The sequence below is a fragment of the Petaurus breviceps genome, unplaced genomic scaffold, assembly GCF_028583685.1.
Source record: "Petaurus breviceps papuanus isolate PSGF00001 unplaced genomic scaffold, PetGlider_PUasm1.0 90743, whole genome shotgun sequence".
Lineage (NCBI taxonomy): Eukaryota > Metazoa > Chordata > Mammalia > Diprotodontia > Petauridae > Petaurus > Petaurus breviceps.
In genome coordinates this window covers 6,058,978-6,131,066 of record NW_027187332.1, presented here as the reverse complement: position 1 = coordinate 6,131,066, position 72,089 = coordinate 6,058,978, and positions in this window count along the sequence as shown.

Below are 72,089 nucleotides of genomic sequence, written 5' to 3'. Positions count from 1 at the left end.
GGGAACAGAAGCAAAACAAGCACAGCAATCCAAATTTAGACTCCTTTTTTGGGGACAAAAAGGATCAAAGCATGGAACAGGAGGAAGACAATGAAGACATACCTCCTGCACCAAAAGCTTCAATGAAAAATATGAACTGGTTACAGGACATAGAGGAAGTTAAGAAGGATTTTGAAAGCCAAATAAGATAAGTGGAAGAAAAATTGGGAAGAGAAATGAGAACGATGCAAGAAAATTATGAAATGAGAGTCAACAACCTGACTGAAGAAAGTAACATCTTAAAAATAGAATAACTCAAATGGCAAAAGAGGCACAAAAAGGCAATGAGGAGAATAATGCCTTAAAAAGTCAAATTTGCAAGATGGAAAAATAATCTCAAAAGCTCACTGAAGAGAATCACTCCTTCAGAATTAGATTGGAGCAAATGGAAGTTAGTGACTTTATGAGAAATCAAGATACTATTAAACAGACACAAACAAATGAAAAAACAGAAGGGAATGTGAAATATCTCACTGGGAAAACCACCAACCTGGAAAATAGATCCAGGAGAGAAAATTAAAAAATTATTGGACTACCTGAAAGCCATGATCAAAAAAGTAACCTAGAAATCATACTTTAAGAAATTCTCAATGTAAATTACCCCAATGTTTTAGAACCAGAGGGCAAAATAGAGGTTGAAAGTATCCACCAAACACCTCCTAAGAAAAGATCCCAAAAAGAAAACTCCTAGGAATATTATAGCCAGGTTCCAGAATTCCCAGATCAAGCAGACATGAAGAAACAATTTCAATATTGTGGAAACACAATTAGGATAACATGGGATCTGGCAGCTTCTACACTGAGGGATCAAAGGGCTTGGAATATGATATTCTGGAGGTCCAAAGAGCTGGGATTAAAACCAAGAATCACCTACCCAGCAAAACTGAGAATCATGTTTCAGGGGAAAATTTGCTCATTCAATGGAGTAGAGGACTTTCAAGCATTCTTGCTGAAAAAACCAGAGTTGAATACAACATTTGACATTCAGATACAAGAAGCAAGTGAAGCATGAGAAGGTAAACAGGGAAAGGAAATCATAAGAAACTTATCAAAGTTGAACAATTTATATTCCTACATGGAAAAATGATAATTGTAACTCATGAAACTTTTTTCAATATGAGAATAGTTGAAGGGGATAGAAATTTAAGTAATATATATATATATATATATATATATATATATATATATATATATATATGTGTGTGTGTGTGTGTGTGTGTATGTATGTATGGGCATGTAAATACATATGTGAGTGTGTGTATACATGCACAGGTATACATAAATAGAGGGCACAGGAACAATTTAATAGGAAGGGATGATACTTGAAAGGTGAAATTCAGAGGTGAGAGAGGTATATAATCAGAGGAGATGGGGAGATACAGAATGGGGTAAACTATCTCATATAGAAGAGGTAAGGGAAATGGTTACAATGCAGGGGAATAACAGGAAGGCAAAAGGGAATGGGTCCATCTTATTCTCATTGAATTTGGGTTGAGGAGGGAATGACATATACACTAAATAGGGTATCTCACCCTACAGGAGAGTAGGGGGGAAGGGGATGAGAGGAGGGGTGAGGTAAGGGAGGGCAGCCTGGGGGGGGAGGAGTTGGAAGCACACACTTTCAAAAAGGACAGGATCAAAGTAGAGAATAGAAAAAGTGGGAGGTGAGCTAGGAGCGAGGGAAATATAGTCATTTTTTCACAATATATCCACTATGGAAAGGTTTTGCATAGCTACACATGTACAAGCTAGATTGAATAGCTTACTTCCCAATAAGGGTGAGTGACAAGGGAGGAAGGGAATGTATCTAAAATTCAAAAATTTAAAATCAAATGTTTGAAAAAAATATATGCATATATACATACACACACCACACACACACTCACACACACACACACGCACACATATATACTATTATTATTTTCTTGTTACTAGCAAATAAGTTATACAGGCACTGGGGCATAGAGATCCACCGTGCCCTACTAGAAAGTCAGAGGGTGTATGTGGAAAGATAAGGGAGAGAGCAGACTGGAGCAGGGTATATCCAGTGAGATCACTATTTTGGCGTGGTGGGTAGGGAAAAGATGGGGAGAAAATTTGTAACTCAAAGTCTTGCAGAAATGAATGATGTAGGGGCGGCCAGGTAGCACAGCGAGTAAGAGCACTGGCTCCAGTTTTGAGAAGACCTGGAGATCGAATCCTGGGCTCAGACACTTAGCACCCACCCAGAAATAATAACTGGCTGTGTAACCTTGAGCAAGTTACTTAACCCCGATTGCTTAAAAAAAAAAAAAAGAAATGAATGATGTAAACTAGAACTTAATAAAGCATTTGATAAAGTGAAAAAAAAACAGGAAGAGATTATCCAGCACTGTGAATCACTGGAATTAAGTATATAGATTTCATTTACATTTTATTTGTATAAGGCCTTAATACTTAGCATTAAGAGTTTAAAAACAAATGTTAAAAAAATGTTTTTTACATGCACCTGGGAAATAAGATATGCAGGTAATGGTGTATAGAAATCCATCCTGCCCTACAAGAAAATAATGTGGGGGGATTTGGAGGATATAAGAGAGGGCAGATTGGTAGAAGGGGTATTCAATATGCTTGCCATCTTGCGGTAGGAAATAGGGGAGAGATGGGAAGAAAATCTGTAACTCAAAATCTGTGGGAAATGAATCTTGAAAACTAAAAATTAAAAAAAAAATCAATTTCACAAAAATTAAAATAAAATACTCCAGTCTAAAAAAAAGAGCTTGTTAGAATTTACCTTCCTCATTTCTCTGGTCTATAGCCTGGACAGATTCTGTCTTAACCTGGAAGGTGCATTAGGGAGGATAAGTTGACCATTTTGTGAGTTGTTCTACTTGGTCATAAGCCTCCTGGTGTACAGTGACATGGGATTTCTTGGATATGTGTCTTTCCAGATGATGTTGATTCACTCTATGTTTTTCCCTTACCATGGACTTTGGAAATTCCCTGATACAATTCAGCTTTTGAAAACCCTCTTTTGTAAGCAGATCAGCATGATTAAGTTAAATGTAATCCCACTCTGTACCTTTACTCCATTTCTATTATAAACAAATTATAATCTTGAATCTTAGGTAAACAATGTTATAAATGACTGCTCTGTTGGTTGTGATGCATCCTAGACTACTGGGAAATCTTGGATCTCTTTTATTGGCAACTTCTAGCATTGGTAATAAATTGATTATGTTTGAAACTTTGTGTCTCAGTTTTTATCAGTTGCAGATTTCAGTCATGACAACTTGATGACAAAAGCTAAAAGAGGAGGAAGGCAAGGATGTTGTAGAGAAACAAAGAGGTATAATCCTTAACAAATCTAGGGACCATCTTGCCCTCTAAAATTAGTGGAAAGTAAGATAGTATAGCTGAAGGTATATAGGAAATTTTGAGATACAGAGTGTGAAAGACGAAGCAGTCCAAGACAGATGGTGCTGCTTTTCTCTTAAAGTAGTAGGCAAATACATTCCTTCAGAGAGAAAGTGACAATGGGAAGTGCTATAAGTGCTATGTTGAGATGTGTATGTGTGTGTGTGTGTACACAAACCTTCATATTTGGAAACTTCAGTAATATGTATGTGTGATATAGGTACATATACACATACATAATATGCATATATGCATGTATGTACAGAATTTCACAAATATGAAGGAAGGTTTTGGGGGGAAGAGAATTGTGATTCAGGTATCAAACTCATTAAGGATGGAAGGGGAGTGACCTGGAGGTTTGTAGAGCATAGCTACGGAGATTTTGACTGGGTGCTAGATGTGAACTGGAGTAAAAGCAACTGAGTAATGAAGTTTGGGGGGAGGACCTGGAAGTACCATTGAGGAACAAGGGGTACTCCAACTTTCTTGCCTTAATTCATCATCTGAGGGGAATGAATGAAGGTATAGCCAATACTGGAAAGGTAGGGCAGGGATGCTGTGTCATCAAGGGTGAGCAAGGTTTCAATAACAGCTAGAAAATAAAAGGAGTGAAAATGGAAAAGACTCAGGATAAAAGGATGTTTTTTGCCTATGGAACAAGAATTTCAGAGGGTACCATTGAAGGGGTACGTGGCTTGGGGATGGGAGGGTTGAGAAGGAAGAGAATAAGATAAGGGTAGTGGGCCATGGTGAATGGGGTTTGGTTGATGACCTACAATGGTTCTGAATCAATGGATTGTTAATCAATGGCCATGTGTGAAAAAGAACTGTACAAACAATCAATAATATCTGGTTTAGCTTTAGGAAAGTATGACTTTTAAAATTAGGATAGGAGTTTTAGAATTCAACTCCTTTAATGCCTTTATTTTATGGCCAAGGTAATTAATTCCCAGAGAATAGAAAAAGACTTGCCCAGTGTTACATCGATAGTCACTGAAAGAGTTTAGGATTTAACTCAGTTCTTCTGACCCCAAGTCAATTTAAATAACAACACACTTTATATTTGAAGAAACTCTTACAGTGATCATTTGTGACTAATAGATTCATTGTCAAAAAATGCTGGAACAAAGTCCCAATATTTTATACCAAGTCTTCTTAATTTTTTTTTTATTTCTAGGAGTCACAAACACTGTAGCCTCTGAAGAATTGACAAGTCTAACTAATGAACAAAGGAGAGTACAGTTTCATATTTGAATAGCCCCACTGACAGGCATTCCTTTCCATATTGAGTATATATCTAGTCAGTGTGCTGATTAGCTACTCTGGTCACTACTTGTAGAGCCTGTCATCTATGTGACTGCATCCTTTCCTCACACACTGCATGATGCTTTTACTCACAGTGAGTCATTCCTTCTCTGACTGCCAAATGCCAGCACAGTCTGCCAGCTGGTCTCACTTCTCAGCAATCAACAGTTAAGTTGTATTGCTTCATACTGTGCTACAGTGTGTCCTTTATGCTTTTCTTCGAGCTCCTTTGCTTAGATCACCGTGCTTTAATCATGCAGTGGTGGTTGTTTCTGTGCCCTGCTGTCATCCATCCAGTCTCCTCCCATGGCCAGTCTAGCTCAGCAGTGATGCAAAACAGGACTTTGATGACAGTGGACCAAATGTACTCCAATAGCAACTTATTGGTGACCTTTTTTCTTATTCTCTCTTAAGGAAAGAGATGTCATCAATACCAATATGATGCCCAGAGTTATGCAGTTCTCACCCCTGAGTTTTTCACTCAGCCTCTGTTTTTGATGTATATAGGGAGTGAAAAGTATGGGGAAAAGACAAATTAGTCCAGTCACTCTTATTTTTTATAAGCACTATTCTTGTGCCTTCCTGTTTCCTCTCAACAGTGACCCTGACTCCAGAGAGATGACTGAGCTTCTTTGGAGATACAAGTGAAACTGAAAGGAAGCAAAGAGAGAATAAGTACTTAAATTCCAGATCTCCAGGCATGTGAATTAAGTACTCAAATTCTCCTAGTTGGTATTACAGTCATTCTCTGACCTAGGCTGAATTCAGAGCAACTAAGGATTGTGTGCTTTGTCCTTTGACACATCCCAGGATTTTTGTGTGTGTTTGTTTTGTTCTATTTTTCAAGGCCCACGTATGATGAGGCTAGAGGAAATTCCTCCAGATTTTCTAGTTTTTGATCCTACTGAATTAACGTTAATTTGCATTTACTTTGTATAATTAGGGAAGTGATAGGTTCTAAACCTTTGATTTCTTAAGATAAGGAGATCCTGAATCAAGAAACACATTTTACCAATGCATTTTAGAGTCACAGAATGGCCTAGGGTTTTAGAAAGTTTAACAACTTGCCCATATTACTAAGTAAATATCTGAAGCAGGATTTCACAGAATTACAGAATTTCAAAGTTAGAGGGAATCCTAAGAATAAATCCCTATTAATATATACCCAACAAGTTGTTTTTTAACCTTTGCTTAGAGATTTCCAATGATAAGTAGCTCACTACCTCTTTTATTGGTCCACTCTATTATTTGTTTGAAAAAAAATTCAAACACAATGTGGAAATTTGACTTGTTATGCAGTCTTTCTTACTCTATGCTCAGCACTCTTTCCTTTACACCATGCTGCCTTTGGGTGATATATACATGGTGTCGCAAAAATGTTCATGCAATTTTAAGGTCGTGTTCATTTATTTTTACTTCATTCTTTCATCTACAAAAAAGAGAGATAGAATAAAGGAAGGAATGATTGACTTTCCTTGATGGCTTGTTTATTTAAATTCCATCTGCAACTCAGAAATCAATCAACACCTACTGTTTGGAAGATTTCATGCCTTTGATAAATCCTTAGTAACTTAAGAATAAAATTCAGTCTCTCCACTTGGCTTTTTATTGGTCTTCACCTTCCTGGAAGGGTTTGTCAACTCCTTTGGATTTAAATGAAATTCTATGCATATTGAAGTTCTAAGTGAAATGTCTTTTCAGTGAAGCCTTTCTTGACTGCTATAGCACATATTAATTTCTCTAACTCTCACCTTTCTTACTGTCTGATCTTTAACATAAAGAACTGGACCTTCTATTGTTTTGCATCATTACATATTTGTTATGTGTTTGTAACCAGAAAAGACACTGAATCTGCCTTTGTCACAATTTTATATTCTATAAAATGATAGGGTTGGAGTGAATTAGATAAAGCCTCTGGTCACTTTCATGTTTACACCTGACATCCTGTAATCTTCCATCTTCAATTGACATTCAATTGCTTTAAAGCAGCAGGAGGTGCTTTGTGATATTATGCTTGTTACTGAGAAGTTTTCATTGCATTGATTGTATCAAGTCCCTTAACATGATTACAGTCACATAAATGTGACCATAATCATTTAAAATTTTGTCCTTATAAAGTAAAAATTAAGTAGATGATTGTTGTTCTGAAAACCATATTCCTCTTCATAATGTAATGTTACCACATGTATGTAGGCATACATACACATACACATGCACTTCTTGAAGAAAAATTGTAAATGGAAAGCTGGTAGTCATAGAATTTTAGTTAAAAGGAGGCCTAGAACTGAATGGGAAGAAAATAGATGCCTAAATTCCTTCAGGCAATGGCTAAATAAAAGGGGTGGGAAAGAGCAGGAGCTTATGTATTCAAGATTAAGACCAATGCAGGATCTTATCAATTTAGAAAGAATGTTAGAAATAGAACTGAGAAATATGTGAAAACTTTGACTGTAGACATGAGACTGTTATTATAGAAGTAAAAGTGACATCTATCATAAAATAAGTAACAATTAATAAGTTAGCATTTTGAATGAAGCCAATTAGTTGGTTTATTGTTGTTGTTTGTTTTAAATAGATAAATGAACTTTGGGTAGCCAAATGTCACAAAACTGAAATATCATTTGGCAAACTTTAGGAGGAGTTCAAATGATATTCAAATCTCAAGAAATATAGAGATCATTGTGTAAAAATACCAAATTATTTTAAATGCTTAAAAAAAGGAAAACAATATTTTATCTATTTACAATATTTATAAACATCAATGGAAAGAATAAGTTAATGCTCTTTTTCTCTTCTGCATTCTAACATTGTGGCTTGTTATTTACCTGGGTTTCTCTCTCATATAGCAAAATTAGATTAATTTGTAATGATTTGAGGTTTTATAATTAAAAACATTTATAAATCAATTATTTTTCTACTATGAAAAATTCCTTTAAATCTGTACAAAAATATATTAAATTCTAAATAATTTCACAAGTTTATTCAAAGGTGGTATCAAAAGTGGTAAAAACAAACAAACACAACCAACTTTTTAACCAATGAAGAATTTAACTTAAGCAATAGAGAAAATACAGTTGAATGTAAGATGAAAGCACTAGACAAATGTATCTTTTATCATGTTTTAAGAGGCATTCTGTATGTCCCAGAGATGGTGAAAACAATACAGGCAGAAATCAGATTGACAACTATTTATATGCTATATTCAGGTAAATAAGCATAAGACAGTGTTTGTCTAAAGAAATTGAGTTTGTATCTAACTTTCTATGCTTGTGAGTTTGTGTGTGTGTGTGTGTGTGTGCGTGCATGCGTATGCTTATGTGTGTGTGTGACGGAGAGATAAATACAGAAAAAAAGATGACACCAGAGGTTAGAGCCAAGATGGCGGCACAGAAGCAGGAAAACTCCCTGTGCTCTCCCCATAAACACCTCAAATACATATAAGAATGACTCTAAACAAAATTCATAGCTACAGAAACCACAAAGTGACAGAGAAAAACAAATTTCCCACTGAAGACAGCCAGCAGGCAGACAGGAAGAGTTCATTGCAGCCCACTGGGATAGAGCCCAGCCCCCCATGAGCCTGAGGTTTTAGACCCAAGGCAGCCCAACCAGCCATGCCTAGATGAAATTCAGCAGCATAGATCAACAACAGCTGTGGCTGTTTCCAAAATTATCAACCCATAAATGCCAGAGACAAAGTGAGAGGTCAGTGTAGACTTTGGGAATAGTTAGTCTGAGACTGCAGTCTGGCCTCTGCCCCTAGAGGAAGAGGCAGCTGAGGTGTGGTGGCCGCCACCACGTGGCTACTTCAGAGCTCCTGGCCTGCAGATTGTAGGGGAACCAAGCAGCCATTCTGAAGAGCAATCAATCTTGCTTTACCCTGCTTGGATCTCGATTGTTGTCTAGGGTGGAGGTCCTCGGGTGTGTGACCAGTGAGCCACAGAGTGTGGAGGCTTCAGAGAGGGTAGATAACTAATAGCTCTGGTAGCTGCAAAAAGCCTAGCAATTTGGGAAAAAGTTCGCTGGTCTGGAAGCAGAGTTCTACTATGGCAAAAAGCTCAAAAGTCAAGTAATTGAGTGGCAACATGAGTTATCAAAGGAAGCAAAGCAAGTACAGAAATCCAACTTTGGATTCATTTTTGGGGGACAAAAAGGATCAAAGCATGGAACAGCAGGAAGACAATGAAGTAAGAACTCCTGCACCAAAAGCTTCCAAGGAAAATATGAACTAGTTCAGGCCACGGAGGACCTTAAGAAGGATTTTGAAAACTGAATAAGAGAAGCAGAAGAAAAATTGGGAAGAGTAATTAGAATGATGCAAGAAAATCATGAAAAGAGAATCAACAACCTGTCTGAAGAAAGTAAGACCTTAAAAAATAGAATAACTCAAATGGCAAAAGAGGCACAAAAAGCCAATGAGGAGAAGAATGCCTTAAAAAGCCGATTTTGCCAGATGGAAAAAGAATCTCAAAAGCTCACTGAAGAGAATCATTCATTCAGAATTGAATTGGAGCAAATGAAACTAGTGAGAAATTTATGAGGAATCAAGATACTATTAAACATATCCAAACAAATGGAAAAAAAAAGGAGTCAATATGAAACATCACATTGGGAAAACCATTGACCTGGAAAATAGATCCTGGAGAGAAAAATTTAAAAATTATTGGACTACCTGAAAGCCATGATCAAAAACAAAACCTAGAAATTATCCTTCAAGAAATTCTCAAGGAAAAATGCCCTGATGTTTTAGAACCAGAGGGCAAAATAGAGGTTGAAAGTATCCACCAATCACCTCCTGAAAAAGATCCCCAAAAGAAAACTCCTAGGGATATTATAGCCAGGCTCCAGAGTACCCAGATCAAGGAGAAAATATTACATGTAGCCAAGAAGGAAAAAATTTGAATATTGTGGAAACACTATCAGGATAACACAGGATCTGGCATCTTCTACATTGAGGGATTGAAGGGCTTGAAATATGATATTCTGGGGGTCAGGAGCTGGTTTTAAAACCAAGAATCTCCTACCCAGCAAAACTGAGCATCATGTAACAGAAGAAAATATGGTCATTCAATGAAATAGAGTACTTTGAAACATTCGTGATGAAAAAAACCAGAGTTGAATAGAAAATTTATCATTCAGATTCAAGAAGCAAGATTAGCAGAAGAGCATATACAGGGAAAAGAAATTATAAGGAACTTATCAAAGTCGAACTATTTATATTCCTACATGGAAAAATAATAATTGTAAATTATAAAACATTTCTCAGTATGAAAATAGTTGAAGGGAATATAAATGTCCATATATGTGTTGTGTACATATATATGAATACATACGTGTGTACAAGTATACATACACAAAGGGCACAGGATCAATTGAATAGGAAGGGATGATACTCAAAAGGTAAAATTTAGAGGTGAGAGAGGAATATAATGAGAGAAGATGGGGAGATACAGATTCGGGTAAATTATCTCATATAGAAGAGGTAAGGGAAAACTTATAATGGAGGGGAAGAGCAGGAAGGCAAAAGGGAATGTGTCAATCTTACTCTCATTGAATTGGGTTAGGAATGTGTATCAGCAATGCCATATTCACAATGCCTATGGAGATTACAGATATGCTGATATAATTATCCATCACAAAATACATCATGCTTGCCATATGGGTATATAAACTAGAAAATTTATTAAGATACCAAAAGACTGAGTCCCAAAACCAGAAAGTGAAAGCCATCAGAGTAGTTATGACATTGGCACAGGTAGATAAAGTAGAAAGCACCCACATTTCCAAGCCTTTAAAACAGAACAGGCTACCTCAGGCAAAGTTCCTCCTCTCCCCACTCAGAGCAACCATCCATGGTCCGGGAAGTGCGCTCCCAGCAGCTCCGGCCCCTGGCAGTCCTCAGCAGGGGTCCTTAGCAGAAATTCTGCCTGACTCAAAAAGGGCTTCGCGCTGCTGCTGCCTCTGCTGCTGCTGCCGCAGTCGCCACCACCGCCAGCCACCGCAGGAACTCTACTTTGGCTTCCACTTCCTCTTGCTCTGCCCCTTCCTGCTACATAAGCAAGTTCAATGGGGCATGTAAGATCTTTAAATCCCATAACCCTTACATTCGGCCCCAAGATCTTTCATGTCCCTTACTTGGCAAAAATACAGTAGGAATAACTGGTGTCAACAAAATTTCACAACAATATAACAAGAATAGCACACAATAAATACAGAAAACCATATTTTAGGGTGGGGCTTGAGCACAAGCTCCCCATCATTTCCCCCACCCCCAAACAAATGGGGCCCCAAAATCTTGTGGTAAGGGGTGAAGATCTCTTCTTCTATGGCTACTTGCTGCTGAAATCGGATGTAGAGCTGTCCCTGTCCTAAGGGGTCCCATTTGAGAGGTCAGTTCTTAATATGCTTGATGCCAGGTCCAAGGGTGACACATCACAGTTGCAGACATGGAGTGACATCCAGCTTAAGCTATCAGGCATCTACAGTTGGAGGATACCAAGCCTGTGGAAACAAATCTAACAAACAAGGTGAACAAACAAAAAAATCAAGAAGAAGCAAAGAGACAATAACCAGACTATTGTAGCCTCACTCACGGTAGAATAAATTACTTAATGGTACAATTTTGTAATCATCTTCTCCAGAATAAACAATAGTTACAGTGTTATCCCTCCCATATGCTATAATCTCTGCAGGCTTTGGAACATCATCTGGCTTCCATTTTACCCATACTTTAGCTCCTGATTTTATTCTATCAGTAGAACCAAATCCTTCAGTTCCTGTGACAGTTATTTTGGAAGGAGGGTCAGTTTTTACAAGTGTTATTATTTTACAAGGAACAATAATCACTTGAACTATCCTATCATTCTTGTGAATCTGCATGGGCCCTTCACCTAAATTATGGAATGTTACAACAATTTCTTCTTCATATTTAGAATCTATTACTCCAGCCAATACATGTATTCCTTGAGCTGCTAATCCTGATTTGGGTAAAATCTGTCCAAAGTGATTTTTCGGGATTCTTATGCATATCCCAGTGGAGATTTTTCTTATTTCTTTTCTGTCCAACCAAAAGTCCTCTAAACAATGTAAATCATACCCCATGAACCAGGTGGTCCTGGGTACGGTGCTGGGACATCTGGCCTCACGGTCCAAAACTCAATATTTGGGATCTTGTGTGTTTGTTGTTTTCTAATTTGCAGATTGGGGGTCATCATTCTGGCTAGAGGTGTACTTCCTCCCAATAGTCTATTATTTAAATTACGCAAAGCCATGAACAAATTATCCTTCCAATGTTGATATGAATTATTGGAACTTAACTTCCTCAACTGTTCTTTCAGTAATCCATTCATTCTTTCAATTAACCCAGAAGCAGGAGGGAATGACATACATACTTAATGTGGTATCTCAACCTATAGGAGAGTAGGGGAGAATGAGATGGGGGGGGGGGATGATGTAGAGGACATTTTTGGAGGGGAAGGAAGTTAGAAGCACACAGTTTTAAAAGGGACAGGATCAAAATAGAGAATAGAACAAGTGGGGGGAAGGATAGGATGAAGGGAAGTATATTCAGTCTTTCACAATATATCCACCATGGAAATGTTTTGTGTAGCTACACATGGACAACCTATATTGAATTGTCTATCTTCCCAGTAAGGGTGGGTGATGAGGGAGGAAGGGAAAGAATCTGCAATTCAAAGTTTTAAAAATCAAATGTTTAAATACACACACACACACATACACACACACGCATATATAATTTATATTATTTTCCATGTAACTGGGAAATAAGATATACAGGCATTGAGGTATAGAGATTCATATTGCCCTACCGGAAACTTGGAGGGAGGATGGGGGAGAATATACCAGAAAGCAGATTGGGGGAGGGGGTACAGTGGGATCATTGTTTTGGGGTGGTGGGTAGGGTAAATATGAGGAGAAAATTTGCATCTCAAAATTGTGTTGAAATGAATGATGTAAACTGAAAATAAATATACAATTTAATTTAAAAAAATAACACCAGAAAAAAAAAGAAGTCAGAGGAAAGGTAGATTAAGAGAAAGAATCAGACCTAAGCAAAACAAATCCTAATGATTTGCAAAAAAAAAAAATTATCCCTATATTAAATAAGTTACGGTATTAAAATGTGATGGCATACCATCATACTGTATAAAAAATTGCTGAGCTTATTTTCAAAGAAGTATAGGAAGAATCTGAACTAATGCAGAGTGAATGAAAAGAAAAAACAAGTAATTTATGCAAATAAATAATTTTGAAAAAATAGGAACTTTAAACAGTGCAATGATCAACCATAATTATAGAGGACAAATGATGAAACATGATACTCATCTCTTTATGAACAATGCCATATTCACAATGTCTATGGTAACTATAAATATGCTGATATGGTACAAAATATATCCAAGCTCTCTACATGGGGGACAAAGCTAGAACATTTATTCAAATACCAGAAAACTTAGTCCCAAAGCCAGAAAGTCAAAGACATCACAGCAGTTATGAAGTTGGCACATGTAGTTAATATAGTAAACACCCAAATTCTCAAGCCTTCAAAAAGAACAGGCTACCTCAGGCAAAGATCCTACTCTCTTCACTCACAGCAACTGCTCAGAGTCTACGTCCACGCAGCTTGCTCCCAGCAGCTCTGGCCCTCCACAGTTCCTGTTCCTGGCGGTTCTCAGCAGGAGTCCTTAGCAGAAAATTCTGGCTGGCTCAAAACAAAAAAAGGAGTTCATGCTGCAACCACATCTGCCACTGCTGCTGCTGCCATGCTTCCAATTACCTGACTCCCTCTAGTTTGGCTCCTGATTCCTCTTGCCCCACCCCTTCTTGCTATGTCTTTAAGGGGCATGAAAGATCTTCAAATCCATAACCATTACATTAGGACCCAAGATCTTTCATGTCCTTTACTTGGCAAAAATACGTTAACAATACATTTCATTACACAGGTTAATAGGAGTTTTAGGAATAACTGGTGTGAACAGAATTTTACAACAATATAACAAGGATAGCACACAATTAACAAAGAAAACAATGTTTTAGGGTAGGGCTTGAGCATGTTATGGGAATGGGAATTTAAGATTTTAATTGAATTTAAATTTAATTTAATATCTTCTCTGTCGCTATGTCCTTTGATAAACTTAAGTGACTCTGAGAACCTTCCTTGATTTGAAAATGTACTCTGCCCCTTAATAGGCTGAATGTGGTCACCCTGAGCCTTTAGAATACCAGATCTAAGAACCTGTGTTGGCAGCCACTCTGGGTATGCTAGGGTGCTTGCTGCTACAATGTCCCAAAAGAGAGATGAAGGACTCAATGTAGAATGAAACTATGCTCATACACATACTTGCACATATATACACACATATATGTGTATATGTATATCTATCAAACTTTGTCACTATATCTATCTATTTTGCTTGACAGTGTTTTTGTTTTTATTTATCTCTCAATCAATTAAAAGGGCTTGGAGTAGGAGAAAGAGAGAACAGATTTTTGATGATTCACATATATATGCATATAGGTGTGTGTGTGTGTGTGTGTGTGTGTGTAATAAATCTCTAACAAAAAGTTGGATTGAAACTGATTGTTGAAAGAGATCAGGGAAGTGAGGAGGCAGAATGAGGACAGAATTCCAGGAGTGGTAGATAACCAAAGAAAAGGCACAGTATCAACATAATGGAACATTGTGTACAAGGAATAACAAGAAAACCTATGTTCTTGGATTATAGCAGTAAAGGGAATAAAAAATAAGACTATTCTTATCTACTTAAATTTACCCCGAATTTATTTTATGTTTCAAAACTTTCTTCTTAGAAACTTTCTAAAATGCATGAATCTATCTTCTTGTTTGAGTAAACCCAGAATACTCCATAATTCTGCATCATTCTTTGATTCCTGTGGATCTTCAGTGCCTCAGGGCCATCATTCTAAACTCAATACTGATTTACAGAAATGTAAAATACGAAGGATGCAAGAGTGTATACTAAATATCTACTTACCCCAGAGCATCTCCTCTAGAGTTTTATCTGATTACTTTTCACTTTCTCTCTGACATGAACATATTTACTTGAGATTTATACCACCACCCCCAAGAGTAAACGGTATACACACACACACACACACACACACAATCATATTAATTGAGTATTGAATTAACTGTGGTCTGGCAAAATTCCTCTATAAATACTGAGCATACATGAAAAGCACAACTGACATTTATATAGTACTTAACAATAGAAAATCCTTTATAAATATTTTATGATTTTATCCTCCCAACAATCCTGAGAGGTAAGTGCTATTATTTTAGCCATTTTACTGTGAAGAAACTGGGGTATATATAGGCTAAGTGTCTCAGGGTGAGATTTAAACTTGGGTCTTCCTGGCTCCAATATTCTGTCACTGAACACATAGTTACCTCTAACATGGATCGTTTCATTTCTATGAATACCTGCAGTCTTTATTTGCATGAAAAATAACTTTAACAAACCTTCGAATATGACATGTGATGTCTTATATAAAAGAAAATATATCTGTAAAAACATTACTGAATAAACATCACAATAGTTTTTTTAATAACTTTGGGAGAGCATGAAAAGTTATAGAAGATAAAGGGGAAAGTTAATTTTCAAAATATGAAAGCTTCTGTGAATCGATTGTTTAGTATTCCCTAGTTTAATATATGGAACATGGAGGGCACTTGGAAATACTTGTCTATTTCCAAATACTAAGAGGAAGACTTTCATAAAAGTCTGAAAAGGCTTTTCTTAGCTTATGAAGTACCAGGAATAAGCTATAAAAATGAAGTTATCATCACAATCTTCCACAAATGAAGAAAGAAAGAAAACTAAGGCAGCTAATGTGATATTTCCTATTCTTTAAAAGATTAAAAATTTTCAAATCAACTGTTGCACCATATAATCAGCAATCCTATCTTAAAAATGAAAGACAGTTACAGGGTGTGGGATTCACACCATTCTATCAGAAATGATCTTATTTTTTTTCCAATTCAAATACTTAAATGTGAGCTGAGATGCCAAGAGCCCCATAACATATCATCAAAAATTTTGAAACAAACATTGGCATCTATTTTGCTTTATTCTATTGGAATGTCTTAGAAAATCTTCCAGTTCTAAGATACATTAGAAATCATAATGCTTACATTCCAAATCTCTGTCAAAAGCCACTCTACATGAACAAATTTTATAATAGGGATCCCCAAAGGCCATTGGACTCATTTTGCTACTATTAGATATATAGAGCTATTTTATCAAAACAATGTACCTCATATTCTAGAATAACTGAGCAATTCAGATACACGATGGTCTTAGAGTTTTTTTTTTTTAATATTTATTTAAGCTGTAGATAAACAAATGGCAGGATGCATTTCACTCTCGGGGTCAGGTCATTTAAATATAATTCTCAATATATGAAGAAAAATTAAAGTGTAATGACTTTATGAGAGAACTATCCGTGTTGTTTAAGATTCAAGATTCAGAATTAAGTAGTATAAGACAAATAAAGTAATATAGCATTTGGAATTACTGGAAAATATTTATTGGTCCAATATGATAGAACATAATAAAATGAATTAAAAATTTCCCCATGGGTTTTCAATTTACCAAATAATATAGGAATTTCAAAACTTTGAGCTTTTATTTCATCATTCAACCAAATCCCCAGACATTTTACTTTGATATAATTAAAGGGTAACAGCTTGAAGATGAGGTCAGAGTGTCCAGGGGTGGGGAACCTCTGGCATCTAGGCCGCATGTGACCCTCTTGGTCCTCAAGTGCTGCCCTTTGATTGAATCCAAATTCCTGAAGGCAGCAGATTTCCTACACATGGGTCAGATCATTAAAGATATAAAGACTTTCCAGCTCCTTGAATAAGCATTAATCTTGATAGAACCAAATATAAGGAGGAGAACACTGAAATTGTTATTAGAAATAAGGTCCAGGATTCAAATCTTGTGTCTTTAACCTGCTAATTCTGCTAAACCCTGATGTAAGGGGTGATGGAATTTTCATTCCATAGAAATTCTATGAAACATAATTTGTGAAATGTAAGGAGTCATACTGATAGCAAACTGATTTTTGTGGATGGTAGTGGGGGATGTTAGCCACCTGTAAATCAGCATGACTCCTTTTCTTCTGAGAAATCCTTTTTCCGGTGTATCAAAAATAAAAAAAAATAAAAAAATACTATAAACTTCCAGACTGGGTGTTGTTCACCAAGGATGGGGCCCATTGACACAGAGTTGTCTCAGAAAATGGGACTCTTCTTATGAATATCCTGGCTAGAATCTTTAACTCACAACATTTGTCAATTCTCTTAGCAATTGAGAAAATTCCTTTCTCATGCTATGGAGATCATGAAATCTGATGTAGACAACCTGAGATGAGACTATAAGCATTTTATAACTTGAAATTTCCTTAATTAAATAAAGTATAAGAAAAATGATGATGAAAAGGGAGGGGAAATTGAAATGTGGAAATGAGAGATGTAAGCAGGGGTGAAGACCCATGTGGGGGTAGAATTTAGGTGTTTTTGGATAGGCTGTGAACTATGGAATGTCTGTCCAGTGGAATACAAGGAGGAAAATGAAAATCAGGATGAGTCTTTAAAAGGCTTTGTAATTGTCTGAAAGGACATGTCTCCTTAGGGGTCACCCTTGTTCTTGCCCTTTCTGGCAAGAGTACCATTAATAAAATATTTCCTTAATTCACTGAGGGTTATGTCGAGTTCGTTTGTTTGTTTGGTTTTTTGTAAGATGATTATTTCCACACTGGGCTAATTTCACTCCCCATTTTTTTATCCTTAAAATGATACTTTGAACTAAATGTTTTCAAAGATCCTATCCATCTTCAACATTCTGTAACCTCGGATTTCAGCTAATGATGCATGTGTTTTCATTCCTTGAGGGAATGTGATTTCATGATTTTGTGGGTATAGGTCTTCCTGTCAGGTATAGATTGCAACTACTTCAGGCATTTGTAAAAGGCATGAAAAAAAGAAGCTTCAGACAGGCTATTTCATTTTGTAGCCTATCACTTGGCTAGAAAACAATGTTTCTAAAGTTGCGATTTCCATTTTTTCCCATGATGAAGAGAAACTTTAATGCTGTTTCTCGTGGTAGTGATTATCAGCATAGTGTCAGCTAAGTTGACTTTGGGATATCCTAGGAAAGAGCCCTGGTTTTGGAATCAAAGAAATTAGTTTTCAGTCTGAGGCCTAATGTCTATACTATATCACAGATCTTATAATGAAACAAGACAACTCTTCTAGACCTTAGCTTCCTCATCCATTACATGATGGACTTGTAAGAGATGATGATTGTTTTTTCCAATTCTAAATATTATGATCTTTCTATTACTGCTTCTCTTCCTTTTTCCCTCTTCTACCACAGTAAGGCTGATGCCTTCATGCAGCTCTTCCTCACTCAGAGTTAATTCACTTACTAGTCATGTCATCAATTTCCTGATGCCATTGGTCCTCTTTGAGATGAAGGATGAACAACAACAACCTTCTCTTTCACGTCCTCCTCTGCTTTCCTTCTTTTTCCTCTCTCTTCAGATCTTTGACCTAATCCTTTCCAACATCCCTATTGATTTACTTTTGACTTTTGGATAATAATACCATTTTTTTCCTCAGAAAGGAGAAATAATGAGTTGAAACATTGGGATCACTAATCAAAGAATATGATGTTGGTGAATTACCAAATTGAAACTAAATATCTCATTTAGATATTATTTCAAAAAGACAGAGAATTAATTATATAAGATTATATTTCATTAAGTTTTTTTTTTAGTCAGCTTCTATAAAGATCACTAGTGATACAAATGGGCAACATTACATTTGAATAAACCTTCCAAGGCCTCAAAGTTGAATTGTCTATTAATGTGTATTAGGCAAGGCCATCAATGTTAAATTCTTGATTTTCTATTGTTGGAACAATCCAGGGACCTTTTTCAGGTTTTAGAATATTGTTAACTTACCTCACATATGTTTTTATTTTAAACATTTCTATGGCTGACTTATGGGGCAGTGTCAATTAGTTGATATTTCCTATATTATTGTTTCCTTATATAGAAATAGCTTCTCCCTAGCCTCTACCTACACTTTCAAAGTTTCATATTAGAATAAAATCCAAGCTATCACTGAGAACAGAAACAGAATAGATGTCCTTTAATAATAGAAAGAGTGATAGATTAGTAATAAACATAGGTAGCTACATAGATAGATATAGAAATACTCTAATAAGTATTTCCTCTAAGTAAAATTATTGTTTCTATTTTGAGAAGAATAGAAGCAGAGCAAATGCTAGGTACATGTTCCCTCATGCACCTATGTTTAAGAGAAGTAGCAGTAGGTTCTCCTCAAACATGACCAATGGAGGGTACAGTTTGGGAATTCAGAAGGAAATCCCATTCTCTTGATTTTCTTAATGGTGAAAGCAGCCCTCTGCTTAAACATTAGCTCAGCTTATTCCCAGAAAATATTAATTAAAAATATTACAAATAATTAGTAAACCCATTTCTCTAATCAAAATAGAAAATTGAAGATTGTAGTATTCTATATCCAAAAATACATAGGAGTGAATGAACATTTATTAAGGAGTGAAATGAAATATCAGCTCAAATCAAGATAGAGGCTCTCATGTCATGAGGGAGATATATTTGAGAGAGGTTTAAATATCCAGAATGCAATATGAAAACACTCAGTACTTTTAAGACTAGTGAGCACCAGAAGGGAAGAATTTAAAGGAAAGAAAGAAAGAAAGAAAGAAAGAAAGAAAGAAAGAAAGAAAGAAAAGGAAAGAAGGAAGGAAGGAAGAAGGAATTTATTGAGTGCCCACTGTGTGCCAGGCATATTTCTAAGTACTTTACAAATATCATATCAGTTAATTCTTCAAACAACCTTGGTTATGTAGGTTCTGTTATTATCTTTATTTGGCAGTTAGGAAAACTGAGGCCTATAGATGTTAAGTGATTTAGTCAGAGGTAGATAGCTATAAGTATCTAAAGCTGGATTTGAACTCAGGTCTTTCTGACTCCAGGCCCAGAACTCTATCCGATATAGTGAATGATTATGAAAGGCAATAATCTATTTAATTTTCACTTAGAGTTGGCATTATATTAGGACACAATATTTGTTCATCAAAATGATGTCCTTTATATAATAGAATAAATGACCAATTAATATTAAAAAACAAAACAAACAACACACATAGCATCTAATGAAACCACTACACAGAAGATACATTTGTACATATACAATCTCATTACATTCAAACACTAAATTCTTACTTTTCTGAATATGGAAAATATGAATGTGTAATGACTAGGAACATGGGAAACATGTCTCTCCTATTTGCCATTCCTTGTTTGAAATTTCAACAGAAAAAAGTCTAAAATTAAAGGGGATACTACAAATACATTATGCCTAAATTTCTTATTTTCATGCTTTAAATAGTCCATCATCTACTATCCTCTTTTTACTTTTCTCACTTTCTTCAGAATGTCAGATATCTTCTGTAGAATATGTTTATGTGTGTATATGTGTGGGTGGATGGGTGTTCCTGTATATTTTATTTTCCATCTCCTCTGCTTGGTTAAACTCCATGTACTTCATGTTTCTCTGCTGGGCACTCTATGGTCAATGGTAAGGGAATTTGAGTATCTTTCCTGACGCTTAATAAGTCTAGGGAATTTGAAGATCTTCCCTGACCCTTAGTGGGCCTCACTTGGAGCCCAACAAGAGAAGCTTGCTTAGGGGAGGCTTGTTTTTCAGGAAGGTCTACACCTTTTGTTAGTTTGTAATTAGGCAGTGAGTCATGAAGGTAGTAATGTCCTCTGACTGTGAAGAAGGGCAAATATATAGTCTGAGGTGAGGTTTTACTTTGGGGCCACTTTTACTTTGGGGAAGAGTTGTATGATTTGGCCAGATGAGACTCTGGGAAGCCATTGAACCCCCTGGTTTTGAAAACCCAAATGTTGGTGCTTCTCTCTCTGATAACTAACTATGTATTGTATGGAATGGTCAGACAGCTAGAAGCCCTGTCTGTTGGTCTGTTGAATTGTGTTATTTTCTCTGTCTGTATTATTTGCCTGCTTATAACTTTTGTTTGTATTTTCTGAAGTTCAGGGTCCTGACTGTTGTCCCTGAACTAAGTGAGTGATATTTAAGTTTGATTAAAGTAAGATTTTTAACCCTTTTGAGTTGCTTTCCTTTAGGAGAGCAGATCAAAGAAGCTGTGCTAGTAGCCATCTTGGGTATGCTAGGGGGCCTGCTATTACATGCCTATACACACCCCCCTTTTCAGCTTCCTTTTGGGAATTTTCTTTTCTCAATACATTATAAGGTCCTTGAGGTCAGAGACTGACATTGTTTTTTTTTTCTTATTTATAGCTCCAGCACTTAGTGAAGTGCCTGGCACATAGTAGGTATTTAAAAATGTTTATTGATTATTGATTATCCGCAGAAAATCCCTTTTCAACTTGCATCCTGTACAGAGTCTCCTCCATCATAGTAGAAAATACCATTGGTAAACTTGTATGTCCTTGTTTTATGTCTCAGGAAATTTTATGATTATTTATGTTAGGTATTTCAGAGAGTCTGGAATGTTATTGATATATAATTGAAAGTTATTGTCTTAAAAAAGGACTTCTTAAGGCACCATTGTGTTCTACCAACTCAAATACTAGAAACTGTAGAATGCAGTGGTTACACCCAGTAAACTGTTTTTGGCAGATGGGTTAAACCAGGGTTAAGGGTAATTGGTAAAAGGGTAAGGAGGGTAAAAGGCCTCAAATCTGTCAGTGAATTAAGGGAATGTCTAACTCAAGCATGTGAAGACTTCTATCAGTATAATTGACAGATAGGAAAAAATTGTTTCAATGGCCACAAAGGTGACTGAAGTAGGCACTGTGGAGTACTTAGAGCTTAGTCAGACATTGAAGACACCACTGTATCCTGGGCCATTGCCAGTCATCTTGACTCTTGTCTTGCCACTGGACTTGGATATCTCTGGAAGAGAGAGTGATGTTGGTAACTTTTGTGCAACTCTGCCTTATTTAAATCCAATTAATATTCACCTGAAAGTCAAGATCTCATCTTGTGATGTCATTGGTCCTCTTCATAAACTAAGGAAGAACAACAACAAGGTTACTGGTGGAAGACACATGAATGGAGTTGATTTACTTCAACAATTAAATAGTCAGTTTCTTCACTTCTCAACCTAGGCCTTCCTCTTTCTCAGTAGGAAAGCTTTTTTGTAAGTTCAAATCCCACACATGCTACCGGGAGAATTTCTTGCCTGAGGCCTGATAGCCAAAAAATTGGCCAGAGGTTAACCTAACTATTTAAATATTGCCCAAAGGCAGGAGTCCTCAGAAAGCAATAGAACTTGCCATCAAATTTTCTTCTTTGGAACTTAAGTCTTGAAGATACATACTTGTAAATATAAAAAAAATGCAACACTTAGAATACCATTGTTAATTATTTATTATATACTGCCAATACTATCCAATGAATATGAAAAACTTGATACCCTTCCACTATCTGGAAATAATGATTTTCTATGAGGAAAAAGTGACTTGCAATATTTCTTTTGTTCTGTTTTGTTTGGGGTGGACTTTATATGGGACTATGTATATGCATGTGTATTTTTTGTATGCATAGATATGCACATAGAAAAATATATATACACAAAAATGTATTTGCTTTGTTGTTCTCATTCCCTTTTCTTAATGCTTTTGATGACAGTCAAAATTGAAAACCTGTTGAGTTTACTCAGGATCTGATGTGCAGTAGATATCATGTGTCAGATGCTGGTCTGCTGTCACAGGTTAGGCAATCTGTGTGAGGGGAATGGGAGAGTACAATCATATCTGAAAACAGGACAGCTGTCCATGGCCAAAAACACAGAGCAAAGTGGAAAAAAAACACAGTTAAAGATTTTTCTTCTTACCCTCCATTGCATTGCATAAAGTGCTACCTCTCCAAATCACTTCAGAAAACTTTGCAGAGTAGCTCTTTTAGAGCTTCTGTGAACTTGGATTTTTAATTATGCAAATAGAATGCTGGGGATTTAGCTCACTTTACCTTGACTGCAAAATAAATAAATAATATATATTACCATATAGAAATTCCTCGTCTTGAAAATCCTTGGGAGTTTTAAGACCATGACTACTTGGATGGAAAAATAATATGTTTTCTCCTGGGTTTGCTATTGATCTGGAAAAAAGGTTTGTTTTCAAATCAGGAAAAATTCTCACTTCAATCTAATGGCTTTCTTTCTAATAAATGACATAACAGAAAAATACTATAGTAAAAATAATTTGGTTTCTGACTCCTTTGGTGTACTAAGAGAATAAGAAGTTCATATTGAGAGGTTTGTGGAAAATTACACTCTAAAAGATGTATTTTGTGACCATGGTTCACATGAACTCTACTTGAAACTTACCACTTGATCTGCCTTTCACCTAAGGCCTTAAACCTTCCATTATACCTATTCCTAAATCTCTGTTACTCTTACCCTAGCCTAGCCCTCCATTGTCTGTTACCTCCTGATTGCCTCCATCTGCTTCCCACCCTGGATCCTATCAAAATCTAATTATCTTGGTTCCTTGGGAATCTGACATCTAGTCACCCCAGTCACAGCAAGATCCTCCTTAGTCTCTTCCTCAAGATCCTCCCTGGACCCCTCCTCCCCACCCCAACTACTAGACCACTCCTAGATCCCTCCCACAGTCTTTCTGCATATAAGATACATTTTGCCTCCATGAAGGTGCTCAGATTCAATGTAGTTCAGATTCAATCTGGCCTGTTTGTCAATACAAGCTTTACAAATGCTTAGGCTCCTTAAGAGTCTACTGAATATGGAGAATCTTTTATTTTCAATTATTATTTTTTTCAACTTTAATTCAACTTTGGTTGAAAGAAGGCTTGGTCGAATTCATTCAGCAGGACATGGAGTGTTGGCATTTTGGGGTCCCAAGTGCCTCTAAACATCAATATTATGATAAATATAGTTCAAGTAGGGTAAGTTTAGAGACTAGAACCTTGAAATGTCCAAGGGAGATGTTACCTTTGGACTATCACATCTAAACATTAAAAAAAAAATAGGTTGAATTAGTACTGCCAAAGCAAGAAAGCAATTAATTGTGTCTCTTAGCTAAGTCCTAGCTCTGATATTTGAGCTTACCCATAGATGTACCTGTTACTTCAGAGAAACAATGAGGTCCATCACATATCTGGTGTCAGCGTAATCCCTCCAATCAAACTTTCTTTGGGGATGTTTCAAGATAATAAGAAGATTAGATTAAGGCTGAGTGGTACTAGCATATTGAGATTTCGCATGACTAAGGACTCTGAAGCTCACCACAGATTGACCAACAATAGGTCCCCAGGTCAAACCCCACCTGGTCATTGTGTAGGCCAAGAATGACTCAGAGCTAATGTAAGTAGAAATTGTCTCCATTTTAGACAGAAACCCTAAGGGTCTTCTTCTCCCAGTTTTTTTTTTTTTTCTGGACTAAGTAAAAGAGGCTGTTCTTTGCCTCATTTTTTTTAACCTAGCCTTAATCACTGAATGACCTTTGCTTCAATCACACCTAGGTACTCCAAAGATATTAGCTTTAAAAGGTCTACCAAGGAGATTTGGAGTATTTCCAGTCTCCCTAATGTTTATCTGGCCACTGAACAGATATCTCTAGAGGAGAAAGTGAGTCTGGTGACATTGTCCAAGCCTTCCTCAGTTATGTCTAATGCACTTGCTTTTAGTGGCATCACCTCCATGATGTCACGATCCTCTTCCAGAACATACAAATAACAAGTAAACATAACCTAGGGATTAGCTATATGGAAAATAAGTAGTCTGATCTTTCTTGGAACACATGGAGAAGATTGAGACAAATGTGATTGACCATCTGGTTTAGCAGACGTCTGGAGCATCTATGTTTCTCTGGAAACTTCAGAACATTGTGTCTTTATTATTGTAGAATGTAAAATCTTACTGATTCATGTATTGACAGAATCATAACACTTTTTTCTATAATGACTTGAATATTTAAGTTCTTAGGTGATTTACTATCTATCTGCAGAAGAGAGGTGACTGGTAAGTGAACAGAGGATAAGGAATCTTTCTCACAGTTGTGCCATGATTTTTGAGTTTTCATTTGCTTGTTTGCTCATTTTAAATCACAGTCTCACATTTTATAAAGCTCCTGGGTTAGTCTTTTACTTACCTGCTTTCCTTATTCACATAAATTGAGTAATACAAGCTCTGAAGAGAATAGACACGAAGGAATATTTTGTTAGTACTTTAATTCAATTTCTCAAATGTGTACTATTTCTTCTTGCCTTACAAATATTACCTTTGCCCTAACAAATAACTCTGTTAGACGTAATTCTGGCTTTATCCCTTTAATATAATTATTCTTTAAATGAACATACATATTAATCTTTTTTTCACTTAAATTTTTTAAAATTTATTTTAGACTAAAGGACCAGGACACAAATACAGAATAGAGAAAAGAAATATATAATAAACTTACATACTGACATTTAAATACAAAGAAAGGAAAAAAGGCATGGCATGGGCATAGCAGAATATAAGAGAGGATGCAAAATATGTAACAATAAATTTTCATTTCAAGAAAGCCTGTTTGATAAACAATACACATTGTGTTGAGAATTGTCTATCTTCTCTTTGCTTCCATGGAAGTTTTCTTTTGTTCTCTGCTGTGCATTTTTAACTTTGTATTTTTTTTCCCCTTCCTCCATCTACCAGAACACTACAATAAAGGTTAGATATATTTCTCGAAAGTTTAGATATATTTCTCTATAGATATATTTCTCTACAATAAAGTTTAGATAAATTTATCTATAGATATATAATACACATATACATATATACATATATTTATAGACATATACTTTCTCAAACATACTGTACTCCTGATCTTTATTTTTAATTTTGTGCATATCTCTTGTTTCCTATCCCTCCTGCCTCCTCTACTTTATTTCCTCTTATTGATGGAGCCCTAATAAAGCTGCCCCCAGGCCCAATATTCTAACTGCATTATGGGACTAGCTCCCACATTATGGGAGCAGCAGCCTACTGTATCTACTTGCCCCCTCTCGTGTCCTAACTTCTTCATATATGCCTCACCGCTCACTTGATCAACAGGTGTGTCCCTGAACTACCGTGTTTCCCTGATAATAAGACCTATCCCGAAAATAAGCCCTCCCCTTACTGTGTAAGATTCCTCTAAAATAAGCCCTCCCCCGAAAATAAGCCCTATTGAGATTGCTACTGTAGTGAAGGTGATCCCCTGCGCTACACGCTACATTACGGTACCCTCTGTATGCACCGTTCCCCCCCCCCCGTGAAACGCAGGCCGCGCTCCGAGCTGCATCCAATCAGAGCTGCAGCAGTGAGCACATCATCCTGTTCTTCCCCAGTGATCTGCTTATTGAATAAAGGTACATTTTTTTGTTCACATTTACCTGTTTATTAAAATTGCTGTCAATGTTCATTAAAATAAGCCCTCCCCTGAAAATAAGCCCTCTGGTGTTTTTCTGTCCAAAAAAAATAATAAGACAGTGTCTTATTATTGGGGAAACACGGTATTAGTATCCACCGAACAGTAGGTGTGTCCATGTGATGGGAACTTAACTACTGCCCTATCTGTCACTGCCCCCACACCCATTCCCACAGAAACAGGTGTGTTCTTGTATTCAATCACATTCACATCATCCATCTAGCCCAAGACAGGACCACAATACCTAATTATCTGTCTTAACCAGACAGGACCACAATAGCTAGCCAGTTGGAGGGCAGAATGACCAGAATGTTTAACCACCAAACCATAGATAGGACCCCTCCTCCATTACTTAATCCCTTAACAAACTCCTCCTCCCTTTTTAATATTAATGATATTCTTCTATTCTATGTAAATTTCTGTTATGTAATTGTATCTTTACCCTATAGAAATCTGTCTGACTTTCTCTAAAGTTTCTAGTTCCTGTTGGAATTAGCCTGATTTAGGAGAGGTATCTATCTCAATAAATGCTTATACTTCCATTAGGGGTGGTCTGACTGAATCTTTGAGACAGCTCTACCACAACACATCATGAAACCTCAACTGTTTGTGGGTGGGCAGAGCTCCCCGCCCCCAAAAGCTTTTTGGTGTCCCTGTGTTTTAACTGCAACATTACTATTTTGGAAATGTTTTGCATACCTACACATGCATATCCTATATTGAATAGTTTGTCTGGTTAATCAATGTGGGTGAGGAAGGAAAGAGGGAGAAAATGTGGAACTCAAAGTTGGAAAAATGTTAAAAAAGGTTAAAAAAAGTATTTTTACCTACAACCAGAAATATGATATATAGGCAATGGGGTATAGAAATCCATCTTGCCCTACAAGAAAGTAAAGGTGAAGGGGCTAAGATGGCGAAATGGCAGAGGGATGGAACAGAGGGTAGACTGGGGGAAGAGAAAATGAGCATGCTTGCCATCTTGGGGTGGGGATGGGGGAGAGATGGGGAGAAAATCTGAAACTGAAAATCTTGTGGAACTGACTATTGAAAACTAAAAATAAATGAATCATTTTAAAACAAAACAAAATGATTCTGGATACCCTTTTCCTAATTGGTTGACTTTCTTTTCTTTTCCTTCTTGTTTTTCTTGGATTACTATTTTCTTTTAAAAATTTTTTCTCCATCCGTTTCTTTTGATTTTTAGTCTTTTTCTTTAAAGATTGTCTACGATTTTTGGGGCAGGTGACTATTTGACATTACACTTTTGAGTTTTCATTACTTCAATATTCTCCTCTGAAGATGAACCCCAGTCACCTCTATTCCCATAATAGCTTTCTTAGTTCAGTTTTTTCTCCTTTGCATGTACATTTTTTTTGTAGTAATCATTGAATTTTTTAATCACCTGTAGCCCTGGGGGATGGGAAATGGTGCCTCTTGCACCAAATATTCAGTTGTCCTCTCTAGCCTGTAACTAAAGCCAAACATCCAACCTCCTGTAAGTAGCTACAATCAGGGGGTTTCTGCCCCATTGTTTCTGTACTCACCTGGAGTGTTCTAGTCCAGTCTAGTCACCTACCCCTCCCCCACTCCGCTCCTTCCCCTACTCCCTGCTCTTCACAGCAAAGCTGGGTCTGGTATTCCAAGTCAACAGAGGTTTCCTTGATTTTCCCAGGCTCAGACACCATAATCCTCTGCCACTCTGGGGTCAAAAATTCATGAGGCTGAGGCCAAAGCAGCCTCTCAAACCAACTAACCCTAGGACTTGCCAATTGTTGTTTAAGCTTTGCTTCCTATAGTTAAAAGGAAACTTAGCCAGGAGGGTTTTACTATTCACTGGAATCAAACCTCTTCCTAGGACTTTTCTTCTGATCTTCTCAAATTGTTCCAGGAATACCTTGCTTATGCCCCTATTCTTATTTATCTGCACCCACACTTTGTTCACCCTAAGGTGCTATTTTAACTCTTTTTGTGGGGGAAAATCTTGAGAGCTTGGAATTTTCTGATCTTCTCTGTTATTTTCCCAGAGTCCTTTGATACACATTAATCTTAGTCAACTCTTTCAATTAATTAACGGAGGAATCACTGAGAAAGAAATAGTGAATATTCCCACAAAAATCATTAATATACTTGCAGTGATACAAACAAAATTTTGAAAATATTGGTTTTGGATATTGCAAAACTGATACAAAGAAAAAAAAGTTTTCCCATGACTTTGTGACTGATTTTTTAACATGGCTTTGTGACCAAGAGAAGTGACAATTCAAAATGAAGTCACATTCTGTTTTGAAGGCAACTTTTGTTTATATAACTATATTTTACTGGTTTCATATAAACTAATAAGATGGCTTTACTCATTTTATATGTGTGTGTGTGTTTTCAGGTTTAAGCAGATTATTTTCAATAATCTATGTCGGAACTAGGGGAAACTAAAATATATTAAAATAATGTTACATAATAAAAAGAATGAACTATATTGCCAATATAACTACTGCAAATAATTTTAAGATCGTTTTAGGAGTTCACATAAACTATATATTATAATTCATTATTTAAAAAGAATGATGAAATGATGTATTTACCTAATTTTAAAGCCTAGAAAACCTGTAATACCAGTTTTAATTTAAGAACTCATTCTCTGAGTCAAAAAACAATCTCTTCTTTTTCTTATATCACTTTGTCTAGGTTGTTCCTTTCCCTTCCATTGTATTATCCAATTTTATCATAATTATTTGCATACAAATATTATATCTACTATGATATTAGAATCTCTCTGACAAAAAGGTCTATTTTTATTATGTGATAAGAAATTATAAACATTATGAACACAGAGAAACATGGAAACATTTAAATGAGCTTATGCAAAGCTGAGTAAACAGATAAAACATATATACATACTGATTGTAATAAATGTGCCCTTAAAGAAGAGATATTTCTATTTTGTATGTGCAAATTTCTTTTTCTCCCCTCATTAGCCTGTGAGCTCTCTGAAAACAAAGATTCTTTTTCCTTTCTTTGTATCCCTTAGTGCTTCGAATGGTGCCTGATACATAAAAGATGTCTAGTAAATGCTACTTGATAGATTGACTTAAAAAAAAAAGAATGAAAAAAAGAAGAGAGATTTGCAGAGATGGGGAGGGTCAAAATTATAGAACATTGAATAACTTTTCAGACTTTCTTGATTTATTGATTGTTTTTGCTGATTTTTTTCTCTTCTTTCTTTTTTTTCTTTTTAAATTTTATTTTGAAAAATATCCTTTTTGTATAAGATGGCCTTCTGACAAGGGAAGGAAAAACTGTGAGAGATACTAGGAGACATTAAGGCAATGTGAAAATAAAAGATAGCAATAAAATATATCTATTAGAAGAAAATTATTTATATGCTTTTGTAATTTATCAATTAGGGAATGGCTCTTGTTCCTAGAAATTCAAAATAAGTTCCTTATATATGTTGAACATGATATTGTTATTGGAGATGTTTGTTTCACAGATTTTTTCCAGCTAAGTATCTAATCTTTTTTTTTTCTTTTTTTTTTAAAGCAATTGGGGTTAAGTAACTTGCTCAAGGTTACACAGTCAGTTATTTCTGGGTGTGGTGCTGAGTATCTGAGCCCGGATTTGATCCAGGTCATCCCGACACTGGAGCCGGTGCTCTTACTCGCTGAGCCACCTGGCCGCCCCTAAGTATCTAATCTTAGCTGTACTTTTGTGCATTTTTTATTTGTATGTGAGCAAATTTGTCAATTATTTTCTTCTGTGATATTACATATTCTATCCCAGTTTGGTCATGATCATTTTCTCTTTCCATAGTTGTAAAGTCACACACTAGCAGCTTTCCAGAGGACTGCTGCTGTGAACAGCTTTTAAGTTTCTGATTACATGGTATAGGAACTCTCTATTCAATAAGAAATCAAAGCAAAGCATTCATAGAAAATCAAGGTACAGCATTCACAGTGTTACAACTTATCACAGAAAATCAAAATACAGCATTCACCATGCCATAACTCAACAACTTATCACTAAAATGGCCATATAGTTTTCACCAAAGTAGTCACATATTTTTAAACAGAGTGCATTCACTTAGTCAATCACAAAATCCTTAATTCCATCACAAAGTACAAAAGTCAAAGCTCTCTACCCCTAGGTCACAGTAAATCATAATCTTCTCAGTCAGTACACAGTATTCAAGTAAAGTCTTCTTTCAGCTTGACTCGAGGCTGGCTCTCAGCTTCCATGGTTCCTCTTCCATGGTCCCAGCTCAACCCTGGGTTTAAAGGCAGGCAGCTCCCAGTTCTTTGTCTAGCTCCTTGTCCAGTTCTCATTACATATTGGAGTTTACAATGTCCACTCCACCTCGAGTCATTCACAGTTCCTGTTTCTAGGAAGACAAAGCTTGATAGAGCCATAATAATATTCATGTGCATTGCTGGCACCATCATCAATTCACCATCGCCTGTGAAATCGACACAGACCCACAAACAAGGTCCAAGATGTCAGCACAAATCATCAATAAAGTTCCAGGACCTCCATAACTCTTCTCCAGGATTTGTGTAAACATACAATCAGAAAATTCTCTTTCAGCACTTCCAGTAAGGTCCCTGGGCTTCTGTGAAAAGTATCACAAGCAAACATCAACATACAGAACAGACAAACAGAGTGCTGGGATACCACACGTTTTCTCCTCCTTGACTCTCCCACCACAAGAGTCCTCTTTTCTGTTCTGTTCTACCTCAAGCCCTGGGGTTCTCCTCATATATGATCATTAGCTTCTCCCCAGGAATTCACAAGTTCTAGGGTTTACAAGTTGTGGGGTTCACATGTTCTGTTTCTTAACAGACTTGATACAAGGCTCAAAAGAAACTTGGACTGAAACAAGGTGTTAATTCAATAGCTGAAAGAAGGTGTGAACTACTTCTGTGCTTGCCATTACATAATTCTGCACTATAATTGCTTCTTTGTATTTGTGTTTATGTATTTATGTGTACAAATACATTTGAATATACCACACAGACATATATGCGTATTTATCTATGTGTATCTACATATATACACATATGTGTGTTTATACACATATACATATATCCATTTGGAGTTTATTTTAGTATATGGTTTGAGGTGTTTGTTTAAATCTATTTTCTGACAATACTTTCCAGTTTTCCCAGTTTTGTTGAGTATTGCATCTTTAGTGACTGAATTGAGTCCCTTGGGTTGATCAAATAGTAAGTTAACAGATTGTTTTTTCTCTTGTATGCTTTGTATCAAGTCTGTTCCAAATTTGTTGAGTACCAAATCATTTTGGTTCTGCTTTGTAGTATATTTTGAGATCTAGTACCAATATATCCCCTTTCTTCCCACGTTTATTTCATTATTTTTTCTTGAGAACTTTGACTGGTGTTCCTTCAAATGAATTTAATTATTATTACTTCAGGAACTAAAAGGTGATTCTTTGCCATTTTAATTGGTATGCCCTGAATAAGTAAATTAATTTTGGTACTGTTATTTTTGCGATATTAGATACATGCCCAAACGATCCCATTGAATCTCATCTTCTCCAGCAGATAGCCTGATCCATAATCTTCTCTTACCTATCTTTGATTATTCGCTATTTACTGGATGCATCTCTGTTTGCCAGAAACATCTATCTCTCCCTGATCCCCCCTTAAAAAAACCGTATTTTAATTTGTCCATTCCTGCTAGGTATCTACTTATCTCATATCTCTCTTTTGTGGCTAAACTCTTTGAGAAAGTCATCAATAATAAATGCATCCATTTATTTTCCTTGCTCAGCTTTCTAGAATCTATCTTCCTACCTTATTATTCAAATGAAATTTTTCTCACCAAAGTTAGCAATCATTTCTTAATTGGCAAACCCATTGATATTTTTCAATTCTCATACTTTTTGACCTCTTTGTAGCCAATCACTCTTTTCTCTTTCCTTCTCTTTTCTGTCTAGTTTTAGACTAGGCTACCATTTAATCCTTGTTCTCCTGTTACCCCTCTGACCTCAACTTCTCAATGTCCTTTGTTGGATCTTCATCCATATATTTGCTAATAACCCTGAAGCCTAAATCTTAGGCTATCTTCTCTTTTCCCCTTCTACTATTGCACTCTGATATCAGCTCCCATGAATTTAATGATCATCTCTATGGTGATTATTCTCAGTTCTACTTAATCCAACTCTCTCTCCTAATTTCCAAACTTGCATTTCCACTATCTAATGAACTTCTTAAACTAGATATCCATAAACATAATAAATTCCACATATCCCAAACTAAAATCATTATCCCTTCCCAACCCAATCTTTTCTTCCTATGGTGGTAGTTAACAACATCATTTTCGTCAGGCTCACAACCTGTTTGAGATCTTCAATTATACTCAGTCTATACTTCCATATTTAATCTACTGTCAAATACTGTCAATTCTACATTTGTAACATTCATCATATTAGCCTACTTCTCTAATCTGATACTACCGAAACTTTGGTACAAGCCCTCATCCTTTTTATACCTGGATTATTATAATGGCCTGCTATTATAATATGTCTCTCTGCTTCAAATCTCTCTCCAATTCAGTCATTCTTCTACTTTGCAGGCAAAAAAATTATCTTTCTAAAGTGCGGGTGGTACTGAATCACCCTCAACTCAATAAACTAAAGGTTCTCTTTTTCCTCTAGGATCAAATATAAAATTGTTCATCAACCAAAGCTCTTGATAAAGTAGCTCCTTTTTACCTTTCCACCTTTCTCACATCTTACATTTTCCTTAAAACCATGTACACTGTAATTCACTGATAATAACCTCTTTGCTACTTCTTACACAAACACTCTATCTTGTGACTCCAGGCATTTTTTGTTGTTTTTTTTTCTTATGTCTAGAATTTTTTCCTGTCTCATCTCCACTACTTCCCTGACTTCCTTGAAATCCCAGCTAAAATTCTGTTTTCTGCAAGAAATCTTTCTCAGTCTCCCTTAGTATTAGTGTCTGCTCTCACTTAATTATCTCTAACTTTTATCTTGTATGTATCATATTTGTACATAATTATTTGCATTGCGTCCCCCAATTAGATTACTTAAGAGTAGGAACTATTTTGGTTTGGTTGTATTCATGTCTCTGTATGTGCATGTATGTCTCTGTCTGTCTGTCTCTCTGTCTCTGTCGCTCTGTCTCTGTCTCTCTCTCTGTATTGCCTTTCTTTACATTTCCAACATTTAGACCAATTCTTGATATACAGTAGGATCTTAATAAATGCTCATTTATTTACATAAGGAGTATCAAAAAGTGTTTGAATTGTGAAGGAAAAAGCTTAAAGAGATTATCCAAGAGAACAGGTGTTTTGAATGTTTGGGAATTTAAGAATCAGGGTTTAGTAAGAGGTCAGTAGCAGAAATGGAAATAATTTGGAATAAGAAGATACAATGAATGTGAATGCATGAGACAGTGAGACAGAGCTATAGAGACAGAGTTAGTATCAAGACTATATACAGATGGGGTGGCTAGGTAGCACAATGAGTAAAGCACCAGCCCTGGAGTCAGGAGGACCCAAGTTCTGGCCTTAGACACTTAACACCCACCCACACACACACACACAAAACTAGCCATGTAACCTTGGGCAAGTTACTTCACCCCAATTGCCCTCCAAAAGGCAAAAAAAAGAATATATGCAGACTACAAAGACAGTGAATACAGACTACTAATGAAATTTTTGTCTTCTACTACTTACCTATATCAACCATTTTCTGCTCTGCTTTTCCAGTTTCTGTTGGTGTAAATTTAGAGATGTGGAAGAGTATTAACTAGGGAATGCAGCATGGTTGAATTTGACAAATTCATGACAAAAGGGATCTTGGTGCTCATCAAATCTAATGTTTTCTTTATGCAACAGAAGAAACTGATACCCAGAGAGATAAAGTGATTTTTCCAAGGTCATAGTGCTAGCTAAAAACAGAATCAGGACTTGAAATGAGGTTGTCTGACTATAGTGTTGTTGTTACCTCATAACATTATGCCATTGCCCTGGTCAAAACGGAGGCAGGATGTAACACTCCATAATAATGATGAAAATGTGAAATTATGAAAGAGGAGAGGCACCAAAATCGGGCAAGGTAATTATGAGCAGATTTTTAGTAAAGAATTTATAACTATGAAGTGAAAGGTAATATGGTCAATAGAGAAGAAGGCCCACTTTTGTTTCCTCTTTGTCTCTGTATCTCTCTCTCTTTTCTGCCTCTGTGTCTGTCCCTCTTTCTGTCTCTCTGCCTCTCTCCCTCTCTCTCCCACCTCATCAACACACTTAGGTTTAATTATATCCTCCATTCTAATTACTGCAAAATTTGCATTTTGAGACCTAGTCTTTCTCCTGTCCTCCAGCCCCACATCAACAGCTGCCTATTGGATAGACTGAATTAGATGTTACACAGACATTTCAAACTCAACAAGTGAAAAGCTAGACTATTTTGCTTACCTTCCACAAAAAGTTGCCAAGTCTTGTCCTATCTGCATCCATAGCATTTTTTGCCAAACAACCCCTTCTTTTCACTCAGAAAACCACAAATTCAACTTCTCATCATTTTTCATCTGGATTATTAAAATAGTCTCCTAAGTGGTCTCCCTCTTCCCCCTCTATAACTCAAACTTTGCATAGCTGGGTAACATCTATTTTTCTTGCGTAGAATATACTTTCTCTTAACTTCTGGTTTCTCAGAATATCCAGTTTCCTTCAGCATTCAATTCCTTGTTTTCACAATATGCTCCTTTCCTTAAATTTTTGCCTTACATCTCTATCTTATATATTTAATTTAAAAATTTTTCCTGGATTATCTGATATGCCACCATCTAGACTTTGCAGTAATTGGAGGGGGGAAAGCAAGGCAATTGGTGTTAACTGACTTGCTCAAGCTCACACAGCTGGTAAGTGTGTCACATGTATAAGGGCAGATTTGAACTGAGGTCCTCCTGACTTCAGGACTGGTGTTCTATTCACTGTGCCACCCAGCTGCCCTTGAACTAATTTTTGAAGATTGGGATTTCTCACTTTTGTATTTGTATCCATAGTGGCTAGTAGAGTTTCTGACACAGAGTAGGTTTTTAAGACTTCCATTTGATTAATGGATTCTTGATATAATGTAGAGACAAGGGGAGCAAGATTTGATGATTGTATATGAATAAGTAGAAAATAAAAGTTGTAATGAAAATGCTACTTTCTTTATTACTTTGTTACCCTAGGATTAGATAATCATAGACTTAGAGTTAGAACTGACCATAATGGTCTACAAGTTCAATCCCCTCTTTTTACAGAGGACACAAATCACAAACGTTAAACAAATCCATGTCCATTAATAAAAAGATACTTGATATCTTTAGCAGGTTCCAAATTCATGTATCCTTATTCCAAATATGGTACTCTACCTAGCACTTAAACCTAAAATGAGAAGCACATGCTTATTTATTTGAAACATCTATGTTGGGAATACATAAATCTTTGCTTGTGCATAATCAGGATTGCATAGCTATAAATGCCAATTTCCTCAGGAAATCAGTGGCTTAATATTTTAGACAAGCTTCTGGGTTTAACACATTTAGATTTTTACAAAATCAATTTTTGAATTAATGCACAATTTTTAAAATAACAGTAGTATAAGCATGGCATCAAGCCACTTGGGCATATTTCAATTGCCCTAAGTTACTAATAATAGTTTGCATTTATATAGTGCTTTAGAGATTTTTTCTAGAGTACTTTGCTCCCAACTATCCTGTAAGGTATATAGTGAAAATATTCTCCTCTCCCTGGCACTTGCCAATGACTGTATGAGCAATTCCATATTCACAATGCCTATGGAAATTATAGATATGCTGATATAATTATCCATCTCAAAATGCATCATGCTTGCCATATGGGGGAATAAGCTAGAAAATTTATTAAGATACCAAAAGACTGAGTCCCAAAACCAGAAAGTGAAAGCCATCAGAGCAGTTATGAAATTGGCACAGGTAGATAAAGTAGAAAGCACCCACATTCTCAAGACTTTAAAACAGAACAGGCTACCTCAGGCAAAGGTCCTTCTCTCCCCACTCACAGCAACCACCCAGCATTCCAGAAGTGTGATCCCAGCAGCTCTGTACCCTGGCAGTCCTCAGCAGGAGTCCTTAGCAGAAATGCTGGCTGACTCAAAAAGGGCTTTGTGCTACCGCTGCCTCTGCTGCTGCCGCCATCGCCGCCACCGCTAGCCACCGCAGGAACTCTAGTTTGGCTTCTGCTTCCTCTTGCTCCGCCCCTTCCTGCTACATAAGCAAGTCCAATAGAGCATGCAAGATCTTTAAATCCCATAACCCTTACATTCAGCCCCAAGATCTTTCATGTCTCTTACTTGGCAAAAATACAGTAGGAATAACTGGTGTCAACAAAATTTCACAACAATATAACAAGAATAGCATACAATAAACACAGAAAACCACATTTTAGGGTGGAGCTTGAGCACAAGCTCCCCATCATTCCCCCCACCCCAAACAAATGGGGCCCCAAAATCTTGTGGTAAGGGGTGAATATCTTTTCTTCTATGGCTACTTGCTGCTGAAATCGGATGTAGAGCTGTCCCTGTCCTAAGGGGTCCCATTTGAGAGGTCAGTTCTTAATATGCTTGATGCTAGGTCCAAGGGTGACACATCACAGTTGCAGACAGGGGGTGACATCCAGCTTAAGCTATCAGGCATCTACAGATGGAGGGTACCAAGCCTGCGGAAACAAATCTAGAAACAAGGTGAACAGACAAAAAAAAAAAATCAAGAAGAAGCAAAGAGACAATAACCAGACTATTGTAGCCTCACTCACGGTAGAATAAATTACTTAATGGTACAATTTTGTAATCATCTTCTCCAGAATAAACAATAGTTACAGTGTTATCCCTCCCATGTGCCATAATCTCTGCAGCCTTTGGAACATCATCTGGCTTCCATTTTACCCATACTTTAACTCCTGATTTTATTCTATCAGTAGAACCAAATCCTTCAGTTTCTGTGACAGTTATTTTGGAAGGAGGGTCAGTTTTTACAAGTGGTATTGTTTTACAAGGAACAATAATCACTTGAACTATCCTATCATTTTTGAGAATCTGCATGGGCCCTTCACCTAAATTATGGAATGTTACAACAATTTCTTCTTCATATTTAGAATCTATTACTCCAGCCAATACATGTATTCCTTGAGCTGCTAATCCTGATTTGGGTAAAATCAGTCCAAAGTGATTTTTAGGGATTCTTATGCATATGCCAGTGGAGATTTTTCTTATTTCTTTTCTGTCCAACCAAAAGTCCTCTAAACAATGTAAATCATACCCCATGAACCAGGTGGTCCTGGGTACGGTGCTGGGACATCTGGCCTCAAGGTCCAATACTCAATATTTGGGATCTTGTGTGTTTGTTGCTTTCTAATTTGCAGATTGGGGGTCATCATTCTGGCTAGAGGTGTACTTCCTCCCAATGGTCGATTATTCAAATTACGCAAAGCCATGAACAAATTATCCTTCCAATGTTGATATGAATTATTGGAACTTAACTTCCTCAACTGTTCTTTCGGTAATCCATTCATTCTTTCAATTAACCCAGATGCTTCTGGATAATATGGAATATGATATATCCATTCTATATTTTTTAGTATACAATACTTCTTCATTTCATTGCCTTTGAAATGTGACCCATTGTCACTTTGAATCTGCATTGGGGTTCTATAATATAGACTTATTATATAATAATCTAGATTTAGAATTTTATAAATCTAAGAGATCTAGAGTTTTACAAGTGTTTTTCTGGGTTGCATTCTTATAAGGATAAGCTACTAGTACACCTGAATAGGTGTCAACACAAGTACATATATATCTGCATCCTTTATCCAGTGGTAGTGGACCAATATAATCTATTTGCCAGATTTGGGCTGGGACTTTTCCTCTTGCTATCTCTCCAGTTACTACCCTAGGAACAGTTCGCTCTTTTTCCAATTGACATATATGACATTCTTCTGCTATCTGTTTTAACAGTGAATGAGAGATACTAATACCTCGATCTTGTGCCCACTGGTGTGTGGCCTGGACCCCCAAATGGCCTGCTGTTTGTTGGACCCATTTTCCTAATACCCGATCATCAGTTGTTGTCAAAGTAGGGACAATATGTTCAGTAGCAATCTTTGCCAGTCGATCAACATGAGCATTGTACTCACGTTCTGGTGTGGTGAGGGCCACGTGAGCATCTACATGAAAAACTGCCAAGTCAGTGACCAAAGACATGTTCCAGATATCTTCCCATAATTCTTTGCCCCAGACTTTTTTACCATGAATTTCCCAATTTTCATTTTTCCACGTGGGCATCCATGTAGCTAACCCATTAGCTACCGCCCATGAATCAGTGAATATATGACACTGTCCTCCTTGTTCTATTTTGATGGCTTGATATACTGCCATAAGTTCAGCATATTGGCTACTTTCACCTATCCCAGTACTTTCCAAAGTCCTTCTAGTACATGGGTTATAGGCCACTGCTTTCCAATGTCTTTTTTGCCCCAAATATTTTGCTGTCCCATCAGTAAACCATGCATGTCTCTTTTGTTCCTCAGTTAATACATCATATCCCTCATTCCATTTTACAGTGGATTGTACCAATTGTTGCTTTGGCTCAGGGGGTGTGTCATTCCTCTCAACTTCTATGTTTGCTATAGATTCATGCAGAGCAGACACTCCGCTTTTGCCTGTTTTCGCTCTATTTTGAATATACCACTTCCATTTGATTATACTAGCCTCTTGGGCATGTCCAATTCTGTGAGAAGCTGGGGTACTCATTACCCAGGTCACAATTGGGATTCCAGGTCTTCATGTCACTTCATGGCCCAGTGACAGTTGTTCAGTCTCCACCAAAGCTCAATATGCAGCTAACAACTGCTTTTTTCAAAAGGTGTATACTGGACTCCAGATGAAGGGAGTTTCCTACACCAAAATCCCAAAGGTACATTTCGGCTTTGTTGTTTTTGCCATAAGCTCCAGTTTGCATAATCCTCTTGTACAGTCACTTGCAATTCCACTGGACCATTTTGCATGGGCCACAAATCTAGAGCCAATTGTATGGCAGCCTTGGCTTCTTCAAAAGCTTTACTCTGCTCAAGTCCCCAATCGAATTCATATTTCTTCCGTGTGACTCTATATAAAGGTTTTAAAATCTTTCCCAAATGTGGAATGTGGTGCCTCCAGTATCCAAACAATCCTATGAACTTTTGGGCCTCCTTCTTATTGGTAGGGGTAGGAAAATCCTGAATCTTTTGTCGGGATTGAGGAAAAATCTCCCGTAGCCCCTTGTTCCATTGTAAACCCGAAAATTTCACATTTTGAGCTGGTCCTTGAACCTTTGCAGGGTTAATTTCCCACCCTTTACTTTTCATATGCTCAATTAGAAGGGTCAACCTCTTTTCCTCTTCTTTTGCATCTTTACCCTGTATCATTAATGTAGTGGGTAAGCTGTACACCTGGTAGCTTTAATTCATCCAACTGTTCAGCCACAATCCTGTGACAAATAGTGGGGCTATGTATGTACCCTTCTGGCAAGCGGGTGAAAGTATATTGTCTACCCTGCCAAGTGAAAGCGAATTGGTCCCATTGTTTAGGGTCTATTGGGATGGTGAAGAAGGCATTTGCCAAGTAAATAACTGCATACCAAGTGCCATCATATTTCTGGAACCTTTCTATTAAGGTGATGGTATCTGGAACAGCAGCATACAAAGAAGGAGTCACCTTATTCAACTGTCTATAATCCACAGTCATTCTCCACGTCCCATCTGATTTTCTTACTGGCCAGACAGGATTATTCCATCTTGTGGTTGTAGGGACTAACACTCCTGCTTCAACATATTCCTTTATAGTAGTGGTAATTTCATCTTGCCCACCTGGCACACGATACTCTTTTAAAGTAATTACTTTGGAAGGTTCAGGTAAAGTGATTGGGTCCATTTTTAGTTTTCCCACTAAAAGTGTATTAATTCCTATCTTCCTCACAGCAAATTGGTATCTCCCTTCAGGTAAATTCAGAGTCATGCCTCTCAATACATCTATTCCAATGATATATTCAGGAATGGGTACAACCACCACAGTATATTCTTTCTTAGGTAACTGCCCAATTTTCATTGTTATTTTAACTTGTCTGGCTGATATTTCAGTGCCTCCTAGACCTGTGATGGTAATAGGAGTTCCATGTTTAAACTTATCAGGGTTTCCATAGATAAGTGTGGCCTCAGCCCCAGTATCAATCAGTGCCCTAGTCACAGTAGTTGATCCATTCTTCCAATATATTGTTAAACCAATATGGGGTCTGCAATCTCTTCTGCATATTTCTTTTATCTGGGCTGGGGCTTGGCCTATCTCCTATTTCCCCTGAAGGTGGGGTAAACTTGGATACAAAGATTCAGATTCAGAAATACCTGCAGGGGTGGTTCCTGCTTCCCTGTTCATTCTAATGCTAAGTACCTTTTCTTGGTACAGCTTATGCAGCTCTTCAGTTGGAATACCATCTATTCTTCTGAAGTCCACCCCAGCTCTTAATAGAGCAGTAAACAGTTCCCTTCTTGTGGGTCTATTTTGTCTCTGAATGCTCTGGCTGTTTACTCTTCTCTCTGGAGGCAATTTGTCTTTTTCCCATTCCCCTAAGTTGCTTAATTGTGAAATCTTATCCAGCACCTCTGAAAGAGGGTGCCCTATTTCTTCAATTAACAGAGTCAGAATTAGGTGCTTATATGCAGGAGGAGCCATCTTCACTATGATATTTCTATGAGGAACTCCTAGGGGGTTATCATAATATGCATTTGCATCTCCAATCAGGATAGCAGTTTTCATTACCTCCTCTTTTAGTTTTCTCATACAGTCTCTAAGTGAGTACCAGGGTCTGTCTCCCCTAGGCCACATAAATTCCGTAGCATATTGCTTTTTGCATCCTTCTGCAGCTAAAGCCAGCAGATTAGTTTTGCTATTTCCTCCTTGCTTATGGTGATCCCTAAAAGCCTGGTGTATAAAAGGATTCTGACTGATACTTATGAATTTTAAACAGTCCTCATTGTCCAGTGTTATTCCTCCGGCGCCTTCATCAGTGATTCTTACTATCCAAGACACTAAAGACTCCCCCATTCTTTGGTTAAATCTACTCAATATATCAGTGATCTCCCATTGAGTGAAATCCTCAATTATCTCCCTGGACTCTGTTTTGCCTCGGTGGTTCTCCTGTCTTCTTCTTCGTATGGGGAGAGCTTCTACATTAGAATACGCCTCATCTAACCTTGCTCCATTCTTCTCACATACATTCTCCTGGAAGCTGTCAGGGCAACTCTGCCCAGCCTGTTAAAAAGCTACATGCACATTTATTCTGCTAGTTTTTTGCTTCCTTTTAGCTACATGAACAGTAGCTTGCTCCTGGACCACATGAGTCCCTCCAGTTTGCTCTTCTGAGTGCTGTGGTACAGAAGAATCCTCAGGCAAACCAGCTGACTCCCTAGCCATCTGAGCTCTTTCCTCCAGCAGCTTATCCCTACTTTTACACATAATATGATAACTTGCTAGCAGCACCCAGCCTCTCCTGCACACTCCTGCCAGTTCTTTGCCTGGTTCTATGAGTATTCCTTTCAAACATCTTTCCAAATCTCCAGGTTCTCCCTCTTTTAGCCTTGGTTCCCAGTTTTCACAGGGCCCTGTGCTTTTAGCCCATTCTCTGGCTAGAGAGGAATAAGGCAAATCCTCCCATCCTGGAATAGCCATTTCTCCCTCTAAAGCCCCACTGCTTCCAAATAGAGGCCTGATATTTTTTTTGGATCCCATCCTGGTTGCCAAATGTATCAGCAATGCCATATTCACAATGCCTATGGAGATTATAGATATGCTGATATAATTATCCATCACAAAATACATCATGCTTGCCATATGGGGGAATAAGCTAGAAAATGTATTAAGATACCAAAAGACTGAGTCCCAAAACCAGAAAGTGAAAGCCATCAGAGTAGTTATGAATTTGGCACAGGTAGATAAAGTAGAAAGCACGCACTTTCTCAAGCCTTTAAAACAGAACAGGCTACCTCAGGCTAAGGTCCTTCTCTCCCCTCGCACAGCAACCACCCAGCGTCCGGGAAGCGCATTCCCAGCAGCTCTGGCCCCTGGCAGTCCTCAGCAGGAGTCCTTAGCAGAAATTCTGGCTGACTCAAAAAGTGCTTCGCGCTGCCGCTGCCTCTGCTGCTGCCGCCGTCGCCGCCACTGCTAGCCACCACAGGAACTCTAGTTTGGCTTCTGCTTCCTCTTGCTCCGCCCCTTCCTGCTACGTCAGCAAGTCTAATGGGGCATGGCAGATCTTTAAATCCCATAACCCTTACAATGATAAAAGAGGAAATTGGGAATCTGAAATGTTAATTGATTTTTCCATACTTTATTATCAGAGCCAGGACCCATAACTAAGCACAATTGCCATGATCTTTTTAAGTGAAAGAAATACATATTGATAGTCAATTAGTAGTCTGTCAAGATTACTAATTTTCAGGATGAATTTTCTTTCACTTCATCCCACTGCTATTATCCCAATCTTACTTCCTCATATTTTATTATCCAAAGGACAGGGTAGGGGAAGGGAATTGTCTAATACTGAGAACACCATGTTATGGCTTATGGCTCAAGTTTACCTTGTTTTGCTTTTGGTATCTGAACACCTTCATGATCATATTTGAAACTTGTTCATCCTCTTTCTCTTTTAGCTGACTGAGGGAATACCTGATACATGGAAGTGGAACAAGAAATGTTAAATGAAGTCCTTAATTAAAATATTCCTGCATAGTTAAGTCCTTACATACTTAGCTCAGACAAAAGAAAGTGGCAAATATCTGAAGATATTTTTTATTGCTTCATTTGAGCAGATTGTAGCATCTGGTTCATGCTCCATAAATTGTATCGATAGACAAATAAATACAATGTGCTGTTTTGAATCATAAACCAATCCTTAATGGTATTCTAGATACTGGATTATAAAGACATCTTTACATATAAACTCCCTTTGCTTTTCAAGCAAGGATTTTACATGATGGTATTTTGAAATAAAAAAAAAAAGAATTTAGTTTCTAAAGAAAACACAAACTACAAGATTATTCTGTCACATAACCATCTATCACATATGTTATAAATTCTTATTTTCAAGACCTTTTAAAAAAAGATCTAAATATCAGTAACAATTGGAAAAATTATATATGACTTCTAAAGTATTGATTATATTTCACTAAGGATAAAAGATTAGATGTGAAAGGGACCTTAGAAGCAATCTACTTTAATGGCTTCATTTTACAGATAAGGGCACAACAGAAGGCCAGAAATCTTTTTTTTTCTGATTTTTTGCCAAGGTAATAAAGGTAGAATGGATTGGATACGGGATGTTAAGCCACCATTTTTGAATCTAGAGTTAACACTCTTTCTACTGTACCACATGGCTATATAGTATCAGGTATATTTCTGTGACTCAAATTACCTCTTGATCTCCCTAGATATGTAAGTGACATTTAATGCATGGTAGTAGAAAGTCAAACCTAATTTTTTAATGAAAAATACTTTGGAAATTTTAGTAATTAATGGATACATTTTAGAATATGCCCCCTCATTGAACACAGAATGCAAAAATGAGTAAGAAAATTAATTAGGAACAGGTAGAAAAAGGGATGGTCACTCCATGTAAGCAACATGTGAGTGAGGTTAATCTGCTAATTCCATCACATTTCTAAGCTCTGTGTATTTTCTCTGGCAGACCCCAGACCTGGAACAGTCTCCCTCCTCTACTCCCCCTACTGACCTCCTTTACCTCAATTAAGTCCCAATTAAAATCTCATCTTTTACTAGAAGTCTTCAACCCTTCCTAATTCCATCTCTTTCCCTCTGTTGTTTTTTTTCCAGTATGTAGTTTGCTCTCTCTCTCTCTCTCTCTCTCTCTCTCTCTCTCTCTCTCTCTCTGTCTGTCTGTCTCTGTCTGTCTCTCCCTCTCTCTGTCTCTGTCTCTCTCTCTCTGTCCCTCTCTCTCCTTCCCTCTTTCTCTCTGCATTTGTTTGCATTCCCTCCCATTAGATTACACACTCTTTGAAGGCAAGGACTATCTTATGTCCTTTTTGAATGCCCAGCATGTAACTGGGGATTTTAAAATATTTTATACTTTTTCTTTTAGTTTTAAAAGTTCATTTTTGTTTATTGAGTGGTAAATGACTGTAAAAATAAAACTTCTTGACAGTATTTACAGTATCATACAATATTATTTGATTTAAATTTAATATTTTAAGGAACAAATAGTGCACAATATTTAATTTTTCATGACATTTAATTGGGACAAATAGGAAGGGCATGTTAGGGTTGTAGTTCTATCATGTCCTGTGTAGCATTATTGGTTTTGAATCCAAAGATACAAGTCCAAAATTTCTACAGAAGCTAAATTTAAGAAGGCAGTTTTACAAAAAGAATATTTGTTTTGCAGTTGCATGTACTGGGTTTGAATTATTCATCTGCAAATTACTATATATGTGTGACCTTTATAAAGTGACTTCATCACTCCAGGATCATTTTGTTTTGTTTTGTTTTGTTTTTCTTTATAAAATGCAGATACTGAACCAATTTTTTGCCAATACAAATGGTAGAAAGGTTCAGAACATTTTAATTACTTACTAACTGGAGAATCAAATACAAACAACTTTATCTGACATTTAAGTCCTTCAATCTGAGTCCAATCTGTTTTACCAAGATGATTACTCCTCCTTCCTCTCCTTTATAAATGTTTGTATCAGCTGAACGTTTACTTATAGATGTTATTCTACCTTCTAATTTTGTGATATATATATATATATATATATATATATATATATATATACAGGTAATTACCATGCCTATAATGCTTCTCTCTTTTACTGTTACCTTGTTGTATCCCTAAGTTGTTTTGTCAAAGCTCAGCGCAAGAGACACCACTGGAAGCTTTTCAAATCATTCCTATTTCTTCTAGGTTTGCTCTGAATCACTTCATATAACTCTTCTCAGGTTTCTATATAAACATTTTCCCTTCACTTCTTACAAGTCACTATTAATTCATTAAATACATTTGCTATATTTCATTCAGCCATTCCTAAACTGATAAAAATTCCTTTATTTCCAATTCTTTGCCACAATTAAAAAAAACATAATTTAAAGACAATTTAAAAACTTTGGGAGCATAGTTCCAAATTTAATTCCAGAAATACATGAATGAGGCAAAATAAACCATTTGTTAGCAACATTTTATGGCATTAGAAAGCAATTCAAGCAAGACCCCTGACTCATGAAGCATCCAATGAGGGGAAAAAAAAAAACAACTGACCTAGAGTGGACATTTGACGGAAATAGTTTTTTTTTTGCTTTTTTTGAAGGACAATTGAGGTTAAGAGACTTGTTCAAGGTCACACAGCTAATTTTGTGTTGTGTCTGAAGCCAGATTTGAACCCGCATCCTCTTGACTCCAGGCCTGGTGCTCTATTCACTGTGCCACCTAGCTGCCCCATTTGACTGAAATCTTGAAGAAAAGATTAATGTTTATTTTAGTGGGTAGATATTATTGTTGTTATTTTGATGACACAGGTTGCAATGTTCTTTTAGGTTTACTGTTGGTTGCTTGATCAACAAACTACTTATGAGCATATGATCAAAAGCTTGTCATTCTTCAAAATGGCCTCTGTTAGCTTTTAATAGCAATTTCTAATGGTGATCCTCAAAATTCATTGTTATGCTTTTAACCTTAGTTTGTATGTTTTTAATCAATTTTATCTACTAGTCATTCAAATATGTGCTTCCCTCAGCAGTCATTGGGTGATCTTTCTCATCTACACAAAACAAACAAAAACATATACAAAGTAAACTACATACTGGGAGGAATAAGAAACAATTAACTGAGGGAAGGAGCTGGAATTAAGAAAGGTTAAGGAAGGCTTAGACCAAAAATTGAGATTTTATTTGGGACTTAAATGAATCAAGGGAAATTAGTAAATGTAGTGGAGGTAGACTGTCATTTTGTTCCTCTTGGAGAATTATGGACAACAACCAGGTTAACTATACCTGGCTTTTTGTTGAAAATCTTTTGAACTTGGAATCTAATGACATTTGTTTAAACCCAGTTTTGCTGTTAACCAGTTATGTAAATTTAGGTTAATCAATTTGACTTCTAGGTGCCTCCATCTCTTCATCTTTTAAAACAGAATGATGATATCTGTCTTGCCTACCTTGAAAGAATAGTTTGACTCTAGGTAGATAACCTATATGAAAGCATATGGAAAACTGTAAAGCACAATATAAATGCAAATACAGTAGTATTATACAATAATTTCTTGTAAGGAACTTTATTCTTCCCTCTTGTTTAATATTTATTTGTTTATTTATTATTTATGAGATTTCATCCTTCATAACAATAGTTGCCTCAAGGCATAAGGACAAAAATTAAAAGCATTCAGGATGTTACATTAAACTATAAAACCACAAAAGCTACTACTAGCATAATAAAATTGTGTTTAAAACATCTTCTAAATTCTGAAAAGGAGCTTTTAAAAATATCTCTTCCCCTGAGACAAAACTGATCATTTTTCCCCCAATATCAGGGGAAAATGTGCACAACTGAATCCATGATAAGGCATGTTTTTTTTTTCCCCATAACTTGAGTAAATTTGCATTTAAAAAGAGAACACAGAAATGTGATCCAGAAATCCTAGAATGATGCTGGAAATCTGTCTGTAGTGGGAGCTGTATTTCCCTGTGCTTTCCCTGTAGTTTACTAAAAGAATATTTTGCCATTAAAATATTCAAATGCAGAACTATTATGAGTAAAACAAGGAATCTACATAACTAGCTATTGAGACAAATATGTGACACAGTACATGCAAATTCTAGTTAAGGTACTTAGGGACTTTGAGTACAGCTATTATGAACAGCTCAATTCTCAATCAGTAATATATTGAGTTATTAGATTCAATAATCCATAACCTCTGTCATAGGTATAATATATGAGGCTGGTTCAAAAAACATTTCATTTCTTCTATTAAAGAAATTCCTCTTGGGGCGGCTAGGTGGTACAGTGAATAGAGCACTGGACCTGAGTTCAAATATGGCCTCTGACACTTAACACTTACTAGCTGTGTGACCTTGTGCAAGTCTCTTAACCCCAATTCCCTAGCCTTCTCCCCTCCAAAAAGAAAAAAAAATCCTTTCTAAAATATGCCTACTTTAGTTTTCAAAAGATTACAAATAATTGTAATGATAATGCTGATTGCAATGGCTAAAAACCCATTATTTTGTTTTTAATCAAATTTTATATTTTCTGAGAAATTTTCCCTGAATGAACTCTCACAATACAAACTAATGGTAGCCAAATCATATATTGGGAATGAGAGGTAGCTTCCACTTGGTTTCTTTTTGGTGCTAATGCTTCCACCCCATAGAGCATGTTCTATTATATCAAAGGAATTTTTGTTGTTACCTGGGGATAGAGCTGCCAGTTCCTCCTCAACAATGTAAGTAAAGGAGCAATTAAAAAGCATGAATTCCTGTTCATTGTCTTTATATGGAATAATGGGACTAATTCCTGTAGAAAGCCTTAGTTTTTTTTTTTTTTAAAGCAATTGGGGTTAAGTAACTTGCTCAAGGTTACACAGCCAGTTAGTTATTTCTGGGTGTGGCTGAGTATCTGAGCCTGGATTTGATCCAGGTCATCCCGACACTGGAGCCAGTGCTCTTTCTCGCTGAGCCACCTGGCCGCCCCTAAGCAATTGGGGTTAAGTAACTTGCTCAAGGTTACATGGCCAGGTGTTTCTGGGTGGATGCTAAGTGTCTGAGCCTGGGATTTGATCTCCAGGTCTTCTCAACACTGGAGCCCATGCTCTTACTCGCTGTGCTACCTGGCCGCCCCTCCTTAGTTCTTTTTAAATATCTTAGGAGAAAAGGTTAGAACATTGCAAATTAAAACAAACAAGCAAATAGGAAGCATTTTTTGTTTTGTTTTGCCTAGTTATGGCAAACTGTATTTTGGAAAAAAAAAAAAGCCTTCCTAAGACCAAAGAAGTCTTTTAGCAGAGCTAAATTACATACTTTCGAAAAAGTCCCCTTACTGTATAATAATTATTAAGCATCTGCTCTGTGTATAGTGCTTTGCCAAGTGCCAAGGTTTCCTCAAACAGCTTATAATTTGGGTAGTGTAGGGATAAAGATGAAAAAATACAAAAAATAATGACAACATAAGTGAAAAAATTATTGAAATGAAGAATATTAAACATAGAGGCCCAAGAAATTCAAGGGCAGAGATATGGACTCCAGGTAATTACAGGTAGAATTTTAGGGAAAGTTTTATGAAGAAGGGAATAACTGTGCTCGTAATTTAAGAGAGGCAAAAGGATGCCAATAAGCAAATAAGGGGAAGTCCATTCAATATATAGGAGATGGTTTACATAAAGTCATCAAGATGAAATGGAGCAGGATTCAATCAGTCAGTTATGAGCAACTCACCTTAACAAGATCATAGAGTAATTGAAGAAAACTACTGTAACAGAAAGACTGGATAAGTTGAAGCCAAAGTGTAGAGAACTTTGAATTCTTAATCACAAAATGCAATAAAGAAGAACATAAAAACAAAGAAGACATTTCTCACTGGATAAGGTTGAAAAACTCATTCACAAATAAAATAAATATAAAAAAGAAGGGTCTATTTGGGGAAAAAAGTAATTTCATTAGATATTTTTCTTAAAAGGCTAGAATCTAATATATGTATATAAAGAATAGACACAAATATATACAGCAACAAAATGCGTGTTTTAAAAGTAATGAGTCAATTAAATAAATTCTTCAAAAGAAGATCCACAAATGGTAGTCATTTGAAAATATACTTCAAATTATTAAGGGGAATTAAAATTAAAAAAAAAAAAAACTAAAATTGTATCCATCATATCATGCAAATTGGCAAGAATGAATCTTTGAATTAGTCTGATAATAAAGGTATTCATTTTGAAGTGTTTAAAAAGTGACTAAGTTGTCCACATGAAATGTGGATGTCCAAATTAAATATATGTCAAAATGTTGATAACAGGAAGTTTTGTGGTAGTCAATAACTAAGAACAAAATTGATGTTTACCAACTGGAGAATGGCTAAAGAATCTATAGTATATTAATATAATGAATATTATTGTGATAAAAATGAAAAATTCAGAAAAGAATAGGAAGATTTGCATGAACTGATAAAGAGTAATTTCAGCAAAACCCCGAAGATAAGCTCTACAAGGATTACAATGATATCAATGAAATGTTAGTTGAACACTGAATGATGGAAAAGAAAATGGAGTTCACAGAAGAGTGATGATTATCTATCCATCCATCCATCCTTCCAAATCATCCATCCATCAATTTATTCATTTGACAAATTTGCATTGAGAAATTAAAATAGATAAAAATTAATATTAACACCTTATTACTATGCCACATCATTTTTACAGGCTTTATTTCTTTTATACTGCCCAATTTTCTCTTTTAATATGTTCCTACCTAATTACCTCCTTGAATATATCTTCATTATGCTCTGTTCTTTGCTTGACTGCACTACTCTTTCTCCTTGCTTTTCCATTGGACAATCCAGCAATTATGAGTACTAACATGTTTTTTGTTGCTTATATGAGAGGTTAGTTACCTAATTTTAAAATGAAATGACCTGTCTAAATCCAAGTAAATTTCACTTGCTTTTAAATATTTATTTATCATTTGTATTTACTGGATTAAGCAATTAGGAAAATTTTTTTAAAAAAAAACAGACACAAAAAAAAGAAATTGTATTTTCCATGGGCCTCAAAATCCCATAGGTTAAAATATCCTATATATAATATAGGATTATAATATTTTATATATTAGTGTCAATTGCTATCTAAATACACATTATTTAATTGTGCATTAGAGAATTTAATAACACATCTCATTTTTTATAGAATTTATAAATTCTGAATCAGTAAGACATTGTTATTCTGTGTTCAATTTAATGAAGAAAATGTAAAATTCAGGAAAGACACAAATATATGGACAAATATATTAATACACACACATATATGTCTGTATATATGTGTATTTGTGTATAGAATATTTACAAAATGAATAAACATGGTTTGGGAGAGTGTCTACTAGCAATTAAGAAATTTTGTGAAGTGAGTTGATACATCTTGTATCAATATATTATGATAAACTCTACCTTAGGAATGACCTGGGAAGGTTCTAAATAGTGATATCCAGTTTTAAGTACCTACATTGATTTTAGTTGAATTGGAATAATAGATGGAATACAACACTGCAAAGATATTCAAAAGAAATAATAGAAGATACACTTGTTTTGAGAAACAGGTACAGGAGGAAAAATTAAACAAACAAACAAAAAATTTTAAATGAGGGGAAAGGAGAAAATCTGTTTGAATATCAATGGAGAGTAAAATAAAATTAATGTTATGCTGAAAGTATAATAAAGATCACCTAGACAGATAAGAAAGGGTGGAGGGAGAGGGATGACATCTAAAAAATATATCAAAGAAAAGGAATTGAAGAAATATATAACAATGTACATTGCCTTCAACTTTTAGAGCTCACTCAACCAAAAAGAAGGTGAATTCCAGCTTATCTTTGTGATAATGACAGAACTAGAAATGATGGGGATTTTCCAAGTAAGTATCCACTTTTCCTTTAAAAAATATATGGAAAGCAAAAATTAGAATAGCATGACATGCATCCTAAATTTTGTAAGAATAAATTTCAAAGAGTTTAAGAAATATATATAAGATGGTTAGGCCTTAGATAATAGGACATAACCCGAACTGAACTTGAAGACTTTCTGACTTTCCAATTTGAGAGGAACTGCCAAAACCCTCCTTCAAGAATCAATGGTAACCTGAATTATAAGGGGAAGAATTAAAGTAAGATTTTTGTCTGAATCAGTGGAGATTATGGACTTTTTGGGCTCACTGACTGCAAGACTATAGTCAATACCATATTTGGTTATGTGCATTTACTACCTGGATCATATCTTTTTAAAATCATGGCACAGATGGATTTAAAGCTGTGCAATATTTAGATTCAATGGCATTAGATAATTATTTTGAAGATAAGTTTCACAGAATCTTGATAGTTGAATCAGACCTAAAAACCCCAACCTGAAAACCCATCCCCATTATAACATCACTGACAAGGGTTCATTCTTTTTAGCAAAATTAAGTCAACAAACTTTTATTAAGTGTCTATTATTTCCAAAATATTGGTCATTACTCTATTTGAAGCATTGATGATTGGGAGATTAACTACTTCCATAATATATTCTTTGGGGGGGGGCTTTATTATATTCACATTTTTGAAGTGATATAATATGCAAAAAAGACAAAAACTATATTTATTCTTTGTGACTCAAGAGGAAAGAACTAGGACCGACAGGTAGAAGCTCCACAGAAGCAGATTGCTTCGTGGTATAAAAAAAAAGTACTTGTGACAATCAGAGCTGTCTGACGTTATAACAGGCTGTCTCCATAGTCCCATTACTAGAAGTATTCAAGCAGAATATGGGTTGCCACTTGTCAGGGAAGTACTAGAGAGAATTATTGCATTGGGTAGGGAACTTGGAGTAGTTTTTCTCAAAGGGTTATTTCCAACTCTTAAGAATGTATAACATAATTATTATATTCTTTCTTTGGAATCTAAAATTGGAACTTCTAATAATATGAAGATATTATTTTATTTACTTTCCTATTTTATCCTTTCAAATATTATAACAACACATAATTTTGAAGAGGGAATCTTTCTTTCTTTCTTACATTTTTTTATAATTCTCCCCTTGACAGCTGAGAAGTGGTAAACATTCCAAAATATAAAAACCTTGCAACTGGCAGCATGGGGCAGGTGTAAAGGCTGGAAAGGGAGCAAGTTGTCCCCAATGTTATCTTAGTAAATGGCTTGCTGCTGACAGAATGCTTTAGCTGTCTTCAGCTCTCCAGAAAATTTGTAAATTACACTCAGGCAGCTATTCTTCTAGATGCAGCCAAAATCACCTGCAGGATTTTCAAAATTCCATACATTATATAGTGAAGAACAGCTGGTATGCTAAAGAATTGCCTAACTTTAACATGGAAACCTGCAATCTAGCAAGATGATAGTGACAATGATGAAACTTTTTAGAAATAGGCAACCTACCCTTTAAGTTTTTATAAAAGTGCAATATAGCTATCTTTCATGAAACAAAAAAAAATTTTGATTTTTATTTGTATAGGGTATAATTTAAAATGATAATGAAGAATTATGAATTAAGAATATGAAGAATGATGAGATTGTCTATTTCTTTGCTCAAAAACTAAAAAAGTACAAAGACTAGTCCAAATACACATGAGGATCTATCCCCTCATTCCTTCCTTTTGGGAATGCCTATCTCTTCTATTGTCTAGATATAGAAGAAAGGTGAGGAAAAGAATATAATAAAGCATAGTTATAGCTTTGATTGAAGGGGAAAAGATTGGTTTAATATCCTGATTCTTTCATTTACTACCTCTGTGACCATAGACAAATAATTTACCAATTCTGAACTCAGTTTCTATGTGTATAATAAGATGGAAATCATAATAATATCCATAGCACATATTTGCAGGATTATTGTAAGGTTCGTGTAGGATGATATATGTAAAATATATTCCACAACCAGTAAAGCTCCTTTCAATTTTCACTTCTTATTACTAATATCAAATATGCTAATATTTACTAAAATGTAATTGAATTTTTACTACCATTCTGCCATACAATGGATTCAGATATACAAAAGTAGTACTGGTAAGCTATTAACTTTTTTCATGTATTTACTTTGTCAAGATATTAGGAGACACACTTTTTTCTAGAGCTAAGACCCAGCAAGCAAGATGTGCCCTGAACTTGGCATAACAACAATCCTTTGTTCTCCCTCTTTAGATGATCTCAGTCACAGCAAAATCCCAGAATTTTGTATGGTTATGAAGTACTACTATGAATCAAACTTGATACATTGTTGTTATTACCCCTCATTGTCAGTGTGATTCCTGACTCTCCTGTCTCTAGCCTGCTCTGTTCAGCTCTAGCCATGTAAGGGTTACAGGCAGGTATCTTCTGGTTAACATTTATTGGTGTTAGAAGTAGCATTGGACATAGAAAAGGGCCATATGACTCTCTGCTTGATCTGTTTGTTTCTCTGTCTTCTTGGAGTTTCTGCTTGTAACTTCTATATATGCTGAAGTCCAGGGTGCTGAATTTTCCCCCTGAACTAAGTAAATGATATGTTTGATTGATTAAAGCAAGATTGTTAATCCATTTTGAGTTGCTTTCATTTAGAAAAGTAGATCTAAGAACTTGTGTCGGCAGCCACCCTGGGGATGCTGGGGTGCTTGCCACTACATGTTGGCAGGATGTTTGATACTGCAGGACATAAAGCATCTATCATTTTTCACAGTTGATTTTTGATATTTTCATTTTATAGTCATCAATGCTGAGAATAATGCTTCTCATAAAAACATAGTACAAAATGGCAGAAGTATGTTTAAGGCCATTTCATAAATTGTTGGAAATTCTGTCCTAACCCCAAGCCAAAAGGAATTTAACAATTTTGCATGTACAGAAAAAAAAAATTGCAATTTGTAATATATAGTAATTTCGATTCAGAGTCACGGTATTTCAGGCAACATTCATTGGTGTCATGTTGTGTGGCATAATGGTATGCATGCTGCAAAGGGTGCATGTTGCGTCTTCAGAACCAAGGCTACAGTGAAGTTGCATGATGCAACATAGGCAAATGCTGCCAGAAAAACTTTGTATTGATTACATGTTTGATTTGGAAATAATTTTTGGTTATTGCATGTTCAGAAACCTTTTACTCTTGCCAAATTTTTCATGACCCCCCACATTTTTTTATGCAATCTTATATGGGATAGTGACCCACAGTTTATGTAGTGCTGCCCTAACTGTTCCTGCCTTTTCTGTTTGGCTTCGGTCCCCTCAGGCCAGGAGGCTCTTTCCTGCTCTTCTCCATCTTTTCCCTTCCCTACCTTCCAACCCCCCTTCCCCACCCCCCCCCCAAATTATTCTGAGACAGTGTTTTTTTATTTTTTTTTTTTTACTGTTTTTAACCAGTAAAATCAGGATGGGTAACAGCACACTGTGTTAAAATATGTCTGTTTGTATCTGTCTTGGCATTTTTTCTATGTTTTTGTCTTTGTAAAATGTAAAATATCACTGTCATGATTCTGTTGTGAGCTAGATTTTGTTACCTTAAAAGATTTAAAATGCAACTAGCAATGGCAGACACAAGATGCTGGAGTAGAAGCAGGAAATTTTGTGACCTCCCCCCACAACCACCTCAAATACCTATACAATATGACTCTAAACAAATTTTAGAGCTTCATAACACACAAAGTGACAGAGAGAAACAAAAATCCTCCACTGAAGGCAGCCTGGCAGGCTGACAGGAACAGTTTGTTGCAGTACACTGGGAGCTAAGAGCTGTCCCGTGTGAGCCGCGCAGTTTGAACTCCAGGGAGTCAGTGGTGGCCAGAATAGACTTCGCAAGAGTGAATCACCAGTAGCTTTGGCAGTTCCCAAACTGTTCAACACATATAGGCCAAAAAGAAAGTAAAAAGTCAATCAGGAACTCTGCTGGAAAGGAATTGCTCGGTCCAGCCCATGCCCCGAGGCAAGAAATGGCAGAGGCATGGTAGCTGAGGCAGCAACATCTGCTGCATGGCTGCCCCAGGAGACCTTGGACTAGAGATCATAGGGGGACCAAGTGACCATTCAGAGGGTAATCATTCTTGCTTTGACCTGCTTGGATATGGAGTGCTTTCTTGGGAGGTTGTCCTGGGGTGAGAAATGCCAGTTTTCCAGTGTGGTGTCTGTATAGAAGGCACCTTCTTCAGACCTCTGACAACATTTGTGAACACCCCAGCAATTTGGAAAAAAGTTCTCATCTATGGAAGCAGAGCTTTACCATGGCAAAGAGCTCAAAAGTCAAGTAATTGACTTAAAATATGAACAAGGAGAGGAATCATAAACAGTCCATAGAAATCTTTTTTTCGGGATGAAAACGATCAAAGCATGGAACAGGAGGAAGAAAAAAAAGTCAGAACTTCAGCATCAAAGGCTTCCAAGAAAAATATGAACTGCATATAGGCCATGAAGGAGCTCAAGAAGTATTTTGAAAATCAAGTAAGAGAAGTAGAGGAAACACTGGGAAGAGAAATGAAAATCATGAAAGAAAATCATGAAAAGAAAATCTGACTGAAGAAAATAACAATTTAAAAAATAGACTAACTCAAAAGGAAAAAGAGGCCCAAAAAGCTAATGAGGAGAAGAATGCCTTAGGAAGCCAAATTTGCCAGATGAAAAAAGAATTTCAAAAACTCGCTGCAGAGAATAATTCCTTCAAAATTATATTGGAGCAAATGGAAGTTAATAACTTTATGAGAAATCAAGATACTATTAAACAGATCCAAACAAATGAAAAAAAAAAAAGAAGGTAATATGAAATAGATCGTTGGAAAAAAACACAGACCTGGAAAATAGATCCAGGAGAGATAATTTCAAAATTATTGGGCTACCTGAAAGCCATGATCAAAAAAGAAACTAGAAATCGTCTTTCAAGAAATTCTCAAGAAAAATTTTCCTTGCATTTTGGAACCAGAGGGAAAAATAGAAATTGAAAGAATTCACCGATCACCTCTTGAAAAAGATCCCCAAAATGAAACTCGTAGGAATATTGTAGCCAAATTCCAGAGTTCCCAAGTGAAGAAGAAAATATTATAAGCAGTTAGGAAGAAACATTGTGAGTATTTGGGAAACACAATCAGGATAACACAAAATCTAGCAACTTCTATTTTAAGGTATTGAAGGAATTGGAATATGATATTCTATAGGTCAAAGGAGAGAGGATTAAAACCAAGAAACACCTACCTAGCAAAACTGAGTATATTCTTCAGGGAAATGTATGATAATTCAATGAAATAGAGGATTTTCAAGCATTCTTGAGCAAAAAAAAAAAAAAAACAGAGTTGAATAGAAAATGTGACTTTCAAATACAAGTAGCAAGAGAAGCATGAGCATGAAAGCAAAAATGGTAAAGAAATCATAAGGAATTTATCAATGTTAAACTATTTACATACCTACATGGTAAAACAATAATTGTAACTCATGAGACTTTTCTCAGTATGAGGATAATTGAAGGGAATATATATACATATATATGTATACATACACATATATGTTTATACAGTAGGGTACATATGCATATAAATTCATATGTGAGTGTGTGCATAGATGTGTACATGTATACATAGACAGGGCACAGGATCAGTTGAATAGGAAGGGATGATATCTAAAAAAAATAAAATTAAGAGGTAAGAGGGGAATATCATGAGAGAAGATAGGGAGAGATAGAATAAGGTAAATTACCTTATATAAAAGAGGCAAGAGAAAACTGTTACAATGGAGGGGAAGAACAGGAAGGCAAAAGGGAATGGATCAACCTTACTCTCATTGAATTTGGCTTAAGGAGGGAATAACATACATGAGAATTTGGTATTTTACTCTACAGGAAAGTAGGGGGAAAGGGGATAAGAGGGAAGATGATAGAAGGGATGGCAGATTGGGGAGGGTAGTTAGAAGCACACACTTTTGAAAAGGGACAGGGTCAAAGAAGAAAATAGAATAAGTGGGGGATGGAATAGGATGGAGGGTAAAATAATCATTCTTTCACAAAATATCTACTATGGAAATGTTTTGCATAACTACACATACATAGCCTATATTGAATGACTTATCCTCCCATGGGGTGGGTGATAAGGGAAGAAGGGAAAGAATCTGGAAATCAAAGTTTTAAAATCAAATGTTTTATATATATGTATGTGTGTGTGTGTGTATTGTTTTACATGCTACAGGGAAATAAGATATCCAAGTAAGAGGATATAGAAATCCATCTTGCCCTAGTAGAAAGTCAGAGGAGGTATAGGGGAGGATATAAGGGAGAACACATTGTGGAAGGGGTATTCAGTAGCATTGATATATTGGGGGTAGGGGTAGGGGAAAGATGGAGAGAAAATTTATAACTCAATCTTGTGGCAATGAATGTTGAAAGCTAAAAATAAACAAATTAAACCAAAAAAATGCAACTAGCCAAAAAAAAATTCAGGCTGTAGTCAGAGAGTTTAGAATACTGCAGAAGATTAATGAACTTTCATAGTTGGAGCAATTTCTCAGTAATCAGGACTCCCACTTTAGGTTTTCTATGGGACATTAAGTTATAAGAAAAGAGAAAAAGCAAACAAACTTCTAAGACACTTTTTATCCTATGATTTTAGCTTTATATATGTTGGAATTACAGAAATAAAGTCATATAATCAACGTTTATAAAAAAAAACCTGGGAGATTTTGGAGGTTTAATTATTTATCATTTTTAAAATTTCAGGAGAGAACTCCTGAGACTTTGAGGAAAATTCCAGCATCTCTTTTTGTGAAATATCTTTGTAAGTTTTATCAATTACATAGAAATCTGTACAAAATTTAAGGAAAAATATGGATTAAAGTTTTGAAGGTTTTAAAAAAGTAAATGTCTAGATTAATAGCCTTATGATGGAAGGCAGCTACTTTGGAACTAATCCCTGATTGAAGAAAAAAAAAATAGGTCCATGGTTTGTACCTTATAGCCATCTCTTTTTAACACTACTTTGACACTTATGTCAATGAATAAAGGAAATACTGTTTAAACCAAAGATCCCTTATGTCTCCCCCAGGTCAGAGACCCTCTCCATTTCATCTTATATCAGATTCCCAAGTACAGGTGTTGAAAAAAATACTGGAAAAATTGAATTACATTCCAATTGCAGAATAATTTTGTTGGACAAAACAACATACCTTTTAAGTGTGGATGATGTTTGTTGCACATGAATTGGGCTTTTAAAAGGAATATGATAAAAATTAGGTATTTGAAAACTGTTAAATTTTTAGTGGGGTATATTTTTATTATAATAGTTAATTTTCATTTGAAAATCTTGGCTATTAGGAAAGTGTATATGGTGGTTCAAATATGTAACTTTAACATTTTAATGATGAATTAACTATCCAACATTTCCTAGAGGTCTGAAGCTGCAGAATGTAAGTACTTTTAATTCAAAAGTAAAGAATTAGTGAAATGTTAACTGTTATGGAAACATTACGAAAGATATTAAAACCACAAGTTTGGTTAGTAAAATTTTGCTATTTAAGATAAAAATTCCTGGAGTTTTAATTTACTATTGTTTGAGTTTTGATTGCAGGGATAGTTGTCTGAATTATCCTGAAGTCATTAGTAGAAAATGTCATGTGCTACAGTTTGGAAACTGATAAAGGCTTGGGAAAAGTTTTGGGGATGACAGTGGCATGGAATAGGTAGGATTCTCCTGACCCTATTTTCCCATTGTGCTATTTCCTTTCTGAAAAGGAAATTTCTCCACCTGGTTAATTCTGACCCCTGTTTTTAACACTCCATGACTACATGATTGACTTTCAGATATGACTCATACCTGGAATTAAACAGAGCTAAGGGGTTCTCCCATTAAACTATATCCCTCTTTTTCCCTTTATAGAAAAATTTCTATAATCAAGAAGTTTTGTAAATACCATACTAAATCAATTAAATAAATGATTGCTACTAGAAAAATCTCTGAGTTACTATAATAGGATGCATGTATGAACATCTTAAAATTTTAATTTGTTTTGTGGTCAAATTATAATAAATGAATTATATCCTCCTAAGGGAGGGAATGATTAAACAAAGTAATAAGACAAAGATGTAATGTACAAGTTTTCTGAATAAATGGAATAGTAAATTTTGAAAAAGTAACAAGATTAGACTCTTTTCTCTAAGACCTACATACATATGTTTATAATTGGTTCCAAATTTATTTAACACTGAAATTCAGACTTTGAGTATGTTTTAGTTATAAGATCTAAAAATTGGATTAACAATTTCACATATAAATTTCCTGGGTAATAGTAAAGAAAATGAAATTACTTTCCCATTATTCAAGTATCTGTCTGATAATTTTAAAAGTCAGAAGATTTCATTTTACAGTTGGACCCTCACAAATTTTTAAAAGATTCTTACATCAGGTACAGGATTTAGGTAAGGCTAGAAACAGCAAATGGTATATAAACTGAATTTTTCTGGAGTTTCAAGATTGAAGAAACAATTTTAAGTGATTTTTCTAAGTTATATTTAGTCAGAATTATCTAGGAACTGTTAGATTTGGAACCAGAGAAGCAGAGCCTCTTTAAGAGCTGTCCTGAGAGTAAAGCCTATTGTACAAGAAAAGATATCTAGGGAACAGATTACTATGTGAGAAATCTGGGACTCAGAATGTGCTGATTAAATGAACATTGAGAATGAATCACTAGTATACAAAAAGACTTGATGTCAGTTAATACTGATTACAACTATTGCATTGCTTTGTCTTTTGTTTCAAGATGCTTATGTTTAAGTTTTCTTGGTTGCCTTGGTGATTAGTCCATTGTGCACTGTTAAGTAGCTTGATCTGTACCCAAAAATGTAATTATGAAATTATGGAAATTTGGAAAAAACTTTATTGCATTTTTTTAACCTAGCCTTGTATGACTGAAACTGGACCATCTCTCCATGCTCTTTAGAGATCCTTAACTAAGGCCGTATGTTATGCTAACTTCCATTCATGTTAATTACCTTCAAATGCTCAGATATATATATATATATATATATGTATATATATATATACACATATATAAACTACGTAAGGAAATATTTCTTTCATATATATCAATATTGACATATAATAGTATAAATATAGATGATTTGTTGTTGCTGTTGTTGAGTAGGCAACAGAACAGAAGTCATACTGTAGCACAGAAAGAAGGAAAATGCAAGCTGAATTTCAGGAAAAAAGAGAAGAGAGTGAAGTTTGGACATTATGTACCAAATAGCCAGACTTTGATTCCCAGTGAAATGACAGAAAAAAAAATTTTTAAGAGGAAGTTTCCAAATATTCAGAAGAAGAGTCAGCATGTTATCCTTAAGGAAAGATTAAGGAACATGAATCTCATTTCTTCTTTTGGCAAGTCTAATATATCCTTTCACAAGGGTAATGCTGAACACATTTCCCTAGATTTTATGAAAAAAAAAATTGATAAAGTTCTTATAGCTAAGATGAAGTGATGACTAAACTATGGTATAGTTACATAAATTAAGGAGTCATGTAATGCCCAGACACAAAGAGAAGTAATTAATGGTTTTCTATCTAATCATTCTAGAGCAAGATTCTCTAAAAGAATGAGGTAGGATCCTCCCTTGCTTCTGCTCCTCTATTTTGTGGATAATGCAGCTAGTAGTGAATGGTTAATAGAGGTATGATTGACAAAAGAATTGCTGATGTGCAAGAAGCAGGTAGGTGGTTCAGTGGATAAAACACTAGGCCTGATTTCAGGAAGGGATGAGTATGAATAAAACCTCAGACACTTACTAGCTCTGTGACTCTAAGTAAATCACTTAACTTCTCTCTGCCTCAGTTTCCTGAACTGTAAAATGGTGATGATAATAGCACCTACCTCACAGGGTTGTTGTGAAGCACAAATATAATATTTATGAAGTACTTAGAACAGTGTCTAGAGAACAGAGGTTCCTAATAAATGGTTGTTTTACTATAAATAACATAGCTATTCTCAGCAACAATATGATCCAAGACAATTTCAAAGGACTTAGAGTGAAAAACACTATCTACCGCTAGAGAAAGAGCTAATGGAGTCTAAATGCAGATTGAAACACACTTTTTTTTAACTTCCTTTTTCCTGTGTTTTTTTCACAACATTATTAATATGGAAGTGTGTTTTATATTGTTCTTCAGTTTTTTCAGTTATGTCTGACTCTCTGTGACCCTATTTGGGGTTTTCTTGTCAAAGATACCAGAGTTGTTTGCCATTTCCTTCTCTAGCTCATTTTATAGATGAGAGACTGAAGGAAATAAGGTTAAGTGACTTGCCCAGGAACAGATAGTCTGAATCTGGATTTTGAACTCAGGAAAAGGAGTCTTCCTGATCCCCAGGCCCAGCACTCGATCCACTGTGACACCTAATTGCTCTCACATGTATCACGTATATTAAATTGCTTGCCTCCTCAATGAGGGAGGAGGAGAGGAATAGAGATAGAGAATTTTCAACTCAGTTTTTTTAAATGTTAAAAGTTGTCTTACATATAATTGGAAAAAGTAAAATATTTAAAGGGGAAAAAAAAACAGATGGCTTCTGTCTTTCTAAGAACATTGTTAGAAATGTAATAAGAACCTGATAGCGGTCAATGCAAAGTCAATGAATCACATAATTTTAGAGTTAGAAGATACCTCTGAGACTTTCTAGTGCAAACCATACCTGAAAAAAGATATACTCTTAAATGGTCCTGTAACTTTTGCTTGAGGACCTGCAGTGAGACAAGACTGAGTATTCCCTGAGTCAGTCTATTCCAATGCTAGATTGCTTTAATTGTTAGTTTAATATTCCCCATTTCATTAGGTTTCCATTTGCCTCTAGGGCTTCTACTTTTTTCATGTGACAGTTTTTGCTAGCAGAATAAATATAATGCATATTTTATAACACAGTTCTTCAAGTGAAGAAAATATCTCCCTGTACTTCTCTCCTGGCTCAATACCCCAAATTCTCTTATCCAGTCCTCATATATCATGATACCGGAGGAATCTGTCATGCTGCTTATACTCCTCTGTACCCTCTCCATTTTATAAATATTCTTCCTAAAATGTAGAGTGCAGAACACAACACAATTCTCTAGATGTATTATGATCAGGGGAAAGTTTAGCATTGCAGTGTCATCTCCTTATTGCTGCCTTAATGAAGCCACATTTCAAATTCACTTTCTTCATTGCCATATCACAACAGAGTCATATTGAGCTTGTGAATTGACCAATAATAACTTTTTGGAAGATCCCACATCTTGTATTTGTGATTTTGATTTTTGAACTACATATAATATTTTAAATTTATGAAAGGAAATAGAGTGAGCTCCAAATCTGGAATGAGACTGAACTGTGGCAAGGGCTATCATCATGTGGTTCAAAGGGAGGAAGAATAGATATCTCTAGACTCTTCTTCTCTGGCCCTTCCTCCAAGGGAGCCTTTCATTCCTGACCAGAGAGGAAACAAGAAGTTGGGGAACAAGGCCACTTCCTCTCATCAAGGAGAGGGGGGTACTGGTGTACAAGTCTATCTATCTGGTCCCTTCTGTATTACTAGTATAAGGGATATGATTCAGGTCAATCTAATGTTTTATTGTTTTGTCATTTAGCAGAGAAGAGAGATCCCAAGCTCTCTATCCAAAACTTGTCCCCTTTCCAATCTAATACTAGTTACATAGAGAAAACATATAGTGAATAGCAAAGAAACCCATTTATCCAAACCATAGCAAAATGAAAATTAGAGAAAGTACCAGACAGTGTAGAATGAGGAATTTCCATGTTGGGAGCAAGATAATTCAATTTAAGTAAGAGATATTGTCCTGGATCTCACCCAAGGGGAAACTCCACAAAGTCTGTAGTGTAGCAAGGTCAGAAAAGGGACATAAAAGAGAAAGCCAGCTCCACTCTTATATTCTCAGTCTTTTCCTTGAGTAACCTATAGCAGAGCTGCCCTCTTCCATCTTCACTCTCAAAGCTGGAAGCAAAGAGTGCACAAAGGGACGATGCTTGAAGAAGAATTGAAACTTGTAGGGTCCAGAAGGGGAATTAATGTTTGAAGAGACACAAAAGAGGACTGATGAAATTTGTAGCTCTTTTGTCCCTTATCTACTCTGCCCTGCCCCTCATGTAGGACAGGGTCTTCATCTCAACAAATAAAGAGACAGTCCCATACCAATGGGCTTTGGGGACAGGTTGCATTATAACTTTTAAATTTCACATTGTTCTCATTTTGTCCTGTCAAACTATTTTAGAATTTTAACTCTCATGAAATTTTAACTATCAAGTTGATTTGTAAATTTGATGTGACATGATCTATGCCATTGTTCACTGATTAAAACATATTCATATATATGTACATACATATGTATATGTTGTATGTGTATAAATAGATAATATATATCGATATCAAATTACCAAGGGCAAATTCACTGGAGAATCCCTTCAAGGTCATTGTCACTAAATCACTAATAACATTAACCCACTGAACCTGGGGTTTAGTAGTTCAAATCATTTAAAATCTTATTCTTGATGATCACTATTTCCTCATCCAGATATTCAGTAACTATCTCTTTAATAATAGATTCTAAAATTTTGCAACTATTCAAAGTCAGATTCAATGATATATTCCTGGTATTCTCCTATCTTTTGAAACCAAAATTTAAACTTTGGTTTAAAAATCAAATTTTAAAAGTTTGAATTAGAGAAGATAAGATAGATGAAAATTTAATTGAAGAATAACTTGAATGAAAACTTAATATGAATAAGCAATATAAAATACAAGCCAATACAGTTAGTACTGTCCTAGACCACATGAAAATGCACAAGATAAAAGGCAAGGAAGTCATTAATCCTTTAGTGTGCCTTACTCACACCAAATATGGAGCAATGGGATTAAGTTTGCTATCACAAAAGGAAAGACCAAATGGTAAAATGACTAGTTTAAAGAACTGGTGATGTATGACTTAGAGAAATGAAGATTTAAGGGAGATAGCATAGATCTCTTAAAGCATTTAAATATCTGCTATGTTGAAAGACAATTAAAACTCATTTCATTTTTTCAAAGGATAGAACTTGCAACAATTGGCAGAAATGAAGAGAAATTGGCACAAATTCAATGGAATGTGGGTAAAATACAATTAATGCTATTTAAAATTAGTGATATACTGCCTTGAGTGGTTGTGGGTTGCTGTTTGATAGAGTTATCTAGGTAAACAATGGATGAACAATCATTTCTAATTCATCAGACGATATTCTTATTCAGATAACCATTGGATTAGATGACCTCTAGCTTTCATTTCAGCATGAAGATGACCTATTCTGTAAAAGTTGGTCATTGTACTTAACATGAAGTTTTTATGAGCCAAAAACATTTAGTGGAATTGGAAAGGCTTGAGTTTATCTGCACACCTCCAGAACACTAGCTGCTATTCTGGGTCAAGATGTGCTGGAGGCTTCTTGATGAGTGAATCAAACAATAAAAATTGATAAAAATAGGAGTGTGTGCCAGATACTGTGCTAAGTACTTGAGTAAACTTTATCCCTAGGTGGATTGATTTGAGACCAAGTTGTGGGTCTTTTGGTTAAGGATAGTACAAATACAGTTTTTAGACCATTGCTGAGGAATTCCTGAGACTCAAGTGAACATCCCTGACAAATACTTTCATTTCTTTGTAGGTGACTGCTTTTTTCCTGGGTGTTGTTAGATATGTTTCTTTAAATGTATTGTTTGTCTAACTCTTCAGGAACCACCCACATAACCCTGATCAAAACAAAGGCTGTTATTGCATCCCAGATATATGCACTAATAACACCTTGTTTATGTATACTGTTAATTCAATTGTTTATGTCTAGTAGCTAATAGACACTTTATCACTCCCCTCTTCAAGGAATCATGAACTAAACTAACTGATTTCGTCTTTCTTTGAGCATTGCTTTATTACTTCTCACTACGTATTTTCATTACCATTCCATGGAGGAAGAGAACTTGTTTCCTTCTTAAAGTCTTCAGTTCCACTATGAAAAGTCCACACTATTTAAAGATTGTCTAATCTTAACTCCTAAGGTTCAAAAGGATATTTCTCTTTCCCTTTCTTTTCTGCATCATATTCTTCTACTATCTAAAGAATCTTTTATGGGATGCTTTCTAACACTGTGGAAATTTTTCAGTCCCTTCATGAACTTATTTTTACTCCAGGACAAGTAATACATTTTCATAGCCTGTAGTATAGAGCAGGTGGCCTTAAGGCCACAGGTCCTTGGGTATGGGCTTTTGACTAAGTCCAAGTTTTACAGAACAAATTCTTTTATTAAGGGCATTTGTTTTGTGAAGTTTGGATTCAGTCAAAGAGCTGTACCTGAGGACCTACAGGGCCATGTATGGCCTCAAGACTGCAGGTTCACCACCTTTGGTAGAGAATAGATGATACTACCCCCAGGGCACTTCAATAATCAGTAACCTCTGCTGCAATTGGGGGCTATAGAATAAATATAAGGGTTAACCTAACAATCCCAGGGGGTACTGAGTAATTTTATTTTATTTTTTGAAAAGGAGGTGGTAGGCCAGACAAGTCTGGATACTTCTGGAGGGACATTCCTAATATGATCTCATCTTTTTAAAGATGAGAAAACCAAAGATTGGAGAAAGTGATTGGTGCAAGATCATCAGAGTAATTAGTTAAAGAACCCAGGTTCCAGTTGAAATCATGTATTTTGACCCTAAATTCATTGCTCTTTTCACTAAATGAAGTTACCTACACATAATGCCTACTAGAAAGTGTGATTTTCTCTAGCAAACTTTCTGTTCTTATTTCCTTCATTTCTATTTAAGTATGATCAATTTGCTATATTAATAGAAAATTGGGGAAGCACTTTGCCTATAATTTGTGGAGTAGCTTATTATCCAGTAATACACCATATCTGAAAATAACTAATTCATTTGTAAATAGATTTTGAAATCTTTGCTTGATTGTAACTAAAAATGAACCAAGTTCTTGGAACAAGTACAATTCAGAATAAGAACAAAAAAAGATGATTACACTTGTGAAGTTCAACATCCATTAATCAAAATTACAAAGAATAGGAACAAATTAAAAAATTCAATGAGAAGAGGTCACAATTTTTCATTTTGAAGCAGATCAGATATTATTTCACTGTTTTCATTACCAGCTATACTGTGGGTTAATTTTTAAAGGTTTATTTCATACATCTACCCTTTCCCACCTTGTTCTGCCCACTCCCTACCACATAGTATATAAGTATACTTCCTATTTTATGCCTTTTAAAATCTAATACAAATGAGAAGATAAAATAATATTCCTAAATGTTAATGATTAATGGATCTACTATTCTCATAGTAAATGTTACCAAAAGATATTAAGAAAATTGCAGAATAAATTAAAGATATTTCAAAGGTTTACCTTTGATAGGCAAATAAAGGACTTGTCCGAGATGGTTTCATTGGGTGTATAAATGCAACAAGAAAGACTGTCATGTGACAACTTGTCATTTTACCTTTTCAGTGTTGGTTATAAGTATAGGGCACCAGGAAGATAATTACAGCTTATAATATTAATAGCTGATATTTATATGGTGCCTACTATATGCTAGACACTGTGCTAGATGTTTCATAAATATTACCTCATCTGGTACTCAGCACTGCCTAAGAAAGTAGGTATGATTATTATCCCCATTTTACAGATAAAGATACAGAGGCAAAGAGAAGATATGTAACCAGGGTCATACATTTAGTAGTTAGTAAGTCTCTGTAACACCATGCACAAGCATCTTTCCAGAAGAATGCTACTGTGAATAGCTTTTAAGATTCTGATTACACAGTATAGTGAACACTCTATTTATTCTATAACAAATCAAAGAAAAACAGTCTCATAAAATCAAGGTACAGCATTTACAACATTACAGCTTATCACAGAAAATCACAATATAGTATTCACAATAGCTTATCATTAAAATTGCCACATAGTTTCCACCATAGTGGCCAAAAAGTTTTGAACAAAGGACGATCATCTCAAAGTACAATAGTAAAAGTCTTCCACTCATGGGGCACACTAAGTTAACTCAATCAGTCACTTATTCAGCAATCAATTACTAAGTATCATTAATTACTAGGTACAATCATGGGAAAATATACAGACCCTCCAGCCCTAGGTCACTTGTAAACTACAATTTCATCACTACTCTGTACCCATGGAGAGGTCTTTCATCTTGACTCAAGGCAGGCAACTCCTGCCTAAATCCACCAAATAGTCACCTGGATTCAAAGGCAGACAGTTCCCAGTTCCTTGTCCAGCTCTCCATGTAAGTCTGGCTCCACACTGCAGTCCACAGAGTCCAGTCCATCTCAAATTCTTCACAATTTCTGTTTCCAGGAATTCAAGGCTCAACCAAGCCACAAACAGACAAAGTCTTAGCATCCCGTTCATGCTTCCTCAGTCTTCTGCAGCTCGTTCAAACAATGAGAATCATCTTATCCAGTCTAGATGGGGTTGGGGTTGTGAGGGAAATGGGGGATGCTCCTGGGCTCCTCTTCAGCATCATGGGCTTCTCTTTAGAAGAAGCTCTACCACTACAAGTTCTCAGGAAACTGTGACTGAGTTTTCAATTCTCATTTCTCTTCTGTAGCTGCTCTGCCTCCATATTCTGGTCCCAAGAAATTCTGATCCTTCCTCTCTGGGGCTTTTCCTTACATACACACAGCATTAGCTACTTCCTGTTTCAGCCAACCCCTTCCTGTTACATCAGGAAGAAGGGTTCATACCTTCTGTTTCTTTCACAGAGGTTTGATTAGTTACTAAGTGCTAAGCACCTGCTTACTTGCCAATACAAAAAGGGGTCTTCGAATTCAAATTAATTACCATTATAGTCTCTGAGGCTTGATTTTGAATTTAAGTCTTCCTTGATTTTGGCCCAGTACTCTCTCCAACACACCACCTAGCTTTCAATGTAACAACATGCAATGTAGAGAAAGAAGAGCAGAATTTATACGATGAAACCAGCTCAATATACAAACTGATACTTTATTATTCATTGTGAAGTAGATATGGGAGACAGCATCAAATAACATATCGGAGAAAACAATTTTTGATCAAGATGTCTAAAGATGCCAAAGGTTTATAGACTACACCAATTACTCTCATTTGGAAACCATGAATTCCTTCTTCTTGAAGAGATTTGGGAAGAAGTGGATATTATAAACACTGAACAATATTGTGCAGAAAAATAGGCAGAAGTGATTATTTATGAGTCAACTGTGTGCAATCATATGATGTATTTATTAGTACAATGAAGCAATAAACCAAAATATTGGAAGATAAATTTAAGAAGGCACTGCTTATACTTACAACAGTTCCAACATGGCCTATTAAAAGAAATATTCTGCAAAGTTGTTGTTTGTCCTTTGTTCTTAAAGAGGACCATGATGTCAGGAAGGTGATGTCATGACTTGCAAGTGAATTGGATTTAAGTGAGGGAGGGCTGTGCAAGAGGGACCAGCCTCACTTTCTCCTCTGGAGATATCTGTACCCAGGGGCAAAATATAGACCAGGTCGACTGGAAGTGGCTTCACATGGCCTCACATTCCTCGCACAAGGACGACCTTGGCCTTTTTAAGCTATGGTCTTTCCTACATTTCAGTTTGACTGGGGCATTGCCCATTCAGTGATTAAGGCTAGGTGAAGCAAACAATGGTCTCTTTTACATAGGCAAAAATAAATAAATAAATAAATAAATGAATGAATGAATAAATAAATAAATAAATAAATAGATAAATAAATAAATAGATAAATGAATAAATGAATGAATAAATAAATAAATCTGGGGGGAACCCTCAGGTTTTCTGATCAAAACACAATTGCTATTTACATTTACTCTGAGCCACCAGAGTCCAAACAATGACCAAGTGGGGTTTGGACAGGGACCTATTGTTGGTCAATTTAGGAGAGCCAGAAATGGGTGAATTGACAATGGGATGTTTATTTGAGAATTACTATGATTTAAAAACAAAAAGCATCAATGAATTAATTATTATAATTTTAATTGCTGTAAAAGTACTTCTGTGAGTCTAATGCAGGCTACTTGTTCCCTTCCTGCTCACTTTCATCTTCATATCTTTGCTTACAGTATTTTCTTACTCTATTCCATGCATACTTTCCTTTTTCAAAATCTTAGATTCACTCCCTCCTTCAAGTCCTAATGGAGATTCTACTTCTTTTATGAATTCTTATTTCAATGTCCCATCTGTAATTGATCAAGTCTTGCTCCATAAATTTCTCATAAGACTTTTCGGGACATCTTTGTACATAGCACATTCTGCCCCCTACTACTTAGTAAGCTCCTGAAAGGTAAGGATAATGACTAATCTATCTACAACACCATGCCTAAAGTAGGTGCAATAAATATTTGTTGAAATGAATATTTTTTTGAAATGATGCTATTTTGGGGGGACAGAGCCAAGATGGCTGAGTAGAAGCATGACTTTCCCACAGCTCCAGCTTTCACTCTCCCCAATCCATGTAAAAAGGGGACTCTAAACAAACTTTGGAGCTGCAGAACCCACAAAATGACACAAAGAAGCTAACATCCCACTGAGGACAGCCCGGCAGGCCTGCCTGCAGGAATCCAGCACAGTGTTCTGGGAGCCAAGCCCAGCACCACACTGAGGCTTTAGGCCCAGGGTGGTCCTGACCAGCCTCGGCCAGGGGAAATACAGATCAGCAGCAACTGTGGCCGGTGATTTGGTGATTTATCAACACATAGACACAAAGGACAAAGTGAGAGGTCAATACAGTCTGGAATTTGGGACCAGTAAGTGGGAGTGCATGGCTTTTACCCCCAGGGCAAAAAGCCACTGAGACAGGGCACAGCCAGCTAGCGCCAAGTGGTGACTTCAGCTCTTGGCTTGCAGAGAGTCGGGGGACCAAGCACCAGTCTGAGGGGTAATCATCTTGCTTTAACGTGCTTGGATATGGATTGCAATCTAGGGTGGAGGTTCTGGGTTGTGTGTCCAGCTTGCCAGAGCATGTGGATACCTCAGAGAGGGCACCCATCTAATACCTCCGGCAGCTGAGAAAACCCCAGCGTTTGGGACCAAAGCTCCCCTGTCTGGTGGCAGAGTCCTACTGTGGCAAAAAGCCCATAAGTCAATTAACTGAGTGGTGTAATGTAATGCCAAGGAAAGGCAACTTCCCAGGTTCAAAATACCAGCATAGGGGCTCTCTATTTTATTCAGTAACAAACCCAGAATAGAGAAGATCAAAACATGACATCATTCAAAATACAGTATTTACTAAGTATGATTAAATAATCTCCAAGTACTACCCCATCCCAGGACCATCCAATCATTCAATCAATTACAAAGTCTCCGTTCTAAATACTTCTCCACCCCTAGGCTATACCTTAATTAAGTCCACCACAAAGCCCCTCTTCTCAAATGGAGATTAGTTTCCAAACATAAGTAAAATACATTCATTTGCTCAACCATAGAACACAAAAAGGTCAAAAGTTTCCCACCCCTGGATCACAATTGAATCTACCCCAGAGTTACATCAAGTTTAGACACAGCACTTAATACCCAAATGGAGGTCTTTTCTTCATCTTGACACGAGGCAAGTTCTCAGCAATCTTAGTTCCTGGGGAGACAAGGCTTAGCAAGGCCATAAGATACATTGCCAGTCCCTTCATGAATTTATCCTCTGTCTGTAGAACAGTCCTAGAACCCCTGAACACATTAGCAAAGCCCTCTCCCAGGATTTCTGTAAACATACAACAAGAAAATCCTTCTTCAGGGCTTCTGAACCAACAGAAAGGCTCCCAGACCCCTGCAACAACAGCACTGTCCTTCACCAGTGGACAGTATTCATTCTGTCTGCCGGACAGTCTCCAGACCCCTGCAACAACAGTACTGTCCCTCACCAGTGGACAGTATTCACTCTCAGTACTGTCCCTCACCAGTGGACAGTATTCACTCTCTGTCTGCAGGACAGTCTCAGGCCTTCTTAACCAAATGCCAGGTTCCAGGACTTCTTCAACAGGACAGTCTTTCACCAGTGGACAAATCTGGCAAAATAACATCAAAACAGACAGACAAAGTACCAGCAAAACAGCCATGTCTCCTCAGTCCTTGGCAGCTCAGGGGGCAGGTCTCAAAAGTCCAGGGCAATTCAAAGCGGCCACCAGCAATTCCCTTAGTCTCTCTCTCTCCACGAGGTGCTGCTACCAAAAAAAAAAAATCTTCCGCCTCTCTCTAGTGTCTCTCCAAATCTACATCACCGGCTCCTCCCAATTCAGGACTTTCTTTTCACATCAACAAGCCCATCCCACAGGTGGGATTAACAAGCTCTGGGTTTTAACACAATCAATTTGAAAACCAAGCCAATACAGGGGAATCTTTAATTGCCATTACTATCACAAGTGGATAAATGAGCAGGCAAAGGACACAAAGCAGACAGAAGATTCCAACAATACACTCCTATTTTCGGGACAAAAAGGAGCAAAGCATGGAACAGGAGGAAAGAAGAGAAGTCAGAACTCCTGCACCAAAAGATTCAAAGGAAAATACAAGCTGGTTACAGGCCATAGAGGACCTTAAGAAAGATTTTGAAAAACAAATAAGAGAAGTAGAGAAAAAATTGGTAAGAGAAATGAGAACAATGCAAGAAAATTATGAAATGAGAGTCAACAGCCTGGCTGAGGAAAATAATAACTTAAAAAACAGACTGTCTCAAAGGGCAAAGGAGGCCCAAAAAGGCAATGAGGAGAAGAATGCCTTAAAAAGCCGAATTTGCCTGATGGAAAAAGAATCTGAAAAGCTCAATGAGGAGAATCATTGCTTCAGAATTAGATTGGAGCAAATGGAAGCTAATGACTTTATGAGAAATCAAGATGCTGTTAAACAGATCCAAGCAAATGAAAGAATAGAAGGCAATGTGAAATATCTCATGGGAAAAACCACTGAGCTGGAAAATTGATCTAGGAGAGATAATTTAAAA